Genomic DNA, 72089 nt, shown 5'->3' on the forward strand with positions numbered 1-72089 from the left:
TGTAATAAAACCTTTATGATCAAGTACAGTGTCAAGCGGATTTCCTCTCCACACAGCATCACAGCATTGCTACTCAAAACACAATAGATATATATAGATATAAATGGTGCCTGCTGCAGCACTGTTCAAATCCACATAATGTAATATTTAATTGTAGACAACATCCCTTTCCAAAGCTGTCAACTAAGTCGTGCTAAATTTTGGATACGGTAAGAAAATTATGCATGAGACAAGCAGAATATTTCATTTTTTTATTTAATAGTGCAGCTATATAAAACATGGTGTTTGGATTTGAATATTTATCTCAGCGTAAACCTCCTGTAGCTCCAAATATATGTTAAGACAAGCAGTTACAGTTCTGTATACAATGTGAATCATAATGCTGACGGTGTCATATTATGTAAATGTATATTATCCTATTGTCTTATGACAGTATTTGACTTTTTCTGCATGTGTGTGTGTGTGTGTGTGTGTGTGTGTGTGTGTGTGTGTGTGTGTGTGTGTGTTTTGTTTTGATGAGTCCCCCCTTCTCTTTCTGCTGCTGTGACTGCTGTGCTGCAGTCGGTAGGTTTTTCTAGCCTGGGCTCTCTCCTTCTCCAGGACCTCAGTGTCATCCAGAATCTCCAGGCCTGGGATCTGACTGATGACATACTGTCTGAGGAGGCAAAGGCAATCAACAAAAGATCAACACAATCTGAGAGGCTTGATTTAAACAAGTGCATGTAAATGTTTTCTGTTGAGTGCTAGAATAGAAGTTTGAAAAATGAGCTCACTGGACAGTGCTTCTACAGAGTGCAACTCCAGAACAAAGTGGGAACGTGACATGTATGGAAGCAAATAAGAGGCATACTGTAGTACTGAAATATTTGAATTTTAATACCCACTGAATACCTAATATTGACATATTTTACATTGAAAACCATGTATCTGAATTTATTTGTCATGAATTCGCCTCTTTGAAACAAAAAGTTGGAACACTGAGCTTAATTTGAAATTTTTCAAATTACATTTTTAGATCTGAATTTGACCAATCGAATTTGAGCAAACTGAATCAAAAACTTTTTTTCGGACATTTGAATTTTCGGATCTAAATTTATGACCATTAAAAAAATACTCTAATTCAGCTCTCGAATTTCAATTTCCAACACGTGAATACAGAACTGATAAATTAAGATACATGGTTTTCAGTGTGAAAATATTTTAATATTAAGTATTCATTGTTAAAATTCTAATACTTACATCCTTTATTTGCTTCCATAACATGAGTGTGCACATTTCCACAACACAATGAAACGCTATCAGATATATTACACAAGTTTTACAAATAAAGACAATACCCATTGTCAATATTACAGTATGCATATTGAAGAAGAAAATTCTGTTGGTGTGGTTGTGAAAGGGCCATATAGCACAAAATTGTGGACCCTGTACACAGGCATCCTCTATGGGCCCTCCCCATAGTATCTTTTTGGTCCCACTTCTTGCATGAGGGTCCTATATACTCAGTCCCCTTTTCCCCTCCAGTCCGACACCCCTGGGCTGTGACGTGGAAGGCACACTATGCACCTGCACCTGAGGAAATTGAGGGCTAATATATTTGAAATTATTTCATGTATGGCACATCAAACCATGTCTATTAGTTTGTTTACTTTGAATAAAAATGTACACTATACATTCTAAAATGACAGGCTACATTATCACACTGGCTTGCCTGTCAGCCAGCTGGATTATGCAAATAAACTGGAAGTGAACTGTTAACAGTGAGAATTGGGTTTGTCCAATCCCTTGATAACAGATTTAATGGACCCTGGGACTTCATATGTCCCACTTAGAAAATGATCACTATCAGTTCTTTCTTACAATTCTAAATTTGAAATTGATGGATGTTTATTGCACTGATGAATTCCCTTCACAATATTCTTTACCTTAATAGCTGATATATTTTGAGTATTTAGCTCACTTTCCTCACATTTAGAGCATCTTTCTCACATTTAAGACAAAAGATTGTGTAAAACAACACGTTATATGCAAATGTCAACAATATGAGTTGAATGTTAAATCGAAATATTAAATCTAAATGTTAAATCCAAATATAAATGTTAACTCTAAATCTAAATGTTAAATTTTAAGCTAAATGTTGCAGTGCCCCCGCCCACACCATTGACGGTGGATCAGTCGTGGGATTAGCATGTTGTCTTGCACTAAATTCTGTCTAAATTTGAGAAAAATTATCTAAATGTGAGGAAAGTAATCAAAATATATCAGCTATAAATTTGTATCTGAATTTTTACATTTGGCGCCCCATAGTATTCTGTTAATTGTGTATGTTGTTGATGTATATTTGTTGTTGTTTGGCTTCCTTAAAGTATGGATGCAATGACAGAGTGATTGTCCATAAATAGTAAATACATTGCCATTAGTCAGACCCCTTTTCTCAGACACGACAAGTCTAATTTTGACAAAACACAGGACGTTCTGGTACCATGTTCTTGCACTGATGAACCAGATGGGGACGCCATAGTACAAGTAAAAATGTCAGCCTTTGAGAGTCCGTACATGGTCTGGGTTTGATGGATCTTTGACACAAAAGATTTCAACTTTAAAATGTTGATATATTGAAAGTCCCTCCAGGTAGCTAAACCCCCAAATTCCCAGAAAAATGATAGCCATGGCACTGTTTATAGGCCTAGTTATTGCAAAGAGTGATAAATAATGTATAATGTAATATTATTGTTTTTATAAAAAAAGAAAAAAGAATATTCAGTGTGTATAGAGGGATTCTTTGGTTCTATAGTTAGTGACAACATCTCCAAAACTGAGCAGGTACTGAAAAGGACCTTGATGCTCACCTGTAGTCTTTGTACTGGGTCAGACTTCCTCCGTTGAAATAGCTAGGTGCTGCCTCGTTGTTCATCATACTGAGAATCCTACATTAGAAAGGAATGTCGAAACATAAAGCAGGAAGGAATGAAAATCATATTGGTTTTTTTGCACTAATATAAAAACAATCCCAGGCTCACTTTATGTTCGGGAACTTCCGTCTGATTTCTTCCACAAACACAGGCAGATTATTGATCTTGTTCTTGTTGATGCACACTGTGGTGACACTCGGCATGTAGGGGAACTTGATGTGAGATGTGTAGTTGTTGCAGTCCAGGATCAGAGTGCTGAGCTTCTCCAGCTGACCCAGCAGAGCCGGGTTCCAATAAGGACTGAATGAAGGACAACACACCAATCTCAAACTGCGCAGGTTTGTCAGTCACTATAGAAGGATATATTAATATACATCATAATGTATGTTTACATTCACACTTTTCACAAACACAAACAAACACTAGCCCTGTCAGTTTCTTCCTACATGGTAAGATGTAATATGTGTGTCTTTAGCCATGCTAGCCGTGTGGCTTTAGGTATGGCGATGTAGGTCTGTCAGTTGGTCCATAATTTTGGTCCAGACTGAAATATCTTGACAATACTTGTAAGGATTTCTATAACATTTTGACCGTAATGTAACTGCAGAAATATTGTCACATGCAGCAATTTTAATCTTCATATAAATTACACTATTTGCACATCTGCCACTGATTTCCTCAATCTTACTGTGTCCTTTAATTTTAGGCAACACGTATCTGGCTCTACACGTGGATGGGGCACACACATGGTATGGATATTGGATCATTTGGCTCTAAGGATTTATACATCAGTGACCACAAATGTATTTTATTTGACATTTGCCTCAAATTGGAGCCTCAGCCTTCCTGCCACATGAGATGCATCCGTTTCATAAACGAGGCAGCAGCAGTCAATTTTTCTTTAGTTTCAGATGATGAAAACGTGGACACTGTAGTCACATGTTACAATCACTGCTCTTCGGTGTTGGATAAAGTAGCTCCACTTAAGCTTCGGGAAGATACTCTCCAAAAATCGATCTCCTTGGATAAATCAGGCGTTTCAGATACAAATGTCGTATGACTGAACAATTGTGGAAAGCCACAAACCTAGAAGTAGATAAACTGCATCTCAGAGACCTCATTGGTACTCTAAATGCAATGGTGAAGGCTGAGAGATCCTCTTACTTTTTAATCTAATATCTTCTAGCAAGAATAATCCTGAAGTCCTGTTTGATAATAGAAACCACATTGTCTCTCCCAGCACTCCTAACCTACCAATCTTCTGAAACAGTGATTGCAACACTTTTTAAAATTATTTTGTTGATATGGTGGCAAATGTTAGGGCAAACTTCTCACCTGAATCTGTCCACTCACTAGTGGCTCTTCAAACCCATCTATTTTGGACTCATTTGTCCTGTGTTCCTAAATTATGTTGAAGCCTTGCTAAAACAAATGAGACCTTTATCAAGCCCACGAGACGTCCTACCAACCTCTGTTTTTAAAAGTCTTTCAATTCATCCACCCACGTACAATCAACATTATAAGCCGCTCTCTTTTATCAGGGTGTGTCCCCAGTTATTTTAGGCAGGCCATTGTACATCCTCTGTTAAAGAAACTAAACCTGGACCCCAGGGGCGTAGCACAAAATGTTGGGGCCTGTAGAAATGCATTTTCTATGGGCCCCTCCCTGCATCCACAGCTATTCATTCTAGCATCTTTTTTGGGCCTTCCTCACATATGGAAAGCCGTACAAACAACATTCCAGGCTATGAGAGAGCCCGGCCTGCCTCTTATGTACAGCCGGCATGAGCTCCTTCAACTGCGTGTTTCTGTACCAGGACTACTGAATCATGATGCTGATCTGACAGATATCAAGCCCAGGGCCAAAGGAAGGAAGAGGGGCAGCAGAGGAGGTGTTCGGGTACGAAACCGTCGGCGGGGATTTAAACCTGTTTTACCTTCGGTCATTATGGGGAACGTCCGCTCCCTTGTCAACAAGGCGGACGAGCTGACAGCTTGTATGAAGTTTGATCGTATGTTCCGGCAGACCAGCCTACTCTGTTTTTCTGAGACGTGGCTGTCCGACAGGATACCTGACTCGCACGTGGAGATGGATGGTTTTGTACTTCATAGGGCGGACAGAGATCAAGCAAACACGGGTAAGAAGCAAGGTGGAGGTGTCTGTTTGTACGTGAACGACCGGTGGTGTCACGCCAAACATGTTACGGTAAAAGAGAGAGTTTGTGACCCGAACATTGAGCTCATTGTAGTAAGTTGTCGACCTTACTACTTACCCAGGGAGTTTTCCCATGTCATTGTCATGGTGGTGTACATTCCCCCATCGGGTAATGGGAAATGTGCCACTGAGACTATTTTGAGAATCACGCATGATTTACAGCGCTCCTCTCCAGACGCGCTGGTTATCATAAACGGGGATTTTAATCATTGCTCTCTCTCCACCACTCTGCCGTCTCTTAAACAAATGGTGACGTGTCCTACGAGGGGTGACAAAACTATTGACTTGTTTTATACGAACGTTAAGGATGGCTATGTTTCTAATGTGCTTCCTCCGCTGGGTAAATCGGACCATAACCTGATAACCTTGATGTCTAAATATACTCCGGTGATACGGAAACAGCCGATAACGTCAAAGACTGTGCGCATCTGGTCAGAGGATGCCTGTGAAACACTAAGGGGGTGCTTTGAATGCACAGACTGGACTGTGTTCTTTGATGGTGATAATGATCCGGATAGTATTTCTGACAAAGTGACTTGTTATATTAATTATTGTGTTGAGTCTATAATTCCTTGTAAATCAATCAAAATCTTTCCCAATAATAAACCATGGGTAACCAGAGAAGTTAAGATTGCAATAAATAAGAAGAAAGCTGCTTTTTATAGTGGTGATAAAGATGCAATTAAAAATGCCCAAAGAGAATTGAAAGTAATTATCAGACAGGGTAAATTAAAGTATAAGGAAAAGGTTGAAGGAAACATGTCCTGTAGTAACACAAGAGGACTATGGAATGGTATGAAGTCTATTACTGGATATGGGTCCAGTAAACCCAGTTTATGTAATTTGGGTGTACAGGCTAACGATGCCAATACTTTTTTTGCAAGGTTTGATGAATCCGACTTCTCTACACTTCATGAGAATGTTCTTTTTAATCTTAGGCAGAGCAGCTCTGAGGACTGTAGCCCTGCTATTATTCTAAACACTGAGGAGGTTCGTCAGCAGTTAAGGCGTATTAAATCAAATAAGGCAGCAGGCCCTGATGGTGTGCACCCACGTACCCTAAAAGTGTGTGCTGACCAGCTGTGCTCCGTTCTCCACTCACTGTTTTCTTTGTCTTTGTCTTCTGCTAAAATCCCGGTTATGTGAAATACCTCCTGTCTGGTCCCTATTCCCAAAAAAGCTAAGGTGTCTAACAGTCTTTCAAATCTGAGGCCTATAGCTCTGACCTCGCACATTATGAAGTGTTTCGAGAGGGTTGTACTAGATCATCTGACTAGGCAGGTGTCTGCCTTTCAGGATCCTTTGCAGTTCGCATATAGGAAAGGTGTAGGGGTAGATGATGCACTATTATATATGGTTCACAATATTTACAGTCATTTAGAAACTACCGCCAGTTCCGTTAGGATAATGTTTTTTGACTTTTCGAGTGCTTTTAATACTATACAGCCACATATTTTAGCTAGTAAATTAATCAATTTTAAATTGCATAATACCACTATTGCCTGGATTTTAGATTACCTTTTAGCACGACCACAGTTTGTTAGGATTGGTAACAAACATTCTGATACCATTCTAACTAATACTGGAGCACCTCAGGGCACAGTTTTATCTCCCTTTTTATTTTCACTTTATACTGCTGACTACAGGCATAGTCAGCCATCTTGTTGGGTACAAAAATTCTCGGATGACACTGGGTCTACTTAATCAGGGTGATGATCTTGCCTACAGAAGAGTAGGCAAGATCATCTTTCAGTGAGCGATTGGTAATGCCTCGGTGCTCTAGTGAGCGCATGAGAAGGTCTTTTGTTCCCGCTGCGGTTAGATATTTTAACCAACACTGTTAACCGTTGGATATTATTCTTGTGTGAAATTGTGTCTCCTTATTAGGGTCTATTGGTCTACTAGTCCAGAATTATTTGTTTGTTTATTTGTCTGTTAGTTGTGTATTGTGTTCGATTGCTGTATGGTTGGTGGCAAACCAGTTTCCCTATCGGGATTAATAAAGTTTTTTCAATTCAATTCAATTCAATAAGGGCCCTGGGTACTCAGTCCTCTCCCCCCCCCCCCCCACCCTCCAGTCTGACGGCCTTGCTGGACCCCTCAGTGACAGAGAACTACAGTCCTATTTCAAAACTCTGCCATCAGAACCTGGGTGCCTTATCCTCATCTTCTCGATCTAGTCTGTGTACTCTTAGTGTGATTTGAAAATGAAATGGAAATGCTAATACATCCTTTTATCTCATCACATTTGGACTACTATGTCATTTGCTTTTTACCTGCCGCAATCAATCTTCCCTACACCGTTTACAAACCAAAATGCTGCTGCACGTAACTTGCTCCAACAGATGGTCACATATTACCCCTATTTTAATCTCCCTGCACCGGCTTCCTGTTAATTTTGGAATTCATTTTAAAATGTTGGTGCTCACGTATAGTGCCCTACAGTACATGGCCAGGATCCACAGCACATCATGGACCTTTTGCACCCATACACCACGTGCTGAGCTCTCAGGTCCTCCGCTCAGGCTTTTCTAAGTGTACCTCAGATGTGTTTTAAGACTCTAGGAGACCGTGCCTTTGAGTCGGTAGCTCCTAAGCTGTGGAATGTCTCCCACTAAACTTAAGGTTGTTAGACTCTGTGGGCTCTTTTTAAAAAAAAACAGCTAAACACTCATCTGTTTAGACAGGCATTTGGGTAGTATATGTGTTAAACGTGTGTCTGCTTGTATATTTCATTTGGTGTCCTATCTTTGCAGCCTGCATGACTGTATTAGATTTGAGTTCTTTGATTGTGAAGCACTTTGTGACTGGCTTGCTACTGCATTTGCCACATATACTAAGGCTGAGTCCCTACCACAGCAGCCTGGGTTTGACTCTGATCCGCAGCCCTTTGTTTGCTCCCTTGCTTACTCACAGGTTTTTCACAGGTCACCGAAACCGGGGACTGACCCCGGTAACCGGGGACATGTGGTCACCCTATGTCAGCATGCTGATGTTAGCATTAGCTAACCTCACAGAGCCTCACAGAGCCACTAGAATAGCTCTAGACTCTTAAGGGCAACACAAAGTTTATGTATGTCAAAACACTGCACACAGTTGTCTTTTGGTCCTTAAACTTCTGGTTATTAAGAAAAGGATACTCATCCAGCAGATTGTAACTCAGATCCAGCACCTCAAGTGTGTCTGTCTGTGTTAGAATAGCTTCATTGGGGATTTCGGTCAGGCCCTGGTGAGCAAAAGAAAGCCACTGAAAGCTGGGTTGACTGTGCTGGCCCGAGGTATGATGATCCATGACAAAACTTGAATAAACGACAAAACAATAAATGGTTAATAGACTGAGTCTGACGATGAGTCAGAAAGTCATGTATGTGTTTTTGAACTCATTCTCAGTACAGACAAATTACACATTTAATTCTACAGCCTTACATTGCTCCAGGTTGCCCACAAAGGGTGAACACAACATGAACACCTACTCAGTGTAATGCAGTCCTTAACAATAACAGCAACAAAAATGACTCCAGCATTACTTCTTCCAGCTACATTGGCATTTGGGCATTTATGATTGATGCACAATTAAGCCACAAATGTTCTCACATCAGCCATGTATGTGTTAAAGACAAATGGGAGGATTGGGATTTTACAGCCAATGCCCACATTATACGATCTGGAGAAAATAACACTAAGATCTTCTGAGAAATACTACTATAGTGTTGATACAACAGGTTCAGTCATTTTTCCTTTCTGTCTTCAATTTGTAACAAATACATCACACTGACAATTAAAGTGATAGCTGACACGTGGGCTTTCTTAATTAAAATTAATATTTCAACATTTTAGTAAAAATACCTTCTTCCTAAAAGTGAGAGAAGAAAATGTATAGCAATCTCACGTATAGTGCCAGGATCCATGCAGGATCAGGACATGGCTAGCCTAGCTTAGCATAAAGGCATGAGCCTTGCTCATCACAAACACTGTAGGGCCAGAACCTGTTGACCTCCAAAACTGCAGCCACAGTGTATGTTATGTCTTACTTCTAAAACGTGCTATGATTTAGTAACCCTAACCTCAGCGAATGGCACAAACGCTGAGAGAGACTAATATTAAGGTTAAGATTAATCAAAATAGTTCTGCTCTCTGATTAAATTACTTTAGTCATGTTACTAAAATATGTTACCTACCAGCAACGTTCTCCATTCCATTAAACACTGGTGGTGAATTATTAAAGTGTGACGGTCTCAAAACTTTCACAACTTTCCTCCTGATTATCTGGTGTTCCAAATGCTACTATCATATACTTGTGTGTTTGTGTAGACTATTGCTCATCATTTACAGTAGTAATCAACCACAACAACATGTTGGCACTCATGTTAAACTGCTCATAGATTTCAGGTCGTCCTGCTACTTTGTGAAAGACAAAAATATGAATCTTGATGCAGCATACCCATATGCAGTAACTATAACACAACAACAATATCTGTTCAGTTATAGCTGGACTTACCGAGCTGAAGAGGATCTGGTGTCTGTGTTCAGTGCATGCAAACCTCTGAGAACTGCTTACAACTCATATAAAAGGCCCTCTTTCATACCCCGGCTGTAGATCACATGATGGGGATAATCACATTGCTGCTGAACCTTGTGGTTCGCAGGACCCACTGGACCACATCTAAATAACGTGACAGCGTGGTGAATTCTCAAAAAGGGGAAAACAACAACAACAACCGCTTGAACAGGGAAGAAACGTCAACATTCAGTCTTGATTTACTGTAACCAATGACAGGATTGCTGATCATAGACAATGGCATATTATTGGATTAAGAAATAACACTACCTCTATAATATGGGCTTATTTTGGAGTTTGTGTTCCCAAAGACACATATGATCTATTAAAGGACACATGTCAGATAAAAGTGTGCAGGAGCTCTTACAAACACTGATTTTATTCTTCTTGTAAATACCATAAGAATTCCACAACATATTAAATTAGATCTTTTCAAAGGGAATTCAACACATTCTATAAATGAAAAAAAATGAAGATATTAGATATTAATATCAGAGCTTAATTTACACAAATAGACTATGATATCATCTTGAAATTTATTTAGATGTTTTTTTTTTCCATTTACAGTGCCAAATATACATGTCTATGAATGGAAATAATGAGGTTTGACAACATATTTGTTGAAATGAAGAGCTCAAGCGTCATTCTAATCTTTATAGGAACATGTTGAAACAAAGACTTTTAAAGTGAATGAATAATTAACCAAGTGAAAGCAGATGTCCTGTCCCTGGCCGGATTAGCTGGGGGGCCCCGGCAAAGATTTGCTGTTGGGCCCCCATTGCCCCGCCCCCTAACACTACTGCTTTCTGTGCATTGTGTGAGTGCCCTTTCACCCAAAAGTCCCATCAAGAACAGTACACACATCAGACTACACATGGCAGTACTCTTCTGCTGAAATACTGTGTGTAAACTAGTTTGGGGTAAACTGGTGAAACAAAAATTAATTTAGGAATATGTCAAATGTAAGCACTATATAAATCTAAATAATAAAAGCCTTAACACTAGATTTGGACCGTTGCAGGATCTGTAGGAACAATACCAACAAACAGATTTAGTAAATTAGCTTTACCACAAACTAATTGACACACAGTGAGTCTGGAGCTGTCTGAAATATACTAAATACATTTAAAACAAATCTCTTGTATGCTTTACATATATAACAACACTTTCAGTGGTTAATACGAATAAATGCAGTGTAAACAATGTCTCTAAATGTAGCAGGTTACTTTTTAGACAATAATTCTTGCTCGATATAAACAGTTCCAGCAAAGTTCCGTTTGATCCTCATTGGAAAGTTTTTTTCCTTTTTTATTCCGGCATTGCAGTTTAAATTTCCTGATGATCAGTCCATCCTCCTTCTGAAACAACACAGTGGCTCATGGCTGTGATGCTGTGTACGCTATTCAATTCAAGTTCATATTGAACACACAAAGCCATGACCTCTACCCGTCTTGCAGTCCCTGATTTGCCACTTTGCCCTTCTCCACACCAGGACGCACTTCTTGCTTCCCTTCATTTTGGACCGAGGGGGCGTCTTTCTCCAGTTAGTGTAGCTGACCGGCTCGCCGCCCGCCCACTCCCAGCGTCCTTTGCCATCCCTGTCATTCAGCCCTTAAACAGTAGGATAAAGATTAGTCAGTTGGATTATAAAATTGTACTCTACAATGTAAAACAAACACAAAAACAGAATGGTGTTGCAACAAATGTTTTAAAGATACCCACCTATCCAAAATGGTTTTCTTCCACTGAAGTCCCACAGCCAGTCCATGTCGACTTTAGAGAGAACACTTGCTAGAGTCCCTTTATATCTGAAATCAAAAGGACAAGAGGGAAAGTTTAAGTCTATTCTAAAGGATAACACAGTGCATCTAATTCAGATTATATAAAGTTGTTATGCATGACATACAACTAATCCGAAGCATGTATGTCCATGCTTTCTATATCCATTTCTCTGTTTATCCTTGAACACACAGCTCCATGGTAAACTGTACCTCTCCCTGCAGGCCCTGTTAGCTGTGCTCCATGTGGCCTTGTGCTCAGTGCTGAGGGTGTAACAGTGGCCACCATGAAAGGTCCAGCCCTGAGGACACATTTGGGCCTTCACCATCTGTGACTCAGAAAGAAATAGGCAGATATGTTGATTTGTAGGTGAACATTAAAGCTATAGTGTGTAGTTTCTGCCCCCCATGATGATTCCAAGTAAGGAACACCACAATCTTCTGAACATAGTCATACTGAGAAATCCAGAGAGAGTTGTGTGGAGCTGATAGTCTTAATTAGCTTTGTAGCAACTCATTTAGCAATGGCTTTTAAATGTAACGGACGCTAACGAATATAAAAAGGTTACACACTAAAGCTTTAATGATTTCAAATAATTTGTAGAGGTCTATCAACAATGTGTCAAGCAAAGAGACTAATTCACTCAAAGTATCATCTACAAACATTCCATATATGCAGATTTTCTGTACTGCTGTACATGCAGATGAACAGCACCAGTACCCGGAGGTCTTCGTTTACCCGTCGGTAAATCTCCGCTGGATGACTCGCTTCAGAAGAGTTGGAAATGTGTGACTTTTCGTCTTTGGCCTTAGGCTTAGCGCAGCGCCATTGCAACCGTAAACAACACTGGCTTGGCCACGTCATCCTCCCCAGCTCCACCCTCTCGTCCAAAAATCATAAGTTGGCGACGGCCAAATTGCCAAACTCGAGGCTTCACAACGGCAGTCCACAAACCAAATATAAATAAATAAAAAAAACGCAAAACAAAAATATTGCGTAGGTCAGATATCTTTCTCCCAGAGATGCAAAGAGGCTAGTACATGCTTATAACAAGTAGGTTCCTTCGTTGTCAAGCTATAATACCTGATCAGTTGGTGCCCAGGGTTTCCAGGAGACACCGTTGCAGTGAAAGAGCTGATTGGTAGTCTGGTTGAAATGCAGGAGTCCCATCAGTTCTGGCACACAGGGCTTGGGTATGGAGTTATCAGCTGTAGCCTATTTGCCATACAAATCCACAGGAAAGTTAATTTAGTGTTGCTTTAACTGGAATGCAAAACATTGTAAATAGGACATAGAAAGTTTGGAACGAGCGTGAGACATATTTGAGGAAAAGTGCAGAATGTTCCCATAGATAGTAAAGTGTCCCACAGTGGTAAAGATGCATTTATAGATGCACACATCAATAAGAACACAACCCACACATTCTGATCCTGAACTACGTTGTGAGATCAAATATCCTTTCATTCACATCAACTGTAAGGCCAGACTGTCTTCACCCCAAAAATGGCCATACTGTAGTTCGATTGTGAATAGCTTATAAAGGTCCAGTTTTACGTTTCTTGTAAGGCGGCGACCTCTAGAGGCCATGGTCATTTATTTTGGGAGCAAACAAGGTAGTAATTTTATAACATTTTTAAGAGTGCTAAACTCTGTTTAGGGAGGGTGGATGGGTAAAACACAGAACTTTCACTCAGGAGACCGAAGTTTGTGTCCCGTTTGAAACCAAAAGTCAATGGTCACTTATTTAAATTAACCAAACTTTGTTACCGACCTAAGTTTGTGACATAGTTGTCCGTGACTCAACATAGTTAAGTTAATAACTTCACCCAGGAGACCGCTGTTCGAGTCCCGTGTGAAACCAAAAGTCAACGGTCACTTTTTTAAGTTAACTGACTTTGTTACAGACCTAAGTCTGTGATGCAGTTACGCTCGTGAAATTGTCACGTCCATGAATCAATGTGGTTTTTTGTGTTATTGACATAGTTACGGCCATGATTTATTTTAAGCCAATATACATAAATAGCTGCCTCACTACATCCAGAAACAGCGACAACAAATGAGCACAAAAATGGTGATAAGAGCATGGATGAGATTGAAGCAATTGTACAGAGTGACAGAGGCAATAACTCTTAAATCAACATGTTAATGTTCCTAGCAACCTCTTTGTGAACTGAAAATGTTGTCGGTGGGAAGGGTACGTTGGTCCTGGTCGGTAAGGGCAAAACATAAGAGTCCAGCCCTTTCAACCATGAACATATTATCAAGCTAAAGGAATGATGTGATGCAAAATGGCAATTAGTCAACTATCAAGCAACTCCACGAGACATATTCTGGCAGAGAGTTACTCTTTGCTGACTTAACATTACACACATTTTCCAAGAATCAGAAGAGGACCAGCAACATTTGTACTCACGCGTCCTTTATTCGGTGCAGGTTTTTGAGGTTTTGAGATCTTTTTTTGAGGATCTGACTTTGACTTAGTAAGCACAGTTGACACCTGCTGCTGTGCTCCCCTGCTGACCACGCGGATGTTTGCCTTTCTGCCCTTCCTCAATGCGGAGGTGTCATCCTGTACTTGCATTTGCATGATGCCATGATACTGGAATTAAAGAGACAACAGAAATATAGACCGTTCTGGCTTTTAAAAGCTTAGATCAGTCAGTATCAGCGGCTGCTGCTTACCGTGTAAACAATGTCTGTCCCGTTGTGAAAAACTGATGAAGGTGCAATCTGAAAGATGAAACAGTTACAGTTTATTTTAAACTGCTCGTTTAAAGCCACAGCAAAAAAAAAGGAAAATGTCAACCTTGATGAAGTCAAATCCAGCGCTGATCTCTTAGAACAGGTACTTACAGACTTTGGGTTGTCCATAACTTTGAGTTTCTTTTTTGGGACATCTGCTCCAGGCCTGGAGATGCTGTCTCCTCGGGTCCAGATTACAGATTCAGTCCCGAGGGGCAGTTTCTCTAGTTGAATGGATCCATGCTGGGGGTATGTGTCTGAACGAATCTCTTTTCCACCAAGAACAGGGGCCTCCTGATCCTGGTTCAGCCTGTGCTGTCCTGTGGTGTTTTAACTTTCAGTCATGTTTGTGTCTTTGGGCAAATATCAACTCCCTGACTTTTAGACTTAATAAAACTATGACTTGTTGACAACAAAACTATACTATGGTGGTATGGGTAGACAGGACATTGCATACAGTCAAATCCCTTTAAATCCATAGCCATGTAAAAAGGGATAGTGGGAAGTGATGCAACCTTGCAAAGTTTCTCATAAGATCTGAAAACTATACAGCTGGGGTTTACTTTTACCTCTCCCTGAGTCCTTGATTGTGACTCGAGCCTTGTCGTCGCTGCCGATCACTGTGCCTTGAGGGGAGACCAGCAGCACTTCAAACATCTCCTCAGCCTCCTCCAGGTGATCCTGAATGATCTCACTTCTCCAGCTTCTCTTTGACACTCCTACATAGACAGAAACGTCACAACCGTTTACAAGAGCTGGTGCAGGTCTCACTTTGTCTGTTCTGTAGCTTTAATTTTTCACTATTCTGTTAACTGAAGTGAATTATGGTTGTTTTAGTTGTAGTAACACAATAGTCAGTGCTGTTACACTTTTACATGCATTTTTTGGACTTTTCACAAGGTCCACTTGTGATAAGATATTTTGCCAAAGCTTTTAGCTTTAAACATCTTGTGGCCTTCATCAGTGGATGGAGTTTGCTCAGTTTTCACTTGAGTGTGGAATTTTGAATACATAGTACGAGGTGGTTGTATATGGAGGGAGAAGGTAACCTCTGCCTCTGTTCAAAGATGGTCTCTGGTACGGGCATAGGAAGCATTGAAATGTGGGACAATCTTAATGCAGGGTCCTGGGGGTCCTTTGCTGTATTCTGTTGCCTTTTTAAAGTTGGTTTGATACTTTCAGTGGTGAAATGTAACTAAGTGCATCTACTCAAGTACTGTACTTAAGTAAAAATTTGAGGTACTTGTACTTTACTCTTGTTATCCCTCAACCTAGGAATGCATGGTGAAATACTGCCTGTATGAGATCGAAAACTCCAGGTCCAGTTTAAAATGAAAGCAGCAGAGGCTGCAATTTCCAGTTTTAGTTGCTAGTATGAGTCAAGCACTAAAATTACTGGATCTTACAGGCTGAGTAGTACTAACCATTATGAGTAAACCAAATTTTATTTTGTAACCATCTGGTGAAAACCTTGTATGTCCAAAACTATTGCTTTTCAGGAAATTAAAACATAATATTGAGCTCTATTGCTTTGACCATGTCAGATGAAATCACTGTTTAAATATTTTTAAAACCCACCCATAAAGGGTGACCAATAGCAAAAATTGGTACCTTTAAAAAAGCATAATGCTTTCTGTATCAGGAACATATTAGGACATACCTGGATCAAACTGAATGAGGGAAGAAGGGCTTATGAGGAAATCTTTTCCAGCTGTTGCAGTCACCTCCTTTACCTGCGATAAAGAAACATGACACAAAAACTCTAAAGGTCTTAAAATCTGTGAAAAAAAAAGCATCATGACTGAGTTAAATGTACGTATGTAGTGAGTTAAGCAGACTTTCAGACCTTGACAGTGATGTATGAAGACTCTGCCAGGTTTCCTTTTCGGATGATGTCCAGCGAGACAGTTCCCTGCTCCTCACGCACAGAGTACTCAGACTGAGACAGCTCCACTGAGGACCAGCTGAATTCAAGTCTGCAAGGCAAGGTCAAGCGCAGTGAAGACTTAACTGTAAATTCAAGATGTCATAAAAGTCAGTGTGACATGTTTTTTTTTTTTTCTTACATGTGAGAGGGCCCGGTGTTCCCTAAAGGATCAGACACTGTGAACTCCAGGCTGTCTGAGAGGGACTCCCTGTCTGAGTTGATGATGTAAGCAATAGTTCGCTTGTTCAGCTCTATCTGAGAGAAGCGTTGTGGTAAAAAACCACCTGCAAGAGCAAAAACAAAGACTGTTTTTTTTTCATTCTACAAAGTAAGTTAAGCTATGATTAAGATGGAAATCAATTGTATTTCCCAACCTGTAGTAATGTTTTCTAGGTAACCAAAGTAGGGCTGGCGAACAATGCAGAATATCAGCTCTTCTTCTCTGCTATCACTGTCTTGGGCCTTCAGCTCAAGAGATGAAATGAAGATCCCGCGCCGTCCGTCACTGAGAAGCTCTACTTTCCAAAGAGGAAGCAGCTTCACTACCTCAGGACACGACTTATCCAAAGGCTTGATCTGAAAGTATATATGTTTTGTTCAGAAAATAGAGATTGTTTAACATTTAACATCACTGAAAAGGAAGTAGTTTGGACTTGTGAAATCATGTGACATAGCCTATATGATAAACACAAATTTAACGGCCTACACCAGAGAACCAATGACTATGTTTACATGCACAAAATATTTCTTTATGGCTAATGAAAATAAATATTCCACTAATATTCCCATATACATGAAGTGTGTGTTTGACAGGGGTTGATGCCCTAACATGTCATTTATCACATAAAAATAGGGGAAAGTGGAGAAACAGCTGGAGCTCATATTTGGAAATTTGCACTTGCGTTTTCGGAGCTGTGATGAGTTGGCTGTGTGAGACCAGCCGGTCGGCCTACAAAAGCATTTACCAGCCGCCACAGCGTCGCTGGTATTGTTTTCACCTTGTGTGTCTGTGTGTTTGTGTGTCATGATGGCTTAATATGGTCCTGGAGAACCCTACTGTAGCGGAAACTACCACAGAGGCGGTGTTGAGTACTGTACATGTCATGTGTACATGTCTGGCTGTTTTGTTACCGGGATTGCGTCACAACTGTAAAAGAGGAACTCAACTTTACAGTTGTGTATTGAGATCACAATAGAGGCATAGACTATAATAATAAAATAATGGACGCAACAGCCGCGACATTACCCAGTTGTTTGTGGACTGCCGTTTTGAAGCCTTGAGTTTGACAAATTTGGCTGTCGCATCTTGGTTTTTTGAAACCATACGTGACGATTTTTGGGCAAGATGGTGGAGCTGGGGGGGATGCCAGTGTTGTCTATGGTTGCAATGGTGCTAATCTAAATGCTAAAGAAGGTAGCTTGGTAGGCAGAACGCTGAACAAGACCTTTTTAGGCGACCAAAATAGTCCACTAAACTTTGATGAAGTGAAGACACACACTGAGAGGGTCAAAGTCTGAGACGTGAATAGCACCCACAAACAAGTTTACAGCTATTTTAATGTACACAGTGCAATAAATGGGACCATAATTTACTAAATGAACATTATGCTGCATTAAAGAAGACTTGAAACTAGCAATTGAGCCAACAAACTCAAACAAATATTTACTGAGGTTATAGATCAAGTTAGAAGTAGGGTCACTTTCTTATAGACTTCTATAGAAACTGACTTCTTTTTGGAGCCAGCAAAGCCGCTCCCTCCTGGAAATGAGATAGAATGCAGGTTTAAGGCACTTCACTTCTGTCTATGGGTCCGAGCAAAGGTGCTGTAAGTAAGAAAAGAGCTCCCCCACTTAACGTGGCACCGTGGCTGGTGTAATCCCATCGCAAGATGGTCTCAAGTTACTATTTAAAATGGGTACAATCTTATTTCATTACTTACTTCGCTCAGCCCCTCCTTTACCCTACTCTCTCTCTCTGTTTCTCCATAGCTCGCTAGCTTGCCCCCACGGTCCATCCCCCCAAGGGTATATTCTTAACTCATCGTCTATCAGCTGTGATCGACTGAGGCTGCTGGAGAGTTGTGGCACAACCACAAAGCCTCTACACTCTTTAACACCTACCTGAATAGTGAAGAACACAGGTTCAGTATGCAACTGCCCGTCCAGCAGGAAACCCCGTTTGGTGCTGTCAGAGGCAGTAAAGGCAAATCGGTCGATCTGCGATGGCCCCCCGTCGTGTTTATATGTTACCTCCATCTCCTGGATATCTCTCTGGGTGAAGTTTGAGCCAGCAGTTAGTGTTCCACCACCTAAAAGCAGGCTGCCATACTGTGGAGGCTGGAGGAGGACAAAGGTCAGGGCGCTGGGTGGAGTGTCAGGGTCAGACATGACCAGGCAGTCAGGGCCCAGGATCATGGAGGAGCCTTGTGGAACGGAGAGGCCTTTGTTGGAGGACAGAGATGGCAAGAAGCGATCCACCATTTCCACTGCAATTTCAAAGCTTCCATTTCGGCTGGTTTTACCATTACTCACAACAAACCTGCCAAAACATACAACAGACAGATTGTCTGAACAAATGTGTTGCCCTTTTGATGTATACCCTCCTGTTTTTACCTCTTATGAGTTTCTCCTAATGTCAGCAATTGTTTGAGTTCAAAGTTATAAAAAGTTAAGAATGATGTCTTAAAATCATGTAACCGACATAAGAACAAAGGTGGCAAAAAGCTGTTTTGGGGTTTAAGAGAAGCCTATTTTTTGGATCTTGTGGCATTATGTTTGCATCTACTGAGAGTAATCCAAAGTGCGAGACCTTACATTTAAGCAAGGGCTTGGAAATGGTTGAGTTACAGTATTTGGTTAGAGATGTTTCAGTTAAGGTTTGCGTTTGTGCGGTTCAGGGGCCCATTTTACAAAAACGATCTGCAAGCACTGCAGTCAAATTTGCATGTCCTACAGGGCTCTCGCATGTTCATGAATGGTGGGCAAGGATGCCATTTGTTTTAATTACTAAAATATGTAAAAAAGTGGAAATTATCTCACTTGCAAATCAGAGTTTACAAATGTGGCCCCTAGTTCTTGTTAGTCATGTTTTTTTGAATGAAAACATGCAAACTGTTCCTGTTGCTTTCTAATCAGATGCTGTTCAGTTCCCATCTCTCACTCGTCTACAGGGACCTCCACCTACAACCACATCTTGTTTTAGGTTTACAATAAAATCTGAAATGTTTGAAACTTATCAACGCGTCTGGGACAGCTTATGACGAGAGCTTTTGGACTAAACAACTTATGATGACGGGCACGAGTGTGGATTGTGTGACAATTTAAGGGCAACCATTTAGAAACCTTAACCATTAAATGAGGTCAAACAGGATAACAGGATGGTTTAGTTCCTGAACTGCAAAGGCGTATATGCTAATGGTTTTCAGCCATTTGTCATGGCAATCTTAGTCTATATCTACGACGTTCCACATCCGGGATTGCTTCGTTGATTTTACTCTTTTTGGCCGGATGTCCGTTTCCTTTCGCTTTCTTTGTGTTGGAATTTTAAACTTGTGTGGATTTATGTGGACTGTGGTTAACTGTTCCTCAGATCTCTGCAGGGTAAATCCAGACAGCTAGCTAAACTATTTGTCCAATCTGAGTTTTCTGTTGCACGACTAAAACTACTTTTGAACCCGCCTCCGCAGCGCTGCGGAGAAAGGTCTGTCAAAGTGAGACTATGGCAATCTTAGTCTGGCTCAACGGTTGACATTGCTGGAATAAAGCCTAACATCCCGATGTCCCTCCTCTCTTGCTATCTCCGCTATCAGGGCTTATCGCCTCCCAGGACAGTTGTGATTGTGAAGAAATACAAACAAGCCAGAGCACTTTTTCCCCCTATCTAAGAATAGATAGCGGTGTAGCCAGACCATACTGCAGTTCCTACTTGGCGGAAGTTTTATTTACATAATAAGGTTAATGTAAATAATGTACAATGTAGTTAGCATAAGATCCACTTCTGACACCTAAACAACATCAAATCTGTGTTTTATACATAAATACATCTAACAATGGGAATTCATAATTTCAAGTTTTACAATGGTTTCTAGACTCACTGAAAGGTTTCTGTGGGTGTGATGGCTCGGTTGTCATGCACGTAAGCCACAAGGTTGGCTGCTATGTCCATCTGGCTGAAGGTGGAGATGCCCAGTCCGGGATGTTTGATGTACTCTATATGTCCGTGAGCAGGAGGGTTGGTGATGATATACAGAAGCTCCTCTGGTTTTTCTGTGCCATCGTTGGCTAACAGCACATCTGTAGTGAGAACCACACGATCTCCACGGCTGACGTTCGCTGGCTTCACAAAGATGGCAATATTTCCTGGAAATCATAGAAGACATTTAAAGGCTAAGTTAACACTGGGACCCCATCAGTATGAATTGACACTGGGCCGAGGGCAGGGAAATTATGTGGCCAGGCAGTCAATCATATCACAAGTAGACAATTTCATCCAAACCTATGTCTAATGAAGAATTTAAGAATGAATTCCAGTACCTTTTTCTAGATCTTTGACAGAGATGTGGAAGTGCTGCGGTGGTGATTGATTCTTTCCATCCAACAAGTAGAAGACAAAGAAGTCATGTGTTTTAGCGCTGTGCAGGCCTGTATGCATGTAGCGCAGAAGGTTCATGTCCACCATCTCCTGGGAGCAGTTTCTCCCCGCTGTCAGTGTCACCCAGTCCTGGCCTTCCTGAGACAGGAGCACAACACATCCCAGTGTCATCCCATGTTTACAGTGACAACTGACACAAATATCATATAAATGTCCCCAGTAGATGATTGAGCCAGAAACGTTCCATGTCCAAGCCAATTCCTAAGATCAACAACATTTTGACCATTCAAAACCAAAATAAATTGGTCTCCACCAACTCCTGAGAAAAATATCTGCCTCTTTAGCTGCTAAATGTTTACCAGCTCATCTCTAACTGCACCTGTCTGCTGTTTGCTGCTGAGCAGGTAGCGTACAGTGGCTTTGTCCAAGCTTTATAACTGAAAACAGCTGCCTGCTATTGCAGGAAACAAGTTTGATGAGAGTAAAGTTTTTGGGCCTGAAAACAAAAACAATGAGCCAAAAAAAACTAAAAGGCCATGCAGAGTTGAGGGGAACACAGAGTTGGTAATAATTTTTTGTGGGTTCATCCTTACAAGTGACATATTTTACATTACACAAAGTCATTTGTCCATTGTTAATATAAAAACATGTTTTCTGTCATACAGAGAGACTATTCATCACTATACAATATGAAATTCTAGCTATGAAGGGGACCCACTTAGAGGGTTTTCTAACTGTGTAAACTGTGCCACTTCACTTGACGCTGACCTAATCTTTAAATAGACTACAGTAAATACAGTATTTGTTTTCTACTTCCCAACTCTATCAATTGTCCTTTCCAGGGAAAGGTCTGATCTGGGTGAAGTTCAATGCATATTTTAGTGTTATGTTCTCATTGAAAAGGGCTAAATCTCACCTTTCTTCATGCGTAAGATGTCCAAATGTCGAAAGGCTATGACACAACCAAAAAGATACGGTATGATGCACAAGGCAACCATATGGTGAAGAACAAATAACTCTGAGCTTGTACTAGCTGATGATCCAGCATCTCCTGACAAAATGAAGCACCTGCATATTAAAGATAACAGTACTATTATAAACTTAATGAGCTGCGTCCGACCCATTCAAACTGGCTCCCCCAGATTTCCTTTTACACATTTTCAAATGTAAAATTCTATTTATACTTTGCCTTGGCTGAATACTTGATGGTTATTATTAACTGAGAGTATCTATATTTTCCCAGTATGCCCAGCAACATTGTAAATTCAATATTAAATCAATAGTCAATGTCAATCCATTGCTTTCCATACTGTAGTTTATCTAAACCTAGGGACCCCAGAGTCTAGGACCGCAACTGCCCATTTTCCTACATTTTAAGTAAAAAGCCTTGATCATTCACCATAGTGTCTGCTATAGCAGCAGAGCAGTAGCATTAATGATTTATTAGGCACAAATGGATGGTTGAGTGTGTTCCCCTCACTTAAAGGTACACTGTGTAGTGTTTTAAGTATTTTATTAGCTAAAATCAATGTCTTTATTCATAAATATGCCCTCATTGGTGTAAAATTACCTCTGCCAATGATCTGACTCTTATCTGTATTTACATTGGACGGGCAAGTCCAAGGAGGCTTCCATGTCGCCATTTTGAAAAACTGTAATCGCTGAGAGGGACATAAAGAACTAGCAACACTTTTTCGTTCTGAGCCAGCGTCACATGACTGAAACCAGCTGAAACGGAGAAGGAGATCAGCTCACTGCCCTGGCAAATTTGAAAGCCTGCACTGCACATCATCATGGAGGATCATACTTATGCCGAGCCACAGGAGAAGGAATCCTCGTCGCCAAAAAAGCAAATTAAAAAGGCAATGTGACCGGCGAATTCAAAACACGAGGGTAAACATCGGGGTAGCCTTTCCCAGGTGGAAAGATCTAATGAAGGAGAAAGACTTTCAAAGGGACGCTTTCTTCTCGACAGGTAAGTCAATGTTACGGTCTAAATTACAAGGGTAATTACTTACATTGCATACATGCTCACACTAATGATTCAGTGCAGTTTGTTTGAAATAACGAAACTCATCACCCGAAAGAACACTCGATGAATAGCTTCTTGGTACATAACGGCTACCGCCATTTCGCTAGATGGGATAAATTCCTACACAATGTACCTTTAACACAGTTAAATTGAAAGGGGACATAATATCTTCATATTATGTGTGTCTCTTGTAAGACACTGCACCAACCTTAAGCTGAAGTATTCCTTGGGTAGGAACACTATCAAATATGTAGCTGACCTCTGAAGAAGGAGTATCACTGTCCTGTGCAAACAGTGTAACACTGGAAATAAGCCTGGCTTCTCCTGGCTCCACGTCTACTCCATTGTTCCTGAAGGACAGATGATTGAGATAATGTTCAGTTACTTTCCCACAGTGATGTGATGACTCACTTTAAACAGGAACTGTAGAGAAGATGTTCGTCTGACCTGATGACACGAGGCTCCTCATCATTGACTGGCAGCACTTTAACCATCACTTGTCTTTGGATTTGATGCCTGCCATCAGTCAACTGGATGGTAAAACTGTCCTCCATATTCTCTGAGTCATCGTGCATGTACATTAGATCCATTCCTAAACGCAAATGATCAAACGATTTATTTGACTCATAAAAATATGTAATATTGAGTTTAAATTATTCTACAAATGCCTGCATGCTCAGTTTAATTTTATTTATTTTTTTCATTATAATTATCTTTTTTTAAGGTTATTTCTTTACTTTTATGGCCTTTAATTGACAGGACAGCTTGAAGACAGGAAGGAGAGAGGGGAGAAGACATGCAGCAAAGGGCCACGGGTCAGATTCGAAGCCGGGCCGCTGCCAAAGACTCAGACTACATGGGGTGCACACTCTACCAGGTGAACTAGAGGTCGCCCCCATTATAGCATTCTAAGAGTGGTGTTGTTGATAAATGTTTTTTTGTGATCCTCATCCTACTTAAAGGACAGGAGTTTTTCATGTTTCAATAGGTTGTTTTAAATCCGAGAAACAAAAATCTTCTCTGGGGTCCCACAAGGGTCAATCCTTGGGCCATTGCTCTTCAATACATGCTCTCGCTTATTATTCTTATAAAGAAACACAATATATCCTACTATTCATATTCTGATGACACACATTTGTACATTTCATTTTCCTCTGATGATCTCAGACCTGTAAACAAACTATTAAACTGTATTTATGATATGCATCAGATGGCCGCCCACCAAAAGCCAGGTTCCGTCAGAGGTTTCTGTCTGGAAGTTTTTCCTTGCTGCTGTTGCACCAAATGCTTGCTCTTGAAGGCATTTTTGGGTCTCTGTAAATTATGTGGGTGGTCTAGACCTACTCTATCTGTAAAGTGCCCTGATATAACTTCTGTTAGGATTTGACACTATAAATAAAATTAACCTGAATTGAATTGTTAGTTCTTCATTCAGTCTTCTTGCTGTGGCAGGTAAGTTGTTTTGCGCACAGCTATGGAACTGACTGGGCTGACTGATGCATCTGTGTCACACTGCATCAATGTGCCGCAACTTCGGGAGTCTAGTTAATGTGTCATGTGCTCATGTGTTAATGTGTGTGTCATGTGTGCATTCCATTCAATAGAGACAGAGCGCATTTTAAGTCCCGCCCCCAAGGGGGAAAAGAACTCTCCGCTTTCCATTGACTTGTATTGCATGAAGGTGCCTCCTCGTCAATTTTGTCTGCTAGCAAACAACAGAAAAATGCCTTAAAGCTGCTGTGGTGACATTCAGTATCAACAATGTGAAAAACCCATAACTTAAGTTTTTATAAGCTGCCGACCTGAAAAACCTGAGCTTTTATGAAGAAAAAACAGACGTGTATGGATACAGACGTGAGGAATCAGCCGAGAGAATGGAAAGACTGTGGGATCGTGACACTAAGCTAACAATATGTCCAACGTTAGTTGTGTTAGCTTAACTTACAGACAGATAGTTAGGTTAAAACTGACATTTTGATATTTGACTTAGTAACAAAATGCTGGCTGCAAACTTAGGCACCTTCCAGCAATACAAGTCAATGGAGAGTTAGTTATCTTGTGCCCGGACTCGTTTTATGTTACTGAGTTGCATCGCTCACAACATCATTTTACAGTGTTCTTGAGTCTAGCAGAAGTGCTGTGTCCCCAAATTTCAGCAAGTAAAACTAAATCATAACTGGTCATTTTGTTAGTTTGACCAGTATAAATGGTGATCTTTCCCATAGGACATGAAGGCAGCATTAGCACTGAGCTGACTTTAACGGTCACGGGACAAACTGTTACCCATAGCAGATTAATAAATCAATGACCTGAACTACCAATGTATTGTTAATTTCAGTCATTTGAGTGAAATAAGACTTCAGAGCTGATATATAAGAAGTACCATTTGAAAGATCTATCATTGTGAAGTCAACCACAGGGGGTGGAGGACTGGCTTCTCCTCTCCTGTAGATGGGCTTTTCACTGCTGTGGGTGATGATGCTGCCATGCTGTGGGGCTCTGACCACACTGAAGAGCATGCTGTTCTTGGGGACATCCAGATCAATCGCATGTAAAACTGATGAGTCCAGCTGCTTCATTTCTCCTTCTCGTACCTCATCACAGAAGGATAGCATAGAACATTGGACCATATCTTGTGAAGAAAAACTGATAGGAATGTCTCGTTTTGGTTGTCAGTAGTGAAACTGACCATAAAAACTTACTGTGATGTTCCGAGCCACAAACTGTGGGATCTCATCGTTTGTTGGGTTAATAATAACGTAGAAGGGGACATGGGCAGAGCTGTGTATGCCGTCTGACACACAGAGCATGAACTGGTCAGCTGTGGGCTCCATCCTCTGGTGTCTGGACTGTACATAGTTCACATGACCGTCAATGATGTCTTTGTATATAAAGGAAGCTGGGGAAAAGGAGTACAGACAGAAAAACACATTAAATATTATATTGTTTTGTTTCCCTACCTGATGAAAACATACATCATAATGCAGGCTGTCCTCATTCACTGTTATATACTGTACCTACGAATTGTAATGCACTGTAATTCGTATGTAATCCACATATTTATTACTGTAGGCCCCACACTGACGTTTGCTATAGGGCAGCGACCTCTAGTGTCTGTAGTAATAATGCCCGGAGAAAAGAAGGAAATCAGGTGACGTAGTTTGAGGGTGTCAAAATCTGCATAGGGAGGGAGTTGGGGTGGTGGATAGGTCCCGAAACTCCCGAAATACTTGACTTTAAACGTACAATATGTAACTTTCTGCCGCTAGGGGTCTTGTTGTAACGCTAGCTAGCTACTAAACGAGGCTGAGAGACGGGTGTGGGTGGGGATTGTCGGGGAAATCTCCGCGATAGCGAGCCAGGACGGTCGATGCCTGTTGTGCAGCAGCAGAACATCTCCCAGCTGCCCGGAATTATCTCCCCTTCACTTTTCAGTAATCTTCACCCACCTTTTGTCGGGTTAATTTAGCTAACCGTAAAGACAGCTAAACGCGAAGGGGGGAGAAATTCGGCACATACACCGGTAGCGCTACGGAGATGTAGCTAGCTACCGCTATGGATGTTGCCGCTGTTGTGACTCGGTGCTGGGTTTGATATAGTCTGTTTCCCGATGTTTAATATAACTGCCGTTAGCGTCGTAAGCACCAGGCACAGGAGATAAGTTCTGGCCGGGGGTTGCTGTAATGGAAGTAGCTGGCTGATAGCTGACATGGGGCTAACGGTAACTAGCTAGCTTTATGTCCCGGGGCTGTTGTCAGCTGTCATCCCAACTGAGTCTCTCTGCGCCGGGGGAGTGAGGCAGACAGACCGGGGTGTGCTACTTTGGCTAAATTAGCATTAGATTAATCGTCTATCTATACAGCTAACGTTAACGTTACTAGTGAAGTTATTCGTGGGTTAGCTCAGTCCTGTTAGCTGTGGTCGAAACAGTCATACTAAAAATAACTATTAGCGTGTTGAACGATGTTGTAACCTCAATTTTACCCACAAAGCTTTAGCATCAACGTTAGCACATTGTAGTAACGTCAAGCTGGTATCGATATTGAACTTTCAAAATAGATAACGTCTCTGTTGTATTACTGTGATAAAAAGTGGGATGTAATTAATCACAAAATTATGCTGTATGGCAAAAAAAAAGCAGTATTACAGTTACAAGTATTTTTTTTCTGTGACATTGTATGATTTACAATTACTCCTGAACGTATCATCTTGGTGCCAGCGTTTTGACGGAAGTTAGAGTAACTGGAGGGTGAAAGGTTATATGACGCCACTGACGGGCGACTAAAGGAAACGTGCCGTGTCTGAAAATAAAATAACAGATTTCTCTGGGTTTGACATTTGGTGGAAAAATTTGGGATAGTGTAAGAACACAACTCATAAAAATATATAACATAGGTATGGTCATTTTTAGACATTTTAAAGCAGAAATGTTACATATTGTACCTTTAACCCGAAGAGACCAAAAGTTATTATTTGAATTCAAACCACAAACTTTTTTCTGATCTTAACCAGTCGTTTTGGTGCCAAAACCTAACCATCACGGTCACGTAATGTTCCCAGTTGATTATTTACAGCATTAAATACAAGGGTCATATTTCTAAAGATATCATACAAACCTGTTAATGAGAATATATGTTGCATAATGCTTACCTATGCTTATACCCGTGTTGCTTTTCTCAAATCCAGGACTAGGCAGGACATTTTCAATGTAGCCAAACTGGGGCGGAGAAATCAGACTGACCACCAGTTGGTCCAGAACGGTGTCCACGTCAGAGGCCTTCAAATGAGATGCAGTTATTGGTGCAGACCCACCTTCATCCACAATAAATATGTCTCCTACAAACAGAAAAAGACAAATCACGCTTTAAGCTTTAAAAAACAACTTATAAAAATGATTAACCATATAACCACAGTATTTGTATATTGGTCATCCAAATCAAATTATTTTATTTTGTTGTTTTTCTATTTTTCTATTGTAAGATTATGGCTGCCATTTTTAGTCAAGTTAGTGACTATTTTAACCACTGTGTTGATTATACCATGTTTGTAACTATTATTATAGCTTTATTATCATTGTCATCAGATTTTAGCTTACAATGATATCCTTCATTGTATTCTCTTTGTATTTCTTATAGACCACAGACACCAACTTACAGTAAAATATCTAGTTTTCACACACAATGTACAGCAACTCAAAATAAAGCTCTGTGAAGATAGAGTCTTCTCTGGAGCCTGATTCTGTGACTGGAGTCAAGTCTATATCTGCCACCTGAATCAGCTTAGTTGTGGGAGTTCATAACCGCTCGTTTCAGAGGGGACCCCTTGTGGTTCCGGGCCCGAGTTTTATCTATTTGAAGTGGTCCTCAATTTGGTGTAATTGAAAAGAATAAACTAGCTTGGCTAACATGTTGACAAAGAGTTGCGTGCTGAGAGTCTGAAATCCACATCTGAGAAATGTAAGGCTTTTAGCCTAAAAATGGAGCTAAAGAAGCTAAAAACTAATTAATATATATAAAAATTGAATGGATTCAGTAGATCTCCACAGAAATGGTCAGCCACAACTGAATATTATCAGCTTATAAACTTGACAAGCTAACATTAGCATTAACACTGGCTTATTTACACATCTAACACAGCAACATTAGCGTTCATTAGTATTTGAGCCACGTTTGTGTCCACCTGTTAAGTTAAAGTCCAATTCTCATACTCCTTAGCTCTGGTTTGGTCTCCAACAAATTGTGCTAATAAACCTTTTTCATGGCAGACATTTGAAATTGTCATTGCAGGACACACACAGGTGTAACTACAGTAATAACACAGTTTCATCATTATTTTGCACAATAGTGCATTTGTAATTCAAGTTCTAGCTCAAAGCTGGTTCTTTGGACACTTTTTGACTGAGTTAGAAATGGCCCACCTGTTGTTAGAGAAGGTGGTTGGCTGTCAACTGGGAACACCGTGATGTGGAGGTCATACACAGGCAGACTGTGTCGTACATGCAGCTGAGTCATGTCTCTGGTCCTGGAGGGATTTCCTTCACCGCAGCATAGAGGAAAGTTTTCTGTTTCTCCGTCAGAAATAACAAAGGTGATGGCGTCATGGCGAGGAGTGAGTCCAATCTCCAATCCTAAAACCACAATATTATAAAGTGCTTTTAGAGACAGTCCCTGTCCATTGTGTGATGGATAGATGGATAGATGGATGGATGGATGGATGGATGGATGGATGAATGAATACATAGAAGGACAGACAGACAGCGTGATGGAGTGTGTGTGTGTGTGTGTGTGTGTGTGTGTGTGTGTGTGTGTGTGTGTGCGTGTGTGTGTGTGTGTTAAGGAGCCTAATAGCAGAGGGGATAAAGCTGTTCCTCTTTGTTTTAAATAAACAGTGGCAGCATACAGTATCTCCTGCAGAGGGCAGTATCTGAAAGCAGGTGCTGAGGTGCTTATACTTGTTCATCTCTCCAAAACAATGTACTGTATATGTTACATGTCAAGGTGCTTTGTAAAATAATTATGTATTGTAATGTGTGGAACAGCTAGAAGCTCCCAATTAGCATAAGGCAAAAGTAAAAAAGTCACAAAGACTATAAACCAGAGATCTTCAACAGGGGATCCGGGACCCCTAGGGCGTCCTCAGAATGTTTTGGAAGTTTTTTTCAAAAACTAAAGTGTCTCAACATGAATCCAACCTATTATTAGCGGGTTTAAATCAGCCTATTTGTGAAAAAAAACAAAACATTGATAGGCTTACTGCCCCATAGGTAAGGTAGTCACTAAGGTAGCCATCCACAGATACAAGTAATCCTAAGGATTCACTGTGCCACATGTATGTTTAACATTATAAAACCATGCCAACAATTATTATTTTAATAGCTTTTAATCTATGTACTAAAAAGTTATGTATAAAAGCTTTTGCCCGCCCTACACATTATTATAGGCCCAGTTTAATATGCAACTTAATTTTATACAATATATGTAGTAGGGGGTCCCTGATCCATCTCTCTTAGTTAAGGGGTCCTTGGCTTAAAAAACACTGAAAACCCCTGGTATTAACTAAATGTCAACTTAATTTTTGTCCCATTTACTTTATAACAGGAAATATATCGGAATAATGCACTTCCCCTAAAATAGATAAATAATGTTGTGCAATTAAAAACAATGTGTGACTTGGGTTTCCCCTCCACAACAGCTTGACAACCATTTTTGCTCCTTAAATGTGGATACAGAGCTAAAGTACACATATCTTTGTATTGCAGCTGCTGATAGTTGACATTTCATGAAATTGAAGCTACACAGTATATGTAACTGGTAACTGGTAAAAGAACTAGTTTAACATTTGGGTATGGGACATTCTTACATTCTTAACCTGCTGCCCACCTGTGTGTTTGTAGGTGATGATCCCTGCAGTAATGTCTGCCTGGATGAAGCGATCAACCACAATGGAGTTTCGGACAACGACACCATGATATGGCTGCCGGGCGATCAGGAAGACCAGGCTGCTGTTGTCGCTGTCTGCATCAGCAGCGTAGATATATTCAGCTGTGATGACTATTTCCTGTCCCTCCGCACAGCTGAGAACTGGTTTCAAACCAGCAACCAACACTGGGACCTCATCATTGATGGGAATCACCTGGAGATAATAATCAAAACTTGATCTGTGCATAAGAAATGCAATAAGGAAAAACAGACAGAACAAACATAAAGACAGGAACAGAATGTCATAAAAATAAGATGAAATAGAATACATAGAATGCATAACATAAGATGGAAAATAGAACCCACTGAATAATTATAAAAAACATGCAGGGTAGAGGGTCAGGTCAGGTGCTGATCCAAACCTTGTTGTTATTGGTATGGCATCCAAAGGGCATGCATTTGACATGCAAGGCACTTTAGTATAAGCATTAATGGTTCAGTTTTTAGGCCTGAGGATGTACCAAGTTACCAAGAATGTAATAATGGTTGTCCATTGCTATTACCTTCACTTTCAGGACAAAACTGTCTGAATTGGTTCCATCAGTTGTAATGAATTCAATGGTGTCCTCTACAGTTTCTGAGCTGTCGTGATTGTACCTGATTGACAAATGACAGACACAATTCAGATTTGATATGGGATGATGATAGGTGAATTAAAGTCAGAGATCTGTTCTAAGCAGCTTTGATACTTGATTACTTAACTACCTCGCACTATATATCCTAAAAAACATTTCAAACGCCAGCTGGTGACAAGTATCCAGATTTACAGTGTTCTTAGAAGCATATAGTGATAAAGTGATACTGTGCTTTTCCACTGAGAGCTGGTGTACCTGAGCTTACATCAATATGTTCTTTTAAAACTGCATGCCTTGGTAATGGAAGTTTTGGTCTTTTTTTCCCTTATGGCATATAAAAAGTAATACTAATAGAACAAAACTTGAATCAACTGTATAATCAGTACATTTTAAATTACTTCATTTGGCCACTTGGGAGCAGAACTCCACTATAAGCAATGGGTAATGTGATAGCAAAACGTTGACTATTTAGCAGACACAAATCAACATTAGCATTTATTGGAGTCCCGTTTCTGTCATATTCACTTTTCATTTAGCTCTGTTTTGGTCTCCAACTCCTGAGTAAAGTATTTAACACATTAGCCATAATAACCTGAGAATTGGATGGATATTAAGACTGTGTTTGTTCTGCCATATAGTGGTCAGAATCAGACAAAACCACTGAAACTGTTCTCCAGATGTATGCAGGGTTACAATTTTATTAGATACAACATCTAATGCAAGCCAACAGCCCTTAGTAATTCTTAATGTTCAGTTTTGGTTATATAAGTACATCCAATGCTATGTCTTTTGTTTAGACTGCAGTTAAAAGTGCTGTTGTATTGAACTGTATTATAAAGGAAAATGAGGAAACAAAATTAAGGATATCTGACCTAACTTTAAAGCTTTTTAGGTCTTGCACAGTGAAAGAGTGGCCTGGATTTAATGGGAGTCCACCTAGCTGCAGAGCTCCATGCTGTGGTTCCCTCTGAAGCACCACTTGCAGGGCTTCTTCCATCGAGTCCACGTCTGACAGCAACAAGTGCTCAGGGCCGATCCAGCACTTCCCTCCCTCATCTACAGTCAGAGGGTTGGTAATAACCTGAAACAGAACGAATCCACGGTTTTCTATACACATATTCACATTCAAGAAATAGGAAATATATACAATTGCATTTTCTTTTCCACCTGTGGCGGCTGGTTGTCTACTGGCACCACAGTGATGTTAAAGCAGATCCCAGTGACTGTTTTGCCCAGGTGGTTGGTTACAGAGAGAACAAACTGGATATACTGGGGGTAAGGGCCAATGTCCAAGACTGGAGGCATGTAGGCTACTTTCATGAAGTTCACTGCATGCTGTAAACAAACAAAAGAAAAAATGGATACGTTTTGGATGAGCTAGTCTGACTGCATTTGTTCCTGAATAAAGAACTAAAATAATTACCTGTGTGAAGAGCCTCAGCAGTGGTGCATTGGAGTCTTTGGTGAATTTGGGTACGCTGTCCACTAAGAACAACCTTCCAGCATCTGGACTGCTGCTTATGATGACAACAGCGCGCAATTCAGACAGAATGTTTTCCCACTGTTTGCTCCCAAGTATTTTTTTCTGAAGGTGAAGGCCTACTAACCTGTGAGGACCAGTGTAGAAAGGTGGAGTAGTAACTGTATATGTAAGCTCACTGTCGGGGGACTCTTGATTTACAAAGTTAAGCTGTTGCCGTGTTATATGGACCACTTCTGTTTCTTTGATCACAAGACACCGACTGGAACCAGGAGCCTCTTTGGGTGGTTGGTCTGGAACAGGCTCTATGTGCACCATCACCACCTGCACCACGAGGACACCATTATAGATGGAAACCACTCAAAATAGCTCAAAAGACGGCAATGTCAGTTGGTTGGCCAGTCTACCACCACTTTGGTTCATTATTGAATATTGCTGCAATAATTAAATGGATTGTCATGAGATTTGTTACTGGCATCCGTGGTCCACAGGAGGTGAATCCTAAGACTTTGGTCATCCCTTGAGGTTGGCAGTTTTGGTTTTAGGGCAATGTCTTGAGACTTGAAAAAAGAAGATCCCGTACTCTGCTCTTGCTTAGCATCACCATTTATTGACGAAACTAATGTTTCGGCCGGTCAGGACCTTCATCAAGAGTATTTACAATAATGAATACGATGATACAACGATCTTAAATAAATAATGCTAATGTAACTTTTACTTATAATAATAAGTAGTTAGTTTCTTCAATAAATGGTGATGCTGAGAAGAGTGTGGCTTCTTCCTTTTTCAAGATGAATGTGATATTTTCCAACACACCTGCATGAAAGAATTTTTGGATTTTGCTAATTTGTGTAAAAAAGTGTGAGAATTTCTTCTTAGTAAAGTGAAATGTCTTGACAACCAGTGGATGGATTGGTACAACATTAGTACAGACCTTCATGGTTTCCAGAGGATGTATTTGTGTTTGTTTTCATATATTGCCACAAGCAGCTCAAAGCTTAATTTTCCAGTGAAAAATATTAACATCTGACACAACATTTTGTACAGACATTCATGGTCACCAGAAGATGAATCTTATCGACTTTGGTGATCCCCTGATTTGTAGCGCCACCATGAGGTTGACATTTGTGATTTTGTGGAAAATGTCTCAACAACTATTAGATAGATTGCAGTTAAATTTGGTACAGCCATTCATGTTCCCAGGGATGAATTGTAACAACTTTATTCTGGGTCGGGTGAAAATGTTTGTGTCCAATACTTTGGTTTATTATGAAATACCTTACATAACTAATGCCATTCCAATCAGCCTCAGTTGTTATTTGTGTTTAGTGCTAATTAGCAAATGTCAGCCTGCAAACACACTGAGCATTGTCATTGTGAGCATGTTAGCATGCTAACGTAAGCATGCAGAACTGCTAGCATGACTAAATTCATACTTCTATGTTAAGGGGTTATGGTGTAGCTTCAGAGCCATGTTGCCGCCGTAGAATAACTACATGTTGAGGTAATAGGAAGAGACCGCAGAAACTGCAATTGTAGCTTGTATTTTCTCCAAGTTTCTGATGCTGGGGGAGATGGTTGATAGTGCAGACCACGTGAAAAATTCAGTAATTTTCCCCTTTTCAGTAACTCAGATCTAGCAAAGCCATCTCCACTCATGCTCACCACAATCACCACTCTTTATCACAGTGAATGAAAGAAGATCAACATCAACCATACAGGACAATGCTACTATTCAGTAATCAACCAAAGACCACCGTTCAACCGTCGCTCTGTACCACAAAGTGATTAGTGGATTTAAACACCGAGCCCCTTTGGTAATACTCCCGTGACACAAACACACGTTTCTGGGTGAAACTTTTATGTTTTCCACAGGACTTAAACTCAGACTAATTGAAGTTCCCAAACCCTGTCCCAAAGATATTTTTCCAAACACTGTATTCAGCCTGTAATGAAAGGCCAACCAGTGTAAACCTATGTGACGCATTAGAAGAATTGTTCATGATCTGAATGATCATGGACAATTCTTCTGAATTGAAATGGTGTTCCCTCATCTTGTCCTTTTTACTAAATAATATTATGTGAGAGATGTGTTGCTGTTACCCACTTGAGGCTCTGACAGGTTGGGGGGGTCATGGAAATCAGACAGCACCACCTCAAAGTAGTCATCAAACACCTCGTTTCCTAGGTGTCGATAGTAAACCATGGACTGAGACAGGTCTTTCTGCAGAAAGTGGCTGACTGGATAACCTGGATTCAAACAAACAGAAACATGACAAAATTTGAATAAAAAACTTAATAAAAATAAAAAACTCCATGTAGAATAAAATAAGAAAATGAAATCCATTCGCCCGACCCGTGAGCCCTGATGTTGGCATTTTCATGACCTCTCCTGCCTGTGGGGGGCGGGTGATGTTAAAGAGGATGTAGTCGTCGCTGGAGTCTAGGTCTGAAGCCTGGAGGGTGGAGCCTCTCAGTAGAGCCATCTGTCCCTCAGACACCTCCAGCAGCATGTTGGTGATGAGGACCGGAGGGCTGTCGTCCTTCGGCAGGATGTTAATGGGGAACTTGTGTCGGGTCTGATGGGGGCCGTCAGTGATGCGGAAGATGATGAAGTCTTTGGTAGAGTCGCTGTCGTCGTGGTGATAGCGAACCACGCCTGCTTTGATGTCATTGACAGTGAACATGAAGCCCTTTCCCCCTGGATTTCACATGAAACAATCAAACAGAAGTCAATTAAAAAAGAACATTGATATGTGTTGATATGGTCCGTTTACGTTTTGATAGTTTTTTTTTCCTTTGAACCAACGTTTCAAACCCCAAAACTGAAAAACAGAGCAGTTTTGTTTTTCTTTTTGGTGTACTACAGTACAGGCCAAAAGTTTGGACACATCTTCTCATTCAATGCGTTTTCTTTATTTTCATGACTATTTACATTGTAGATTCTCACTGAAGGCATCAAAACAATGAATGAACACATATGGAATTATGTACTTAACAAAAAAGTGTGAAATAACTGAAAACATGTCTTATATTTTAGATTCCTCAAAGTAGCCACCCTTTGCTTTTTTGATAGCGCTGCAAACCCTTGGTGTTCTCTCAATGAGCTTCATGAGGTAGTCACCTGAAATGGTTTTACCTTCACAGGTGTGCTTTGTCAGGGTTAATTAGTGGAATTATTTCCCTTATTAATGGGGTTGGGACCATCAGTTGTGTTGTGCAGAAGTCAGGTTGATACACAGCCGACAGCCCTATTGGACAACTGTTAGAATTCATATTATGGCAAGAACCAATCAGCTAAGTAAAGAGAAACGAGTGGCCATCATTACTTTAACAAATAAAGGTCAGTCCGTCCGGAAAATTGCGAAAACTTTGAATGTGTCCCCAAGTGCAGTCGCAAAAACTATCAAGCGCTACAACAAAACTGGCTCACATGAGGACCGCCCCAGGAAAGGAAGACCAAGAGTCACCTCTGCTGCTGAGGATAAGTTCATCCAAGTCACCAGCAGAAAAGGTGAACGGATGGATTCTACATGCCTGGTTCCCACCGTGAAGCATGGAGGAGGAGGTGGGATGGTGGGGGGGTGCTTTGCTGGTGACACTGTTGGGGATTTATTCAAAATTGAAGGCATACTGAACCAGCATGGATACCACAGCATCCTGCAGCAACATGCCATCCCATCTGGTTTGCGTTTAGTTGGACCATCATTTATTTTTATAACAGGACAATGACCCCAAACACACCTCCAGGCTGTGTAAGGGCTATTTGACCAAGAAGGAGAGTGATGGAGTGCTGCGCCAGATGACCTGGCCTCCACAGTCACCGGACCTGAACCCAATCGAGATGGTTTGTGGTGAGCTGGACCGCAGAGTGAAGGCAAAAGGGCCAACAAGTGCTAAGCATCTCTGGGAACTCTTTCAAGACTGTTGGAAAACCATTTCAGGTGACTACCTCTTGAAGCTCATCAAGAGAATGCCAAGGGTGTGCAAAGCAGTAATCAGAGCAAAGGGTGGCTAGTTTGAAGAAACAAGAATATAAGACATGTTTTCAGTTATTTCACACTTTTTTGTTAGTACATAATTCCATATGTGTTCATTCATAGCTTTGATGCCTTCAGTGAGAATCTACAATGTAAATAGTCATGAAAATAAAGGAAACACATTGAATGAGAAGGTGTGTCCAAACTTTTGGCCTGTACTGTACATCTCAGCAATGTTATAGATTGTTTATTTAATGTATATTATGTTATCACCATTTCACTTTCGCATATCCGTCGACTTACTTACACCTCACTTTGTGCTGGCTTTGTAAATTATAGAGTGTGGTCTAGACCTACTCTATCTGTAAAGTGTCTCGAGATAACTCTTGTTATGATTTGATACTATAAATAAAATTGAATTGAAATTGAATTGAATTGAATTGTAATGCCTACTTAATTTGTACCTTTATAGCCTATTGTATTTAGTTTTCTTGCACTATGTTGAATATGAAACTGTATGTTGTGTTGTACGCTTACGCTTTTCTTGGCCAGGTCGCCATTGTAAATGAGAACCTGTTCTCAACGGCCTACCGGGTTAAATAAAGGTTTAATAAATAAAATAAATCAAAAATTTGTTACCAAGCCAGTTTTGTTTTTGCAAATTTCTTTTTTTCATTATTAGACACGGACCTAGATAAATAGATAGATAGCTAGATAGATAGATAGATAGATAGATAGATAGATAGATAGATAGATAGATAGCTAGATAGATAGATAGATAGATAGATAGATAGATAGATAGATATATAGATAGATAGATAGATAGATAGATACAAAAGGAAACTTACACAGACCTAATATCAAATATCAATACAATTATATATTAATATATTTCAAGCAAATGTGATGAAGTCACAAATACTTATGCTACATAATTTATCTTTATTTAACTATTTATTTCAGACTGATGAAGCATCCTCTGTTTTTGACTCTGCTTTCATTCCCTCAGCAGTCTGCACTGTTGCACTGTCATGTCACTATTGGTAAATGGAATGAACTTGCATGTCAAAATTCCACAAATATTTGGCTGATTTTTCTACAGTTACAGATCTCTGATCTGAAAAAAAGTTCGCTATAGCAAGAGCTTTGTGCCCTCAGCCGTCACTGCCCTCAACAAACTGAAGCAATAATACTCAATAACTCATGTTCTTGTGAATGTGCAGATAACCATAAATTGTCTATCTATCAACAGTATGTGTATGGTTAATGATCAGCAATTTAATCAAGACATTGTTTAGCCCTATTAACTGTTGCTTAAGGTTTGATTTTTGGAACAGCCCAAAGTACCCTGCCTGATGATGCACCAGCTCCTAATGGATTGACTGTTAAGGAGCTTACCATGAATGAGCTTCAAATTAAATTAAAGTAACCAGATAGAAGTGTCAATGTGTGGGTTTGTTGTGTTTGTACCTCTGACGGTGAGCTGTCCATGCTGCAGGCCGTCCACAGTGATGATCCGAACAGCATTCAGATTGTCGTTGTCCACAATCTGGAGCTGCTCCCACATTATTGGCCGAGACTGACCCTCTAACAGACTGAGACCTATAAGACAAATTGTTCATAGAAAAACTACTTAGCTAAGTATACAGTACATGCCAAGCATAATTCTGAAAGATACCAAAAAGACCAGAGAGTTAAAAGCTCTAACTCCACTTTATATTGAGATGAATCCCAATGTCTATACCAGCCTTTTTGGTGTAACCAAGCTTTTACATATATGCTAACTGAATTTTGGCACATAATTCTTGCCTAATGCAGCCTTAAATCTGCATTAATTACTTTTTGACCACACAGAAAAACTCACACTAACAATTACACATAATTGTTAGTATTCATTTGAGTTGTGTTTCTGTCCACTTGATGAATTTAAGTTCAATATTCACTGTTCTTTTAGTTCTGATTTGGTGTCCACCAACTCCTCAGATAAATATCTGGCTATCTTTAGCTGTTAAATCTTTTTTGACCAGCTATTTGCCAACTTTGTTTGTCTGTCAATGCTTGGCACACAGCTTTGTTGCTGGAAACAGATACTCTGCTGCATGTGAAAGCCAGGTTGATAAGAGCAGTGAGACTGAACCGAAGACATTTCAGTAAAAGAGGCTAAAAAGCTCCATTGAACTGGTAAGTTGGGCGATAAGTCCTTTTAGTATTGTCACTACAAGTGATCATTGTTCAAATAAATTGGAGTTATTACATAAACAACTTCATTGCTCTCATGCATTTAAAAAAAACTATGTGCATTTGCAATGTCAATGATAGCATACCCATATTCCAGGACACTCTGGGTGCATTTGTGTCTGCATTCCTTACAGACATGTGAACAGTCATTGATGGGCTCTTCTCAAAGAAAAAATCATGAACCTCAAATTCCACCTGTAAGGGAAGATTACAAAGATTTTCAGAAACCAGTTACAACACCACAATTGTTTTACATACTTCAGAAAATAAGAAAGGGAAGTGCTACCTCGTAATTCCTGCGTTGGGTATGTGAGGAGTTCGGAGGTTGATACCCAATGAGCATGTCATTGAGATCGAGCCATGTAAAGGAAGAGATCGGGCGAGTGTGATCAGACAGATGGGTGATGAAGCCGGCCACAGGCGGTTTGGTGATGTTGAAAACCAAAAGTTGTTTGGGAGTTTCCTCGTCTTCAGCGTCTAGTGTAGCAGTGGAGAGCGGAGTGAGGATGAACTGGTCCACTTCCAGGATAAACATGGACATGAAAGACGGTTTGGGAGGCTGGTTGGGCATTGCACCGACTACCTGCACTGGAATCCAGGCCTTTTCAGACTACACAAAAAAACAAAGTAATAAGTACTTTTTATTTTTTAGCAAATTTGGTATTATAATCAATCTCTTATGGAGTTTATTTAGTGCCAATATTTTAAAAACAAAGACTAAAAGAATTAAAACCATTAAAGCTGTGAGCAAAATAAATAAATAAAAACTTATTTAATATTGACACATTTTACACAGTAAATTGTGCTGACATTCAATTAGCAAGTCCTCCAAACCTATACGACGATTTAAGTTTTATATTTTCAAGCCTCCGCCTTCTAATACGACCCTAAGGAGCACTTCATAAATTAGTGCCCATAGCAGTGACAGGATATGTGACCCACAGGAGCATCCTCATACCTAAACGTTAAAGTCATGGTTTTAAAAACATCGATAACGTTGGTAAACAGTAGCAGTTTAGTTAAGTTTAGGCACAAAAACTACTAAGTGGTATGGTCTCCCGAACAATGGTCTCCTGGGTGAAAGTCCTGTGTTTGTTTACCAACCTTTTTGCGAAATTTGTCGCTCTAACACTTCCTGCTTTGCTCCCGTCATAATTACTGCGGCTACTAAAGGGCTGTGTCGCCTGACAATAAAATGTAAATATGGGTCGTAGTTGCTGATTTTACAAACAACTCATTCAACACATTTTAAAGCTAAAACTTACCAGTACTCAACAACAGCCAAATTACCTGATATATGCTGCCACTCCTGGTGTCCTTGAGATCTAGTCTGATTGCAATGTAGTCTACGTCTGGAGATGGAGGGTCTATGTGCTGATACCTCAGCCCCATCATTAGGAAGTCATCACAGGGAATTTTGCCAAACTTCACTCGCTTCAGACCCTGCAGGCAGTCTTCCGATTTACACATTGCTCTGGCTTTATTATCTGCATAATTACACAACCATAAAGAGATTATACATCACTTTTTGTATAATTGTTTTACCTATTGAGTGTAACTAGATAATGTCTAATCTAGATAATGGTACTGATTCCACACTTACCCTACAAGGAGAAAATAAACTTTTGTGGCTGAAAGGGTTGGCAATATTTTTTCATCAGTATTCAGGAGCCACAGGGTTCTATTCTTGGTCCATTATCACTGATACCCCTCTCAAACAGGTTTGAACCAGTGTTGAATTTGTGTTTAAATGCTTTGACCAGGTTGAGAGATATGGGGTGCCAAATGTAAAAATTAAATTTTATAGCTGATATATTTTGTTAGCACACTTTCCTCACATTTAGCTAATTCTTCTCACATTTAAGACAGAAATTTGTGTAAAACAACATGTTCTTTGCAATTATCAATAATATGCGTAGTGCCCTGCTATGCCCTGCTATGCCTTGCTATGCCCTGCTATGCCCTGTTACGTCCTGCTATGCCCTGCAGTGCCCTGCAGTGCCCTGCTACGCACTGCTATGCCATGAACTACTATAACTACTATTTCTAGTCACAGTTCTATTACTGTTACTGTTATAATTGCCACTGTTTATCGTACCGCCAACCGACACCGTCAGACACCGCCTTCCAAGAGCCTAGGTCTGTCCGAGGTTTCTCCCTAAAAGGGAGTTTTCCTCACCCCTCAAGGTTTCTGCCTAAAAGGAAGTTTTTCCTCACCACTGTTGCACTAAATGCTTGCTCTTGGGGAAATTACTGGAATTGTTGGGTCTTTGTAAATTGTGTGGTCTAGACCTCTTCTATATGTAAAGTGTCTCGAGATAACTCTTTATGATTTGATACTGTAAATAAAATTCCATTGAATTGAAAATAAAATAAAAAGTTAAATATTTAATCTAAATATTTAATCTAACTCTAAATATTAAATCTAAATCTAAATATTAAACATAATCCATATGTTAAATCTAAATCTTAATGTTAAATCTAAATATTAAATCTAAATCTATTCAATTTAATTGTATTGTATTTATACTGTAAAGTCAAAACAGGCATTTTTTCAGGACACTTTACAGGTAGAGTAGGTCTAGAACACACTCTATAATTTACATTCTTGGTGGGCGGCCATCTGCCGCTGCAGAAATCTAAATGTTAAATGTAAAGCTAAATGTTTAGAAAAAATGCAGTGTCCCCACCATCAGCCATGGAATCAGAAGGTGACACAAAGAATAGAATAGGCTGTTGATATTTTCTAAACATTTAGCTCTACATTTAACATTTAGATTTAGATTTAACATTTAGATTTAGATTTAACATTTAGATTTAGTTTTAACATTTAGGTTTAGATTTAATTTTTAACATTTAACATTTAGATTTAGATTTAGATTTAGATTTAATATATAGACTTAACATTTCACTTTTAAACATATTGTTGGCAATTGGATATAACATGTTTTACACAAGTTTCTGTCTCGAATGTGAAAATAAATTAGCTAAATGTGAGGAAATTGAGCTAAGTAATCAAAATATATCAGCTATAAAATTGAACACTGAATATGTCTATGTATGTGACAACCCTGACACATTTTTGTTTTTGTATACATAGATACTGCAGAATGAAACCCTCCGCACACATCAAGTCATGTATGTGACAACATTAGCTGTCCACTGAATATGACATGACATTTTAATGAAGAAATACTCTCCAGTTTTTATTTAACTGATGCCATTGCAGTATCTACGCTAACCTCTTTCAGAGTTGCCATTGTTGTTTTGAACTAACAACCACCTCTCCATGTCGCCACTCCATGTCGTCACACACACCTAAACCACGCCTGCAGCCACCAAAAACTCCTCACAGGATGCTGATTAGTCCAGACCACAGGTGGCCTGGTCACAAACGCAATACTTGAAGTCTGACAACGTGGAATTGTGTGTGATCTTGTGATCCCGCAATTATCGCATGCTCTCTTAATATATGCCATGTAAGGTAACCCCTTGGTAGCATCAAAAAATACAGTGTGGCAGGCAGCCATGCCAAAATTAATCAGACCAGGACAGACTGAGAAGGAAGGGCTGTAAAAACAACACTGCACCAATTTCTGTGTCTGATTCCTCTACAAAAATGTATGCCATCAGAATAATTTTAAAGATTGTATAGCTACATCCAATTCTACACATTGGGGCATTACTGTTTGATTTGTGATCCTGTACAAACAGCTACAGACTATTGTTACAACATAGTATGCCTCAAAGGACAGAAATCACTTTTATACAATTATTAACCATTTATTAACTTTATTTCTAGGTCAAATTTGTTGTTGTTTTATTGCTGTATTTTTTTCTTATTCATTTATGGATAAGCTAGGAATAGGGATTTACCATCATCAGCTGTCAGCCATGCAGTTTTATAGGTTACCTAGCTGCTGACGTAGGTGGATGAAGCTCTCTGGCTCGTCCCCTCTTTTCATAGCTTTCTCTGGCTCTCCGGTGACCAGTTGGCCATGGGCTGGAAGGTGGGTGTCATGGCTACTCAGATAGATGCTGCATTCCAGACTAGACCTCCTTTCATAGTGGAAGGACACCACATTGCCATCCACGATATCAGAGAGAGCGTAGAATTCAGGAACCTCCAGAGATTTGGGCCCCAGCTTTATGATGCTGCAATCAGGTTCCATAATGTCCACATGGAGAGAAAACACCTCCATGTATGTCTCTGTATCCGTGAATCTGTTTAAAAAAAACATAAGAGGATCATATAAACATATGCACATGCTACACCAGCAAGAACAGGAAAAAAAAGAGAATTGGCATGTTTCCCATTTGAAGGATGTCCAGATGTACCTGTACAGTCGAAGCTTGACAGTGTCCTTCTTTAACAATGGGCAGCCGTTATGGACGTACTTTACCTCATCAGCCAGATAGTGGCAATCAAATACCTGCACATATAAAGGGAGAAATCTTAATTATCAAAAATAATGAGTGATTTGGAACTAGTTCATGCAGAACTACCTGGACTTTACTTAGCTGACTTACAGTAAAACTATAGTGCGTAGTTTCTGTCGCCCCCATGAGGAATTCTAAGTAATGACAACAAAACTGTTGGCGCTGACAGGCATTAAGATATTTATGTCTGAGCCCGACCCGAGCAGTCTCATACTAATGACACATGTACGTTTGTTTGTGTGGAAAGCCCGCTTTTATTAAGCAACTGTAGGAAGGCATTTGGAAATGTCAACAGATGACAGCGCACATTGGGCAACAAGCGCACGTTAACACAGGCACGCACCTACATAATAAGCTTTTTTAAATTTAACGTGTTCGATGTCTTATCACGCCGAGCCCGACCCGAACCCGAACATCATTTCTTAATATCTGTCCGAACCTGGCCCGGCTCGGTTCGGGTATCTATCTTCTAGTCCACATGATACAAGCGCAACACCCCCACCCCTCCTCCACGCAGTTGCTAGTAACCAAGGAGGACACGGAGGATTAAAAAAACATGATTGACTCTTCAGAAGGTCATTATCTTCACTCGAGTATCTGCGCGGGAAAGTCATCGGACGCCACAATCTCCTGAACATAGCCATACTGAGAAATCCAGAGAGAGTTGTGTGGAGCTCGTAGTCTTTATTAGCTTTGTAGCAACTCATTAGGCAATGGCTGGAATGTAACGGACGTGCATTAATATCAAAAAGTTACGCACCAAAGCTTTAAAGGCAGGGTTGGTAATGTTGAAAACTAGCAAGATTTGAAAGTAGCAGTGGACCGCGTGGCAGTGATTTGTGGCCGTTTTTACAGAGTTACAGCAGCTACAGATGGTGGATCTTTTTCGCTCCTTTTTCAGAGACCATAACTTATTATTATTATTATTATTATTATTATTAAGACCATCTCAAACAACATAAAAAAGATATTGGAACTGGTTACCAACCCTGCTTTCAAATGTAACAAGATTATGTAAATGTTGCTGAACATCACACAATAGCAGTAGCACAAGTAACTTACTGTACACAGCAATATCTATGTACTCTAACATAAGCTAACATTAGCCACCACAAGCTACTGGTCATACCAGCCTGAGACTGCAGCAACTAAACGTCAGAGTGTATTGAAGGTTATAAGGTTGCATTGAATTGCTTTTTAATTGAACTTTTCCTTTGTATCTGTTATTTCTTCTTTCAAACGTTACAGTCTTGCTTTAACACTTTAACACTTTTACACATGCAGTGTGTTTATGATAGCAGTTTCCATTATTTTCAGACTGGAAGCCAAAATCAGATATTTGGTTAATCCAGGTTAAAGCCAGATGGCTTTTACGTGTACGTCTTGGCATGAAGAAAGCACATAACTTTATTTATTTATGATTGAAGACCAGCTTTCAGATTAAATTTAAACTACACTCAAAGGTTATCTGCCAAGGAACTAATAAACACCAAATCTGAAACTAAAGTAAAAACTCATTTTACAGGACTGTCATTTCCAAATACTTCCTAGCATTTTCCAATAAGTTTGTATGTTATTTGGTACTGGAAAACAGAGACAGTCTTATATTAATAAACTTCCAAATTTTGAATTGCAATTAAATACTAACTCAGGTAGTCTTCCGAACACAGCAGGTCAAGCTAAACAGAAAATGTGTAATTTCCAAGGGCAGAATAAAATAAAATTGAATGGCTTATATTTGAAGAATAAGGTTTCCAATAATACATTAATAATTCATTAATATTTACTTGGGTCACAATGGAACTTTACTATATAGGACATTTCTATTGTCCCTATATTGAAAGTTAAATTACATAGTTCTTTCCAAGAAACTTACTAGGAAATTACAGACCTGTAGAATAAAGCTTTACTGGAACAAACAATCAATTATTTAATATCTAAGGAGTGTTTCCAATTTTTCTGAATCAAAGACAATTTGGCAGATGATGATACATGACTTAAGAACAGACTACTAACCAGTATCTAAACTCATACTAAAAGTTCCAACATACTAGATCTGTGAATCTCAATAAATTGTTTGTGACTAACTCTGATTCAGGTGTTACATTACTAGTACAGTGCCCGTTCAAAATGTGCCTGTTTGGAACGGGCTGATTGCTTGGCCTCTGGTATTGTTGCCCAAAATTACTTACAGAAGGACCCCAAAGCAACCCAACTACTGTATATACTACTGACTTAGTGTGTAGTACTTCAGAGGAAAACATTGTAGGCAAGAAAATGACTCATTCTGGACATTCAAGAGATGACTGTATCAGTCAACACAGAGTCATTAGAGAGGAGATGGCTTGTCAACCTGGAAAACAAAGGAAGAAGTATAGAGGGGTCCCTCCATCCTCTTTTCCCTAAAATACCTCTCTTTTCTCAACTAAAGGCCAGGCTGCTCCAGACATTGAAATACAGCATATCTCCAAGCCATGATGTTTAGGATGAAGGGCAGACAGTTAAGGTCCGTAACAAAGCTTTCACACTTAGCCTTGACCTAACCTAAACCCAAGTGTACAGAAAGCCTAAAAACCCCACAGGGTTTAAACTTGAGAATCAAAGTCCTGGTACAACATTTTCTGTATTTCAGAAATGTTGATTTGCTTCAATGACTATCAATTAAATTTATTTTTCAAAAATTGTATGTACTCTTTACCAATGCACCTGGGCATACAACTGTAGGACCTTGAGGGACAGTTACATTTGGTAGGAACCTTATAGAACCTGCCAGAATGGTGAAATATAAATCAAAAGCCTTACAGCCCAGCACTTAGTTCTTGTCATCATTACCACATGACAACAACTAATAATATATTATATGGTTTCCTACATGTTTGCTGTCAAAAAGTGATATGGAAGCGTAATGCTGTCCTCGGTTTTACTACACGTGGTAATTTGCCTGGAACACGCTGGGGTTTTCCTTGTAAAAGTTTTTTTTTCCATTACCTGGGGCATGAGTTTTCCCACTCGTTGAGTTATGGGCTCGTTTAACACCACCTCCACCTTGCATGCATCCTTCTGACGGGGAATATGGAACTGCAGGTCACTGTCCTGGAGGTAGGCTGACTGACCCCGTCTCACTTTTAATCCCTTATTGACTTTTACAAGGGAACAGTGTGATGAGCAGGTCAATCCCAGCAGAAGAACTGGAAACAAGGTCCAGGCCAGTGTATGACCCTGTGAACCCATCGCTGTCAGTCACAAGCAAGCGTCGGTAGGTTCTTCAAGGGCTGGGTCCAAACCAAAGTTTTCAGGACCACACATCAATAGGATACTTAGGTAAACCAAGGTGTCTTTCTCTTCAGAAGAAGCTTCATTTTCTGGAGCTGTAAATAAATTAAAGAAGTTTAAGTCTGTGGCATTTCTCATACAGAAAATGTCTATTTTTCTACTCTCTATCACTCAGTTCTGTAATATATATAACCTGGACGGCCTAGGAGGAAGTGCAAAACACAACATTTTACAAAGCAAATGAACAAAACTAAAAACACCTCAGAAAAGTATGAGAAAAGTGTACAACTTTTGTATTTCACTGACTGACTGGGAAACAACAGTCAAGTGAAAGAGAATGTGTTTCTGATTTGTCGTGACGTTTACCCATCAAGTTGTGTTCATGTCTTGTTTGCGTTTTCAATTTGTACAAATGAACTGTCATTGGAGTGTTGAGGTTGACTGACACGGCACCGAGGACCGCGCTGGTCCAAAGAGAAGTGCGGAACAGCGCCGGCTACGACAAACGTAGGCCTCTCATCCTTACCTTCTGTTAGTTACTGTAATTTCAAATGCGCGACTAAAGCCAAACCTTGTTAAATCTCCTAGACATAATGGTAGTGGTAGGGTTGTGGTTATGCCATGATATTAAAACATTAAATTATTTTAGACAGTGATTCTTGGATGGATGGATGCCGACCTTCCCTGCTCTTCTCCCCTTCGCATGGAGTTAATATTTTATTGTGAACATTATTATTTATGAATAAAAATATATTCAAATTGGAATTTGACAATAACTTTCATATTGCCACACCTGATGACCGTTTGATGAAGTCAGGCCAAACTGCGCCCCTTTGATATAATCACAACACACCACGGCCTGCTGTGAGCTATTGCTTAAATGGAATAAACCAGCCTGTGCTACTGTAGAATTAGTGAGCTTCACGGGTATTGGTAGTCATATATATATATATTTTTACTTTGAATAGAGCATGGGTAGCTGTTTCCCCTTACTTCCAGTCTTTATGCTAAGCTAGGCTAACCACATGCAGACTGCATCTCTGTACTGAACCTCAAGCATGAGACAAATATCAATCTTCTTATCTCACTCTCTGAAATAAAGCTAATAAGCATTTTCTTTTTTTGACCAATGTAATGTTTATTGCATAAGCAAAACAGTAACTACATCACATTAGTAGTTTTGCATATGATATACATTTCTTTCTTAAATGCTTTGTTCTATAAAGGGAATAACCCTCATCATCAATTCTCCATCATAACTGCAAAGTTTCATTTCTGTTAAGAAGCAGCCAATGCCACAAGACACAATATAATTAAACAACACTACAGTCTACAAGCAGATGTGTAGCACCATCCTGCACCCATTTTTTCAACAATATTTATAAGCACACCTCCATATACAGGAATACACCAACACTGTTGGTTGTTTTTGAACATAAATTATTTATCAACCAGCCTCAGACATGTTCCACATCTCTATTGGTAGACGGTGTGAGCCGACTCTGTGCTCAGCTTCTCAAGAAAAATGTTCATTACGAACAACTGTTGACCTTCCCCCAAGGCAAAACAGGCTCTTTCTACTAATGACATGATGTTTGTCAATGACCTTTGACATTTATATATAGAGTTACCCCCAACATGGGCCTTTCCACTATAAAAAACTTCCTTTCACTGCTGGAGTTACCATTATTAAAAGCCGTATTTCTGCTTTATTTTCAGTGATCAATAAAGTTGCATTGTATCTCACCCTAGATCCCACTGAGGACGTGTGGTGTACCTGTTTTGTATTCGGAAACAGGCTTCAGATGTCATCCTGCCACATTCCTTGTCTAGGACACCTACCCCAGACCTCACACAGAATGCACACTGAACAGAAAAGCACCTTATAATCAGCCTCTGCATTGGGGAACATGTTATAGCTTGTCCCTGTGAACAATGCCTGTGTTTAGAGGAGCTGGAAAGATCATATTCAAGGAGCGGAGTTTCCAGTGGTCACAGAACCCCATTCACATGCAGCAAACACTTGCCTATTAACACATCAAGCAGACACAGAGTAACATTAGCATTCATTTGAGTCGTGTTTGTGTCCAACTGATAAATGTAAGTTTAATATTCTCCCTCCTCTTAGCTCTGGTTTGGTCTCCACCAACTCCTGAGAAAAATATCTCTCTTTAGCTGCTAAATGCTCCACTATGTTCATCAGCTGGTCTCTGTCTGTCTGCTGTTTGTCGCTGAGCAAGTAGTGGACAGTAGCTTTATCAGAGCTTTGTAAATACAAACAGCTGCCTGCTGCTGCTGGGAACCAGGTTGACGAGAGCGGTGGACCAAAAGCAGGTTGAAAGACCAAAAGTTACAGTTGTCAGAACAAGTACTTATATATTTTAACAGAAGTCATTCATTATATTGCCAAAAGTATGTGGACAGTGGTCTCTGTTTTTCATAGTTTGGTCCAATAGTTTTTCAATGAAGGGTCATCTTATATAGACCAAATCACAATGTTTGTGAACAATAACTTCCGTTTCGAAATGTCCTGTGTCCCATGCATACAATTTAATGGCTCTTAGAATATGGGGGTGAGGAACAACTATACTCTCATCTCCTTCATCTAAAATGCATGTTTGATGCTTTCATATGTCGATTTTCACTAACATTAGGTTGAAGACCTACTTTACCTGTTGAGCCACAGACTAAAGAAAATGACACCACCCAAACTAGCAGTCAGTCTGACCGGTGCTGACATGTCGCTGTTCCAAACGTTAGATTTGGTTTAGCAAAGCAACACAGACAGATAAAAAAGCTCAGCAAAGACGACAGATTGGTCGGACCGCCGTATATATCTTACAACCTTACAGGTACGGCTGAAAATGACAACAAAAATAAATAAGTTTGCCGATGTCACATTTCCCCGCAATTTTAATCAACATGAATTTGTCTACCTGTAAGTTATTTTTGTGTTCCGTCTATCTGATCTGTCTATCCGATCCATCTTATACAGTTATAGTTTAGACAATAGTGTTCTTTCAAATTTCAACACAGTTTTGGTTTGGTCCTTTCATGTTTATACATGATAATGCTACCATGCACAAAACCAGATCCATAAAGACATGATTTACCCAGTTTGGTGTGAAAGAACTTGACTGGCCTGGAAAGAGCCCTGATCTCAACCCCATCCAACAGCTTTGGGATGAACTGAACACCGACTGAGAGCCAGACCTGACCATCCAACATCAGCGTTAGACCTTGTTCAACTATGCAGCCAATGCGTAAGTGCCCTAAACCTGCATTTTATCTAATTTCCAGCAGGGGCGACTCCACTGGCTCCAAAAGGTCTGTCTTTATAGAAATCTATGAAAAAATTACCCTACTTCTCAATTGATTTATTAGCTCTGTAAATATTTTCATAATGAGTTTATTGCCTCAATCGCTAGTTCTAAGTTTTCTTCAATAGACGATGAAGCAGGGGATGCTTTAGGGCATGGTTATATACCGTCCTGTTATTGACAGGACTTAGGCTTAGGCTGTGTACATTAAAATATACCTGAACTTATTTTGGGGTATTCCCGGGTTCTTGTCTTAAACTTTGATCCTCTCACTCTCTACTTTCACCTCATCGTTATTTAAAACATTTGGTTGCCTAAAAATGTCTTGTTCAGCGTTATGCCAACATAGCTAGCTAGCTCTAGCATTAGCTAGTAACTTACGGGAAAGTTTGCAGATTTTCTGTACCGCCATACATGCATATGAATGGCACCAGTCCCAGGAGGTCGCATCCCAAGAGTTGAAAATCAGCAACTTTCCTTGTTTAGCGTTTAGCTTAGCACAGTGCCATTGCCATTGCCATTTCAATCATAAACAACACTGGCTTGGGCGTGTCATCCTCCCCAGCTCCACCCTCTCGCCAAAAGTCGTCACAACTTGTTGCAAAAAACCAAGATGGTGACACCTGTATCGCCATAATGTATGCTTCAAAATGTCAGTCTTCAAACCAATGGGTGACATCGTGGCTGCTACGTCCACTATTCTTACAGTCTATGGTTCAGATGCCAAAATAGTTTTGGCCATAGACCATGTTTTTTTTAATGAATGTCACAATGAAAGATTTTAAAGACAGTCAGTCGGATGAAAGAAAAAAAGGAGTACCTTGTCCTCACCAGTCTCCATGCTTAACATGCAGCTTTGTGAGTAATGAGATGTAGAGCAAACCAAAGTCCAACTGCATGCCAGAGCTGAGTGTTAATTGTGTTTTAGCAGATAACACCCTGTCCAGCATTGTGTCACACTAAATGACTGCATCTCACTGATATGAACTGTCAGTGTTGTCTGTCCTGTTAAAGATTCAAATGGCTCGCTGACGGATCAGTGGGGAGGCTGCAGACGGGAGGTGGGAGTGCTGGGAAAGGTCCTAATGTTAAGCTGCCTGGAGCCCTCTGAGGGTCCTGTCCCTGTGTGCAATTGATCCTTTTCCTGTTTTGGCAGAGCTTCATGTTACAGTCGCTATAGAACATTATGTCAACAAGACATTAATGTCAACAAGCCCTCCTATTTCCTGACATGTAAATGGACTGTATTTATGTATATAGCGCTTTTCTAGTCTTAACGACTACTTAAAGCACTGTTACATAGTGCAGGAACCATTCACACACATTCATGCACCAATTGGTTCAGTTTCTTTCCCATGGGCACGACTAAGGACTGCAGGGCCAGGGATCGAAACCACTAACCTTCAGGCGATGGCAGGCGACTGCGCTACCACCTGAGCCACAGCCGCCCCTAACACGTTGGGTACTGTGGATTGTAGTCTGGCTAGTCCACACAGCATTCCGGGATAGGAGAAAAACGTACTCTGGTTTTTTGGGATTTATTTATACCAATCACAATAGTCTTGGGCGGCACTAAGCGCAAAATAGCCTCAGGAAGGTTTTTGTTTTTGTTGAATATGTGCTCGTTCAAAAGTAGTTTTAGTCGCGCAACAGAAAACACAGATAGGACAGATAGTCTAGCTAGCTGTCTGGATTTACCCTGCAGAGATCTGAGGAGCAGTTAACCATAGTCCACAGAAATCCACCGGAGTTTAGAACGCCAACACAAAGGAAGAGGAAGGGGCCGGATCTCCAGTGGCACAGAAGCAATCCCCTAATTGAATCGCCGTCGATTTAGTGGACTTAGATCCTAGCCAGAAGGGCAAAGACCACAAACTTCCCCTTGAATTCACCTCACATGTCAGGAACTGTTTTCTTTCCTGACATGTCATTCAGTTCGAGGATTAGCATCTGCTGAGTGTCAGAGCCAGCAGGTATAATGACAAACTACATTTACATTCCCATAAGCTTGTGGTGGTACAAAATGCACTCCCTAATCCAAACCTAAACAAACCATCAGTGTTGGATGGTATGGCACCACTCTCTCCAGCTCATTCACACTCTCTTCAAGGGGCACTCCACAGTCATTTTACACCTCATAAGGAGTAGCCTACTACTCATGCTGTTAAAACAGTTGCATAACGTCGTCCATGGCCCTGCAGGAGCCTTTCTTAGTCTGGTCACACCAGCATTTGAGAAAGTGAAACTTCAGAGCCAAATAAATTCATTTCAATGGAATTCCTATGGTTATTGGATTGGTTCACTGAGGCTAAGTAAATCCATGTGAATCTTTTGTGTCAAGTTCAATACACACATTTACACTTTTGACCAAAAAAGTTAGAAACAGTGAGCTAAATACAAAAAAACATTTCAATTGTAAGAGAATAAATGTGCTATTTTTCTTTTGAAAATGTATGTAGTCTTGTTTTAATTCCTAATGATGTCATAAGGGTTATCTCGACTTGGGTTTTGAAACTACAGTTTTAACGAAAAGCCTGCATTACAACCTGGGGATGTAAAGTTAAATATGGGGGTATTTACCAGGCAGGGAAGGTCTATCCAAAAAAAATGCTAAGTTGCATTATGTAGGATCCAGTTGACCTGTTTATCAGGGACTAAAAGTCAGGATACCTCAGCCTCTGCTGCTTAGGTTTTGGCCATTCTATTTAAAATCTGTCTCTTGTGAGTTCCCTTATATGAAAGTGTAATATAAAAAATGCTGAAGTACCTCTTTCATTGTTTGTTACAAACTGGGGGGACCAATAAGACATGTATATGAAAAAAACATGAAACATGCTTTCTGTCTGTTAACTCCACACAGCGCAAGCATTGAAAGATAATCATAGGGCATGAAGGTCAAATATCCCACGTAAGTAACCTTTCCATAACCCGGCCGAATTTCATCCTGCCTTTCCCAAAACACAAACTAGTGATGAACACAAAACCCCCAGCTAGGAATGTGATGTGTCATGTAACAAGTGGCTTAAACCACAGCTGGGAATGTCTGTTACATCCATTCACAGCTAGTTCTTCTTCTAATCTTAATAATGACAGGGTCCTCAGCAGCCACAAATTTTCAGAGAAAGACAAGACATCGGGGGAAGAAGAAGGCATTCTGCTGAAAACATGAGTGGATAACATTTGGCTGCCGTCCAGCATAGTCCAAAGGGTGCAACAGAAAGCCTTAAAAAGCTCCCAAATACTCCCTAACTGCCAGAAACAAGAGCGGAGTATGTGATAAATGGGTGAAAGTGCACTACCATTACAGAAAGAAGAGCATGTATGTGCAGTTTTAAAATAATCTCCCCTATAAATACACCATCACTGATGATGACTGAAAACCAGATGTTGTTAAATGTATATCTGGCTATGTTTATTAGCTATTTAGACTACAGGAGTTTACCAAGACAATGAGAGGCAGATTTATCATCAAAATGATAGTTTGTAAGGAGACAGAGGGAAGAGAAACAGACAGACAAATCAAAGTCGTTACGAAGAAAATGACCACAAATAAAAGGAGCGAGAAGACAAAGACATCCAAGCAAACATCTCATTATGTTCCTGAACAACAAAAGTCCCCAGCAGAGATCTCCACATACATTTAGGCATGTCCTTACCTGATCTGCTAACATCTGCCGCTTTTCTTGTTCCCTACCTGCCTGCTCTCCTCTGCTTTCAACTGCAACTCCCTCATTGACAGAATTCTGCTCACTCCTCAGTGACAAACTCCACCCACAAGAGAGTGAGATGAGTAGGGAGGGGGACGGAGGGAGGGACACAGGCTAAGGACGCCTTCCTCCTCTTGCTGCTGCTTCTGCTGCTGTGGGATCAGTAATCGGAGCAGAAAAACCAAAGACAAACAGCAGACTCTGAGATCAAAGTCTTGTCCAAAGTGCCCGGTGGTTTAAGGAGCAGCTTTGTCATTATTGAACAGAAAGCGGCAAAGATAAAAGGCATAACTGTGCACTAATGTAAGGAAAACACCAAAGGAGAGAAAAGGGACCTCATGTAAGCTACTCTATAAAAGGATATCCTGTAAAGCCTACAGACAGTGGTGTAAGTCTGAGGGGAAAAAGGAGAGTAGGAGCAGAAAACGAAAAAAGACAAAGATTTTGTGAAATCAAATCCAAATCATGGTCTTCAACTTTTACAAAAACTGTAGTTACTCGCATTTGATTTTTGAGTTGTCTTGGTTGTGATAACTTGACATATAATTTGTTTGGGATGTCTTTGTAATGACAGTTTGACATTAACCAGGATGACATTACCAGAAGATGTATTTGTCATGACAACTTGACATTAAATTTCTTTGGACATTGACATTAAATAGGATGACATTATGTCAAGTTGTCATTATAAAGACATCCCAAACAAATTTAATGACAACTTGTCATGACCCAGAATACTTCTGGTAATGTCACTTTGATTAATGTCAAGTTGTCATAATCAAGACAACCCAAACTTGTCATGACAAAAACCAAATGACACTTAATGACAGAAGTCATGAACGTCAATGACTTGTTTATAAGGTTTATGACACATTCATGACAGTGTCATGTCATAGTTATGACAGTGTCATGTCATGATTATGTCGATACCTTCAAGTAAAGTCTTACCGAACTATCATCAACTCTGCAAGTCCTCTCAGCTCTACGGAGCATTTTAGCTTCTTTTGCATTCATTTTGCACTTAGAATGACTTTTTATCCGATAATGTGACTATTCTATTATTATTTATATTATGTTACAACTTTAACTCTTTAACTAATATTATGACTTGTTCTGAAAGTATTACTAATTATCTTTTGGTCAAATTACTACTATGTTCTTGTAATATTTCTGCCTGATAAGTTACAACCTTATTCTCAAAATATCAAGACATTTCAAAATATTACGAATTTTTCCTTGTAGTGGCCTTGTGTTGGAAATTAGTATTTAATAGAACTTGGTGCATCTCTTTGAATGATCGAAGATGAAGAAAATATATGTAAAACCATGTGAACATGTATGACACATGAACTTGAGACTGAATTGTTAACAGTTAACTTGTGCATGCAAACGTTCAGACACTTCTGAAAAGAGCTAACCTGGATCCATCCACTTCCTAAAATGATAGGGCTATATTTATCATGCCTTTAATTTTGATTGTGGCCAAACAGCTAACTGCTGTGGGGACTGCACACAACATTTTAGATAAATTCCGTCAGAAGCATTCCACTGAAACAGCTCTTGTCAAAGTGTCTATATCATGATGTCTGGATCTAAGCGCAGCTTTTGATACTGTGGATCACAGCATTCTGATTAAAAGGCTTAGGCAGTGTCTCTGCGAGCTCCCTGGACGGGTTCTCCACCTATCTCTTGGATAGGAGTTTTTCTGTGAAACTTGCCCTTTCCTGTGGGGTCACTCAGGGTTCTGTGTTGGGTCCTATTTTTATTTGCATTGTATATGCTAACCCCAGAATGCTGCTGCATGGCTGTTAACCAGGTCCAGCAGGAAGCCTTCCATCACTCCCATTTTATCCTTGTTACACTGGCTTACTATCAAGTTCAAAATTCATTTTAAGATTCTTGTTTTGACATATAGACCCTAGCATAGGGTCTGCTCCATCCTTGTATCACCAATGGGTGGTCCCTTCTGACCAGGTCATCTGACCAGGGCTTACTGGTTGTCCCTCGCACTCGACTAAAGACAAAAGATGACTGTGCTTTTGAAGTGGTGGCTCCGACACTGTGGAACGCCCTTTCTGTTGTCATGTTGTGTGGTCTCTGTTGACACTTTTAAAAAGCAGCTGAACACACATTTAGCCTTTGTCTCATTATTTTGAACTTGATGTTGTTTTTTTGTTTCTATTTTTATTTAATTCTGTTATGCTTGTTATTTTTACTGTTTTGGGTTTTTTATTTTAAACTATTTTATTATTTTAAAGCACTTTGTGACCTTGTTCTAAAAGGTGCTTGTATTATCGATGTTCATGTCTAACGTTTTCTTCAAGTCAAAGTGGAGTCTTTCCAGTCAGTGAGTGCATCAGCCCAGTGGCTGCTTGTTGTGGTCAGTGCAGGACTGTGGCTCAGTACAGTCCATGGTAGAGTGTTTGAAAAGAGAGTAACATTCCTCAGCTTCAGAATGGGACTGCTTCACTAAGTCCTGACAGCCCCTGTGGTTCCTGCATACCCATTAGTGCACAGACTGTTACAGTAGTCTGCCAGGTGAACAGTTCAGCAACAATTTGACAGTATAAGAAGTGCAAATACAAGATCACATCAGAGCGCTTGGAAATCATTTAAAGTCAGAATGTACCGAGGAGTCTGTTTGGGAGTTTTTGATATAGCGCTGGTCTTCCTCCTGCTGTGCTCAGTCACAGGCTTGCACCTGATGGATCACCGTAGAGATGCAGAGGATGACCAGGAGCGCAACAAAGCCATTTTGGAAATGCTTCATATCAATAAAGTGTCTGCGAGCCATCAGGCTAAGCCACATCCGTACATGAGGGGAATCTATCAGCGTTTGGACTCACTGGAGGCCCAAGACTTTGGGAGTTCAGATGGAATGCTGGTGCAGAGTTTTCGTAGTGTTGTTGGTAAGGATTTGAAATGAATGAAATTACATTTTACTTGTCCTGTTTAATTGCTTCACAAGAATAAAACAACAACTATGTAGTTAGCCTTAGCAGTGGTCCACTGATGATGTCTTTGCGTTGGAGGTTTTCCATTAGCAAAACACATGCTGTGACTCACTGTTTGGGTTTTGGCCAGATGTGCAACATGCTTGAATCCTAACAAGACAAACAGAGTACTGTATAAAATATTGGCCAGTTGTAAACATACATTGACATGTTGTCAACGTGCTAAAAACAGCCAAAAAGGTGTACAGTGGGTTTATCAGAGCTTTGTCACTGAAATCAGCTGCATGCTTCTTCTGTAAAATTGGCAAAACACCAGCTGCAGAGCTGGGGGCTTGAAAAGACAGACGATCAGAGAGTGAATACAGGCTGTAGGAGAAAATACAGGTTTGTTTAGAACATTAATGCATGTAAATATGCACGAGTAGAAAAACAAAATATCGAAAATGAGTATAATAGGTTTACCTTTAAAGGTCCCATGACATGGTGCTCTTTAGATGCTTTTATATAGACCTTAGTGGTCCCCTAATACTGTATCTGAAGTCTCTTTTATATAGGCCTTAGTGGTCCCCTAATACTGTATCTGAAGTCTCTTTTATATAGACCTTAGTGGTCCCCTAATACTGTATCTGAAGTCTCTTTTATATAGACCTTAGTGGTCCCTGTATCTGAAGTCTCTTTTATATATACTGTATCTGAAGTCTCTTTTATATAGGCCTTAGTGGTCCCCTAATACTGTATCTGAAGTCTCTTTTATATAGACCTTAGTGGTCCCCTAATACTGTATCTGAAGTCTCTTTTATATAGGCCTTAGTGGTCCCCTAATACTGTATTTAAAGTCTCTTTTATATAGGCCTTAGTGGTCCCCTAATACTGTATCTGAAGTCTCTTTTATATAGGCCTTAGTGGTCCCCTAATACTGTATCTGAAGTCTCTTTTATATAGGCCTTAGTGGTCCCCTAATACTGTATCTAAAGTCTCTTTTATATAGGCCTTAGTGGTCCCCTAATACTGTATCTGAAGTCTCTTTTATATAGGCCTTAGTGGTCCCCTAATACTGTATCTGAAGTCTCTTTTATATAGGCCTTAGTGGTCCCCTAATAGTGTATCTGAAGTCTCTTTTATATAGATATATATAGCTTTCCTTAGTATGTGCCATTTCTGTGTCTGTAGCTATTGAGGAGGAAGGGGGGGGGCAAGATGATGTCTCTCTCTTTCTCATGGGGGGGCCAAATTCTCTGGGCGGGCAAAGCAGAGAAAGGGGAGGTAACCTTGCTCCTTATGACCTCATAAGGAGAAGATTCCTGATTGGCCCATCTGAGCTTTCATTTTCTCAAAGGCAGAGCAGGATACCCAGGGCTCGGTTTACACCTATCACCATTTCTAGCCACTGGGGGACCATAGGCAGGCTGGGGGAACTCATATTAATGTTAAAAAAACTCATAAAAAAACAGTAGCTGATTCTCATACCAAACAAAAATGAGTGGGGACCTGAGACAACAATTTTAAAATCGAATTGTTTTAGTTCATTATCAGCGGAAGTATCCATGTTTAAGAAGGTTATACCTGACTTCCACCAACATATTTACCGTGCCACAAAGGAGAAGGAAAACTCTGGATCACTACACCATTCAAAACGGCTATAGAGCGAATCCTGCATGCAAGAAGAGCGATACAGTAATGTGACCATCTTGTTAAAGGTCAAGGTAAGTAAACACACTATGGCGCATGCCCGCAGTGATATGTGCAGTCAGGAAATGGTTAAGCCAATCAGAGGCCGCCCTACAGTCTGCACTACAAGACGCGGTCTGGAGCACGTACCAGGACACCACCGTCACTGATGACATCAATGGATTATCGAGTCTGTGCTGATTTAATTAGCAAAACAACAGAAGCAACTGTACCAAAAACTATCAGGAATGCCATTTACAAACGCACTGCAGGCTACAAATTAGGACGGAAGCCTGGAACATGGACAATTATAAAGCAGCAGCCTACAATGTGAGAAGAGCAGTAAAGGAGGCAACAAGGGACTACAGGAAGAAAGGGGAACTACAATTCTAGCAGGGCAACCACAGAAGCATGTGGCAAGGTCTATGAACTATGACAGATTACAAGCCCATCCCCTCCTCCTTTCTTCAAGTGCTAATGCAAAGAACTGTTATGCTCGCTTCGAGGCCATCGGCAGCCAACAAGCAGAAACAGCTGAAGCAGAGGTCAATGGATGGGTGGGTGCACCTCCCACACCTGTCTCCCCTTCTGAGCATGACGCCAGTAGGCCTTTTAGGCATGTGAACACAGGGAAAGCAGCAGGGCCAGAAGGTATCAGTGGGCGGGTCCTCAAACTGGGTGCTGACCAACTAGTACTGGTATTCCCAATAATACTCGGCCTGTCACTGCATACTGACTCAGAAAGGCAAGGCAGAGACTGTTTCACCACAGATGCGTGAGGAAATCCCAGCGATCCCCTTAAGTACTGAGGAATTTCTAATCCTGCATCAATGAGAGTATTCTGGCAGGGAACATCACTGCCGGGTACGGAAACAGTACCCGGAGACAGTGGTTTGTTGTGAACAAACACATGGCTGTGCCCTACCCCGCCAAAAGGACTGATTACATATTAATAGTTTTATAGTTAAGGAGCAAAAGCACCCACAACACATTGTACTGCATTCTTAACTTTCCTTCTTCTTTTTATTCTTCGGATGACCCAGGTCCTCCAGGATGGATCTGGTTCAATGTCAGCGGCCTGAACCCCTCCATGCTGGGTGCAGAGCTGGTTCTGTTCAGGAAAACCCTGCACCCGCGTCCCATCAGTGTGACTGTCACCCTGCACAGTGTCACAGCTTCACAGGGAGCTCTGAAGGAAAGGCCTGCCCTCGAGGAGAGACTGCTGACCCTGGACCAGCGCTCCTTATCTGGATATGATGTGTTTGATGTGTCAGCTGTTCTGCCTGTGAAGCCTCTGGAGGTGGTGGGCTTTCAGCTGCGTTATACAGACGAGAGTGGGAGTCTGGTCCTTCATGAAGCCCTGACACAGACTCTTTACTGTCTGAACAGAGGCTCCCTGAGTGAACCCTTACTGGTGCTTTACCAGTCACATCCTCTCCACATCTAACTGTGACAATATGTGATCTGTGACTGATATTATGCAGAATGTTTCAGCACAAAATTGGCAAGGGGGTGATGACATAATATATTCACGCCAAGGTTTAAAGGTCCAGTGTGTAACATGTTTAGTTGTTCATTATCAAAATCGGTGTTGCCTGTTCACAAACTTGTCCTTTTTCATGAATATTTGCCACCACCATCAATTCCAAGTATTCCTTTTGGCTTGAAATTTTACATTTGCATTCACATGAACTGGGGTAGACGCTCCATATTCATGCGCCATCTTGAAATACGTTAGCCGGTAAGGGACATACAGGACATACTGCTCCGCCTTTCACGTTTTTGCTGTCACATGATTAACTCACAGGTGCTGATTAGCAGGGTATCGTAGCTTCCCAGCACCGGCAATTTTGAAGAAGGAAACATGGAGGACCACACCTATTCAAAATCCTAATTTCAGGAACAAGAGTCTTCTTCTTCGCCCAGAAAAAGAAAAAGGATATAAAATCTCAACGCTAGATGGGAGAAATTCCCACACATTGGACCTTTAAGACACTTTTATAGGGTTTGTTTTTCAACCTGAACCCTATTTTTCTACTGTATGACATGTGTAAAGTGACTGATGGGAAAAACAATCTTTGAGATTGGTCCAGTATTAAGCAAGACTGCTGGTGAAACAAGCTACAATGTAACGTTAATGGGCAACTGCACACCTTCAATTTACGTCCACTTAAAGTACTTGTTTTAGGCTTCCACTGAAATGCTCAGATTGTTGTTATAAGTGTTTGACAGCTTCATAGCAAAGGATCCCTACAGAGATAAACCTTTTTGTTTAAAGGTGCTGTAGGTAGGATTGCGAAGATCCAGGATTTAGCCAAAAAATTTTAACATCAACAACTCCTCAGTCCCTCCCCCCTTTCTGCTAAAGCCCAAAACGGACCCCCTGGCCCTGATTGGTGCATCTGAACAAGGAGCTGTGGATTTTTGCAAATTGCACTACAGGCTGTAGGTGGTACCAGAGGAGCTGGATCTTTATTTACTTCAATTACCTACTTCATGTAGTTCTACTTGAACATAGGGTCAGTTTCAGCAAATATGATAGAAAGTTAGTTTTATAAGTAGGGCTGGGTGATATGGAGAAAATCAAATATCACAATATTTTTTACTAAATACCTCGATATCAATACCGCAACAATATTGTAGGGTTGACTATTGGTGCTTTCACAAAATATTTACGCTATGAGATTTTTTATGAATAATCATCAGTAATGTGGATATAATGACTAAGTGGGTAAAGGCAAATAATAGAACAGTTACAACAGTCTGGTAAGTTCAGAAAAGTACATCACTTTACTGTAATGCAGCCTTTAAAACCAGGAAAAGACAGCACTTATGCCATATTACAATATCCAAAATCTAAGACAATATCTAGTCTCATATTACGATATCGATATAATATCGATATATTGCCCAGCTCTATTTATAAGTCTTATCTTATGCACCTTTAAGAGTAAGATCCTATTCATTTAACATAAGAACATCCCTGGAAATATTGCAAAACTCACCAGACTCCAATTAAATAAACAGTAATTTTATCATCATAAAACACACTTTATTCAAAGTCAACTGAAACAAAATAAATCAAAAGCCTTCTTGGTTCGTCTTTCCACTGCTCAACAATGACCACTCTGGTTTGTTTCTAATAAACCCTTAATTAACCAGTATCGTTGATTTACAGGTGTTTACTGGTGGGTTTGGCGATGGGGATTTCGGAGCCGTTTCATGTAAAACAAAAAGGGTTTTACTCTTACTTACTCTTAATCTGAGCCTGTCACTGGTAAAAACAGCACTTTTAGTGGACCAAATTGACAAAGCAAATTAGCACTATATATGATTACATTGCAGCCTGGTTCGCAGCTGCCAGTTACAGCGTTTTTGCTCAATACTGTACTAATTTCAAAGATTTGTGTTCACATTAGTACTTAGACACAAATGCATGGGAAAATAGGTTCCAGGTTGAAAAAAAAAAACCACTCTTTAACCTTGACATAGTCTTGCAACTGTTACAAACTTTAACAAAATGAAACCCAAAGAAATAACCTTTCCTTTGCTATTTTTTCTATAGGACTCTCAGAACTTGTAATGGGCATTTGCCATTAATGTACAATAAAGCATGCGTGTATTTCTTTCAGAAAATGTTTCATTATTTTGAGGAAAAGAACTTAACTGTAGCAGAACTTTATTTTAGTTACCATCTTTAATTTTGAAGGTTTCCATCAGAAGTGTTGTGTCTAACTTGATTGATCATGGGAGCTCATCGCCCTCCAGTGGAAACAGTGAGTAACTGTAACACAACATTAAACTTATATCACAACTTTTGTTTCTTGTAATATTATGACTTGTTTTTCTTATCTATCAGCAAATAAAGCTGTTATTTATATCAATATCCTGTGAAGAGATAATCTTAAAGGTATTCTTACTTCCCATAAACATTTTCGTGTAAGAGTTGCTAACTAAAATGATGCAATTTGAAATGATCAAATAAACAGAAATTGAGTATTCACTGCCCTAGAATTATGGTTCATTCAGGGAATTATTATAAAGATTTAAAAAGAATACGTTTATGGCATTTACTCTCTAACTGGGACCTATTGGCAACTGTTGCAAACAGGAGGATGATGAGTCCATTCACAGGGAGAAGGATGCTACATGTGAATATCGGCGCTGATGAACTAATCAGGAACAAAGCTTGCCGTACACCAGCTCGGCCGATGAGGCTTGAAGATCTTCCTTGGGGGCGGAGCGAAGGCCAAGCATAACCCATGGGAGGCAGTCAGCCCAGTCGCCGCATGTAAGGCTGGCCCTGAGCGCGGCCTTCATGTCGCGATGAAACCGCTCGCAAAGTCCGTTGCTCTGTGGGTTATAGGCTGTGGTACGGTGGACCTTCACCCCCAGGACCTCGGCGACCGCAGTCCAAAGCTCCGACGTGAACTGCGGACCTCTGTCCGAGGAGAGGTCGGACGGTGTGCCGAAACGGGCCAGGAGCTCCCTGTCGAAGGTGCTGTATTTCCTCTCGCTGTCACGGAGCTTCCTGCTGAATAAGGCCAGCGGCTGCCAGGCTCCGCCCACCCACTGTTCACACACAGCCCCCACGGTGTAATCAGAGTTGTCTGTAGTAAGAGCAACTGGGGCGGTAGGAGTCGGATGCGCCAGCAGAGCAGCGTTGGCCAGCACAGTAGCGTTGGCCAGCGCAGTTTTGGCAGCATCAAAAGCAGCAGTCATCTCTGGGGACCAATCCAACATGTCCGCCGGCCTCCGACCCCGCAAGGTATCGTACAAGGGTTGCATGAGTTGGGCCGCATGGGGGAGGAAACGGTTGTAGAAGTTCACCATGCCCAGGAACTCCTGCAGGGATTTCACAGTGCGCGGGCGTGGGAAACCGGCGACGGCATCCACCTTGGCAGGGAGGGGGACGGCTCCCTGCGGGGTGACGTGGTGGCCGAGAAAAGTGATAGATGACTGGCCAAACTCGCACTTGGCCGGGTTGACGATGAGACCATGCTCACTGAGCCGGCCGAACAGCTGTCTGAGATGCGTCAGGTGGTCGTCTGCGGACGCGCTGGCCACAAGAATGTCATCCAAGTAAACAAACAGGAACGGCATGTCCCGCAGCACAGAGTCCATGAGGCGCTGAAACGTCTGCGCTGCACCCTTGAGGCCGAAAGGCATCCGTAGGAATTCGAACAGGCCAAAGGGTGTGATGACTGCCATCTTGGGAACATCCTGCGGGTGGACGGGCACCTGGTGGTAACCGCGCACCAGGTCCACCTTCAAAAAGATCGTGGCACCGGCTAGATGGGCGGAGAAATCTTGTATGTGCGGCACTGGGTAATGGTCGGGGGTGGTGGCGTTGTTCAGGCGACGGAAATCACCACAGGGACGCCAACCACCATCAGCCTTGGTTACCATGTGCAGGGGGGACGCCCACGGGCTGTTGGAGCGGCGCACAATGCCGAGGTGCTCCATGGTGGCGAACTCCTCCTTGGCAATCGCGAGCTTGGCCGAGTCGAGGCGCCGGGCTTGTGCATAGACTGGAGGGCCAACCGTGGTGATGTAGTGCTCCACGCCATGCTTAGCCACCGCCGATGAAAACGTGGGCGTGGTGATATCAGGGAACTCAGCAAGCAGGCGTTGGTACTGGTCCCCGGTGGCAAGCGTGTTCAACAGACAAAGCGCCCCCTCCCCCCCAGCGTACAGGGGTACGAAGCAAAAGAGAGGGCGTCGATCAGGCGGCAGTTTGTAACATCCACCAACAGTCTGTAAGCACAGAGGAAATCCGCCCCCAGGAGCGGCGTAGACACGGCGGCCATGACGAAGTCCCAGCCGAAACGCCGCCCGCCGAAACACACTTCCACATACCTCGTGCCATAGGTACGAATGGGCGTGCCGTTGGCGGCATCCATCGGAGGGCCCTGCCCGCCAGCCATGGTGTCCACAGGCTTCGCCGGCAGGATGCTGCGCTGAGCCCCAGAATAGACCAGCAGCCGCCGGCCGGATGAGGTGTCAGTGACGAATAGCAGCTTGCAGTCACGGGCAGCGCCCATAGCTGCTAATGAGTGCCGGCCCTGGCTTTTCCCTGGGCTCCAAAACTGCAAGGCTGGGGACACTGCTTGGCCTTGGCCCCAAACCTGGAATGGTAATAACACCACCCGTCCTCACGCTGTCAGCGGGCTGTTACAGAAGCTGCGGTGTCCGGGCCGTCCTCCGGGGGTGGGAGCATGGCAGACGCGTGCTGGGGGGGTAGCAGCGCATGGACAAACTGCTGCCGGTTGGCGAGGAAAACCCTGTCTGCCTCCACAGCCAGCGCCCGATAGTCTCTGTGTTTTGTGAGGGGGGGAGCAGGCCAGTGCGGTGCGCACAGGCGCTGGGAGCTGCCGCAGGAATATGTGGGCGAAAAGGAATGAGGGATCCGCCGCGCCCAGCACAGCCAGCATCCGCTCCATTAACTCAGACGGCTTGCCGTCACCAAGGCTGTTCAGGGACAGCAGGCAGTCTGCTCTCTCCAGCTCCGACAGCTCAAAGAGTTTCAACAGGAATGTTTTGTGTGCGTCGTACTTGCCGTTAGCCGGAGGAGCCTCTAACCGCACCATAGCCCTCGCCGTCGTCGAGGCATCCAAGGCCGATACAACGTGGAAATACTTTGTAACATCCTGCGTTATTCCTCTCAGCTGGAACTGGGCCTTGATGTGTTGAAACCACGGCCGCGGGTTGTGCTGCCAAAAGTCCGGTAACTTGATAGTGGCAGCGTAGATAGCGCCGACATTAGCCGCGCCGCTAAGAGCGGCCGGCGCCGCGGCAGCAGCATTCTCACCACCGTCGTTGTTCGACATGATTCAGCCGTATTCAACTTGCGTCGGGGTCACCAATGTGGAGTGCGATAAGTGAGGAGACAAGAGACGGAGATGCGTTGAGTCAACTTTACTCTCCACTTCAATACGTATATAACACTGTACAACGAGTGAGAACAGCAGCCACACCACGTTAAAACCGGAACACTCAAATCATAACACCTCTCCCTTAAAGGTACAGTCCCTTGGTGAATGTCTCTTTCAGTGTTACTTGTGGGTCACCACAAGAGCACATTTTTCTCCTATACAGGAATGCTGTGTGGACTAGACCACAGCACTGTAGGGGAAGATCTGACAATGGGAGACTAGGAAAAGGGCTGGTTGAAGCTTCCCTTTGGTGTTTCTGTGGTCCCAGAAGTGTACCAACTTGTCACGGCCATTATTTGTATGGCCGTGACAACATTACTGCAGAGACCGACCACAAGCCCTTCATTGCCATATTCAACAAGCCCCTTCTGAGCGCCCTGAAGTGTCTGCAGCACATGCTGCTGGTTCTGCAGAGCTACAACCTCAGAGCGGTGTATAGGCCATCAGCAAAAGACCTACTTGAAACTCATGGTAGGCGAAGCGGTTTAGATGAAGCTGCTACCAGGAGATCGAACAGGCATTTTGAGATGTGGATTCTGTGTACAGAAGGATGCTTCACAGTCCTACCTGGTAGTAGTGGAGGAATCACTGTACTGCCAAAACAGAGTTCACCTTTGTGTGTGTACATTTTAGTTGTTACTCTCACATAAATCATACATTAGAAACGTCCAATGACTAATAAAAAAGCGCTGCCTACAGTCTTTGTCTGTGTGCCGAAGGGCATACGTTTTCTCTGCATGACAGCATCATGTGTGTAACGTACATTTTATGAACCTAAAAATAAGGATGTCTACTGGCGGTCATCTGGATTTGTGCAGGAGAGAAAGACGCTTTTAAAAGTCTCTGAGTGTTCAGCTCAGCAGCCTACTTTTTTAGCTTCTAACTGAATCTCTGTGGTTTGAAGTGTAGTTTCTATATCTGTTTATCTATTTTAGGTTTCATATTTGCTTACAAGGAGGCGTGTAGTTACTGCTGATGAAGACCCAGCATTTCCTGATTTAGCTCCGTCACAATAAAAGCTTTTAAATATAACAAGGGACTTTTATTGTAATGAAAAGTGTTAGCCACCGTTTTACAGCTACTCCGGTTTCTAAATAGTGACAGCAGACATTGCGACATAAAAACAGGAAAGTCTGTCTTAAACTGGGAAACTAAAAATAAGGTTGTTGTGTATTCTTCCCAGGATCCCCGGGGCCAACCGTGCCACTGACAGCAGGGCACAGAGCTCCAGAGAGTTGGGGATATAGCAACAGGCAGCACTGGAACAAAAACACGGACACATCACTGACCGTATGATAATAACATTCCAACCACAAGATTCACTCTCAGTGGTTTTTGTGACATGAGAAATAGCCTCCTTTGAATGATTACATAGTTCCACACACAGTTGAGTAGGCGGTCCTAAATGTGGCCCTGGATACATACCCGTACACACTGCTAAAAGAATGTGGCCCAGACCAACTCTGAATGTGGTCTGAGTGATTGGATCTCAAGGATACTTCCTCCACACCAACGACCAGGGTTGGACCAGGGTTGTCTGGCCCGTGTTCAACCCTTCTTTTGTTATTTCAAACCAAGCCAAGTCAACACGGGTTGATCCCTGGTAATGACAATTCAGATATGACCTGGGTCAACCCGGGAGCCATGCATAACAATTACCTTATGTGCTGGAAATGGGTGGGGCAGTTTACACGTCATATTCAGTGAACAGCTAACGTTGTTGCATACTCCGGTCCAGATGTACACCACCAGAACTTGAGTGTACATCAGTACAGTGTACTGTAGTACTTGATTTGAAGAGAATAAAAAGAGGGAGATTCTGACTCAGTGTTTGGAGCTTTGGAGAACGTGCAGAGCAGTGAACATCTGGGCGCTTTTGCCTCTCTCAGCGCACTTCGATCATACGGCTGTAACTGTTCTCATGGGGAATGAATTAAACCGCTCCACTCTGCTGTTGTTGAAGCTGCCTGACTGTGAAAACCCAGCGTAAAGCACAGTAAGACGAAATCTTTGTTATTCTTTTTCATTTCTTTTAAATTTCCAACCAATCACATAATTTGTCCCCCGTTGTTATTGACCCTGGTCGTGTGAAATTCGAAACCCTTGTCTGACCCATGATTAAACCACTGACTTCGGCCGGAGCCGATCAGCGTAGGTTAACCCTTTCAAATAAACAGTCCACCCTGGTTCAACCCTGGTTGAGCCCTCTGTGTGAAAGGGTATGAGCCTGTAATGCGTCCTGAGCGCCTTCAGACCTGTACTTAGAGCTGTTGACTTGTGATTGGATCACTCAGGACGGACTTTAAACCCTTTAAAACCTTTAAAGGTAAAAATGGGGTTAGAGCATGCACTGCACTGCCCCCCAGTTCTCCACTCAGTAATTCTAAAGATCTGCCTGCCCATTCGCCTGTGAACATCCCAGCAAGGCCCTTTTTGCAGTTGCGCTCTGGACGGCTGTCCCGTGTGTAACCATGCTCAGTCACACTACGACTGGCTTGTTTAAGCAACCCCTCGACTCTGCGTTGTGTGTAGAATGACGAGCGGGAGGCCCAATGATCTTTTACGTCGCGATGGGCCCATTTATCATCTAAATAGGAACAGAGTATGTCCTGGTCATCCAAACAGTTGGCTCACAGTAGTACATTTGGGCACACTCTCATAACTGGCAATGAATAAACAACAGCATACAGAAGTTACAACAAATACAATAATATGAAAATATGTACCTGAATAGGTACAGACTATGTACACAGTTGGCAAATACAATTTTATTTTAGCACAGAGGCTTTTGTATTATTAATATTTTAACACCACTAAAACAACAATTTGTAACTTTTATTATTAATATTTTCATAAATCACAGTGCACATACGTATGTTAATACAATGAATATATGGACATAAATACACAATAGTTGTACACTGTGCCGCACTCAGCAACTCACCTTGGGCACGTCTCTCATAACTGCCAATGAATAAACAACAGCCAGTGGCATTTAACTACTATCTCTAGAGAGAGGGAGCCCTTGAGCCAATAAATCTATACACATTGATATTAAATAAGTGAATAAGTGTTATGGCATAATATATAAACCCTGTTACATGTTAAGCTTAATTTGTAGTTGGGTTGCTCTACATTTTTTCTACGTGGGACTGCTCCACCAGAGACAAGATTGGTCAATGTATATTGACAACAGCATAATCGTTTGTAAGAGTGATTTGTAATAATTGTTTATACAGTGTTCCTCATTTCAGAAAGGGAAGATGTTACAGGTCCTAGACGGCATGTTGCAGACTCTATTTCCTGAGGAAGCTGAGATCCCTCAGCGTGTGCAGCAGAATGTTGGAGATGTTCTACCAGTCTGTTGTGGCCAGCTCTCTGTTCTCCTCAGTCTCCAGCCACACACACAGACTGGACAAACTGATCAGGAAGGCTGGCTCCGTTATTGGCTGCAAACAGGAGACATTTGAAGCTGTGGTGGAGAGGAGGTCACTGTGAACAAACTGTTATCCATCATGGATAACCCCGACCACCCTCTCCACCCCCCCCCCCCCCCAACACTGGTCCAACAGAGGAGCACCTTCTCTAAGAGGCTCCGACAGCTTCGATGTCACATCATCATTCCTGCCTCATTCCATAAAGCTGGGTGTGAGATAAAGATATTGATACCTCACACATCACAATACTGCACTATTATGCTACTTGCACACTGGTCACTTCATATTTAATATCTAATATTATACATATTTTATTTTGTGATATATTTACGTATGTAGGTTGTACATTTTATTCTACACCTGTATATACATTCTTTTTCATTCATCAAGTATATTTTTCAATAGTTGTTCTGGCATTATTTTGTATCTTTGCTATCTTATTTTATTTTATCTTATTTGTTATCTCATTTATTATTTCTAGTATATTTCTTGTATTTTTTGTTTGTGTGTGAGTGAGTATGTGAATGTATGTCCTTAGTAACTAGCTACTTGCTGCTTGTAACAGAGTAATTTCCCAATTCGGATTAAAAAAGTCCATCTATCTATCTATCTATCTGCAATCTGTTGTATCCTAGGTGGTACTGCATTACCTGCTGTTTGTTGCCGTAAAGTGGGTTGTAGACCACACGTCAGTTGTTTGGATAAAGGACATGTCATATGAAGTATTTTATCATTGTAGTACATCATTTTTTTGGTATAGTATGTTTACAAGCTCCTGGTTTACAGTCGTACTCATACTCCAGTTACAGTATTTATTGTTTTATTATAACTTTTGCACTCCTTTGTAGAGTATCTAAGTTTTTGTGTTATTTTATTTTATTTGATTTACCTTTTATTAATTTAGTCAGTATGCTTATCTTTGCCCTTTTTTTTACTTGACTCAAAGAGCCTGCACAATAATTCCTGTGTGTCTGGACTGTTTGGTGTATGCACAGATGGCAAATAAAAAATCTTGACTCATTCAGGACACAGGAAGTGCCCCATCTTTCCTTTTAATACGATTAGTTGCACTCCCAGTCTTTCAAGTCTTTTTTCAGCCAATCATTGACGACCAGCAGCAGCAGCGGTACCGCCTCCTGTAGGCGCAATTTGCCCACAACACAGAGGATCGTTTTTATTCTGCGGTTTACTGCGGTAAAGCCCGCTTTATATCATCTATGCTACGTGTATGAGCGCGTCTTGAACTGCTTTTTCCCCCCCAGCATGGTCCCGATGTGGATCTGAAGCGGCCGGGAGAACATTAGAGCGGACCAAGTGAGATGCATCCTCGGAGCGCTGAACCTGTTCCACCCCGCCGCACACAAAGCCTGTGAAGCAGGCCGTGGTTTTTTCCCTCACGCAGACACCGCGCCGATGATGCTCAAACATGTCGGGGAATCATTACAAAGGCAACGAAGTCAGCTGCTGCATCAAATACTTCATTTTTGGATTCAACATCCTGTTTTGGGTGAGGAGGTTTATTGCTTTATTCTACGCCTCTCTCAAGTAACGCTCGGCTACAGTTGGGTTATTATCATGTCCACTGGCCAATAGGGAGGAAGGCCCAATCACCATCGCAGCTTACCATTGTACCGTTGTCATTCAAGTGTTCTATTCAGAGTCATATCAATGCATTATTGTGGTTATATTCGTCTAGTAATGTGTACTGTAAAGCTGCTGGGCAGTTCACAGCAGAGAGCTAATCGGCTTTCTGTAGTGAACTAATGACAGCTCAGCGCTTCAGTGGCAGGCTGCAGGCTTATCATTCATATACACATCACATGCACTGACAGCGGGACAAAGCGCAATCCATGTGTACGTCACACGTCAGAATATATTTTGACTTGATGACGTAGTGGATCATTGTTTCCCAAAGCCCAAGATGAAGTCCTTAAATGTCTTGTGTTGTCCACAACTCAAAGATATTCAGTTTACTGTCCCATTGGAGAGAAGAAACTATAAAATATTCACATTTATCAAGCAGGAATCTTGAAGACTGGCTCGAATATCAAAAAGGCGATTCATTTATTAGTTAACTATTATCGATTTAATCTTTGCAGCTCTATTTCTGCATGTAAATTGGGGCTGCAAGCTGCTATCAGTTATTTTCATTACCAATTCATCTTAAGCATGTACTTAATGCCATTACAAACCCAGAAAGTAAATTTACAATAACCCAAAACAAAGGAAAGCCGTAAATATTCACAGCTATTTATTTTGTATTTTTATTTAGGCTAATTCAAAGATGTAATCTCGAAAATTTTCATTTAAATAAATGTCTGTTAAGTCACTATCCATATTAAAACTAAGTCACGCTATTCAACATTCCCAGAAAAAAAATGCTATATTAATGTTTTTCTCCACAAGAAGGAACTATGCCCAAAATCCCACATTCTTAATCGACTAGGACTGAAATCTTAAGAATTGAAATTATGAAGTGATAATCAGAAGTGTGACAGAAGAATGATCTGTCCAATGATTAATCAATTAATTCACCAATTGTTTCATAAAAAGTAAAATGTTTGCCCATTTTATTCATATTTTGCATAAATAATAAGAAAGCTATTTTCCAAATATTTAAATCAAAATATTCATGTGCCCCATATCTCAAAATACCACAGAGATAGGCCAAGAGAATTTCAAGGTGGCATGTTACGTAAAAAAAATGCTTATATGATTAATCGATTGTCAGAATAGTCGCCAATAAGTTACTGTCAATTATCGATTAATTGACTATTGTGGCTTTAAAGTCAAGCTCATCATTCATAATTATATGCACTGAGAAATTCTTTTGCAAGCTTGCACACATTGCATACTTCTTCTTGGAACACTGCCATGACAGTTAGACAATTCACAATACAACACAAAGTGATAACGACCATGATACAAAACAAATACAAATTCATAACCCCATATCCGATATGAACATATGTACGGGAAGTTTTTTTTTAGTGCTAATATTCTTTATATATTAGCAGTAAAAGTAAAAAAATAAGTGCACATAGAGAAATGTTTCATGTGTGAAATGCAAGTTTCAGGTGTAACCAAGCGGCAACTTCTGGATGTAAAAAGTGAAGCCAATGCTGAAGTGCCTTAAAGCAGCAGGAGGCAACTCCGCTGGTTCCAAAAAACCGTAGTGCCCACTTTGGATGGTTAGTGTTGTCCCAAACGGAACATTTATGTTAAAACACTTACTGCTCGCCCCGCCGCCTCTGAAAATCTGACGAAAATCTCTTAAACTGACCTTTGTTGATCTGAAATGAAGACAGGTTCAGCAACTGCATGGCCTATTTCTCGCTTAAAATGTTTTCAGAAACATGTTTCGGTGAACTATTTTTGTAAAATACGAGATCGTATTCTGAACAAGCTGCCCATTGTGCTCTGTTGTGAAATCCGGGAGAAGCCAGACCCATGTGACGCGTTCGTCCAATCAGCTCCCGGTCGACGTTCCTGGTCCCTCCCCTTTATGCTGCGTAGTCAAGACGGCGCCCTTTAGTGCGTGTAGTGTCCATCGTTCCACACTGAATTTTTTGACCGTTTTTAGGGTGTCTATACACGATATACTTAAAAGTCTATGAGAAAATGACGCTACTTCTTCCTTGATTTATTAGCTCAGTTAACATTTCCATAAAGAGTTTATGGTCTCAATCGCTCGTTTCAAGTCTTCGTCAATACAGCATGATGTTCATTTTGTAAACGATGGTCCCATTTATTTTTGAAATAGACGATAAAGCAGGGGGTGCTTTGGGGCGTGGCTACACGCCGACCTGTCAATCAGGACAGAGGCTTAGCAAAGCTAACTGTGCTAA

General features: G+C 41.0%; 2 protein-coding genes across 8 annotated transcripts in view; one reads left to right on the forward strand and one right to left on the reverse strand.

Moving 5' to 3' along the window:
* Window positions 1–10237: 10237 nt before the first annotated feature.
* On the reverse strand, window positions 10238–53271 carry frem1a (Fras1 related extracellular matrix 1a). 5 transcript variants are annotated; one of them, XM_028564716.1, is made up of 37 exons: window positions 53197–53271; window positions 45936–46315; window positions 42846–42940; window positions 42421–42731; window positions 39798–39994; window positions 38794–39117; window positions 38594–38702; window positions 37740–37871; window positions 34646–34990; window positions 34397–34539; window positions 32417–32613; window positions 32233–32323; window positions 31977–32144; window positions 31682–31890; window positions 30738–30831; window positions 30136–30388; window positions 28674–28883; window positions 27407–27592; window positions 25459–25655; window positions 25140–25350; window positions 23204–23348; window positions 22965–23106; window positions 20667–20862; window positions 20228–20492; window positions 18255–18672; window positions 16508–16709; window positions 16273–16417; window positions 16053–16182; window positions 15867–15939; window positions 14776–14925; window positions 14318–14526; window positions 14147–14194; window positions 13878–14063; window positions 12548–12679; window positions 11677–11792; window positions 11408–11493; window positions 10238–11296 (listed from the first exon to the last, which is right to left on the reverse strand). In XM_028564716.1, exons 2-37 carry the CDS (start codon window positions 46176–46178, stop codon window positions 11100–11102), a joined length of 6555 nt encoding a protein of 2184 aa, XP_028420517.1. In that variant the 5' UTR covers window positions 46179–46315; window positions 53197–53271; the 3' UTR covers window positions 10238–11099. The 5 variants fall into 5 exon arrangements, with proteins under 5 accessions (XP_028420517.1, XP_028420518.1, XP_028420515.1 ...); XM_028564717.1 differs by having other exon boundaries at window positions 23016–23106; window positions 32233–32326; XM_028564714.1 differs by having other exon boundaries at window positions 32233–32326.
* Window positions 53272–69341: 16070 nt separating this feature from the next.
* tspan5a (tetraspanin 5a) overlaps window positions 69342–72089 on the forward strand; it is a 24789-nt gene continuing 22041 nt past the window's right edge. For all 3 annotated transcript variants that reach the window (XR_003690911.1, XM_028564007.1, XM_028564006.1), the window contains exon 1: window positions 69342–69748. Coding sequence is in view for 2 of the 3 variants with exons in the window: in XM_028564007.1 (XP_028419808.1) it covers window positions 69668–69748 (81 nt within the window). In the remaining variant the exon portion in view is untranslated. The remainder of the gene's footprint in view (window positions 69749–72089) is intronic.

Source organism: Perca flavescens, chromosome 19, assembly GCF_004354835.1.
Source record: "Perca flavescens isolate YP-PL-M2 chromosome 19, PFLA_1.0, whole genome shotgun sequence".
NCBI lineage: Eukaryota > Metazoa > Chordata > Actinopteri > Perciformes > Percidae > Perca > Perca flavescens.

Excerpts from the sequence above, each read along its gene's own strand:
- frem1a (XM_028564714.1), bottom strand. The coding sequence starts at position 46,178 with ATGGGTTCACAGGGTCATACACTGGCCTGGACCTTGTTTCCAGTTCTT. Across the intron at positions 42,732-42,845 it reads GTCAAGCTTCGACTGTACAG|ATTCACGGATACAGAGACAT; the intron begins GTACATCTGGAC and ends TTTTTTAAACAG. Across the intron at positions 14,527-14,775 it reads AATCAAGGACTCAGGGAGAG|GACAGCACAGGCTGAACCAG; the intron begins GTAAAAGTAAAC and ends AAAACACCACAG.